We start from the raw sequence: 72,089 nt of genomic DNA on the forward strand, positions 1-72,089 counted from the left end.
GGGAGACACACATTGACTCCATTGTGTAAAAGGCCAAGCAGAGGTTGTACTTCCTTCGCCAGCTGACGAAATTCAACCTGCCACAGTTTTACTCAGCAGTCATTGAGTCTGTCCTCTGCACTTCAATAACTGTCTGGTTTGGTTCAGCTACGAAATCAGACATCAGAAGACTACAAAGGACAGTTCGGACTGCTGAGAGGTTTACTGGTTGCCCCCTGCCCCCCTTCAAGAACTATACACTTCCAGAGTGAGGAAAAAGGCTGGAAAAATCACTCTGGACCCCACTCACCCTGCCCACCTCCTTTTTGAACTGTTGCCTTCTGGCCGACGCTTCAGAGCTCTGAGCACCAGAACTGTCAGACACAGAAACAGTTTTTTCCCTCAGCTATCCATCTCATGAACAGTTAAATTGCCCCATTGAGCAATAACTATGTGCAATACACAGTTTAGTCTTTCTTATATTTATCCAACACATCCAACCTCTTCTGCCATTTCATTCCTCTGAAAAAAAAAATTGCACTGTACATAACAGATTTGTATTTGCACTGTACATAACAGATTGTATTAGATTTGCACTACCCATGTGTATGTGTATGTATGTATGTGTGTGTCTGTACATATGTGTATAATTATTTTTAGTTTTTTATTTTTTATTATTATCTATGTCTTGCTGTTGTTTTTGTATTGTTGTACACTGGAAGCTCCTGTCACCAAGACAAATTCCTTGTATGTGTAAGCATACTTGGCAATAAAGCTGATTCTAATTCTAATTCTAATTATTGAGCAGGCTCAGCTGGGAGCAATCAGCTACCTGCCAGAGAGAGTGTGGGAGGAGCAAAAGAGGAAAAAGAGGGAGAAAACACAGGGAAAATACACAGCACAGTAACCCGAATCATAATTCTTAAACAACATCCAGAACTAGTGACAGTGACAACTATACACAATAACAACAATAAAAATAAATACGTCCCTGTATGTAACAGCAATGTTTTTAATAAAATCATTGTAGGGAATTTTGGTATGTGTAAGTATAAGCTAAGAATTCATTTAAACTGTTCTTATTCTACATTATTATGTAAGGAAATTTATAATGAAATTAGTTGCATCGGACAACCATTATAAATTAGATAAATGACAAATAACTAGATTATTTGTCTGAATAAAATTCACCACCATTAAAATCGTAATACAACGTCTCGTATCTGCTCACAGTTTCTATTGTAAGGAGTTAGCTTTAATGAGGGAATTATGATTAATTCTCTTATTGGAGTAATATTATTCTCATGGCTTTTTGAAAATAATATTACACATATTTAGGTATAGCTTTGAAGCAAAATCTTTTAAAAACAGGGATGAGATTATTTATCAAAATATACCACAGTCAAATTATCTTTGAACACAGACAAACTTTATTGCTATTATAAACATAAAACTAATCTAACACATATAACATGAAACAGGTTGATGAGTAGTGACAGAATGATCAGTACAGAGGAAATGAACTTTATGGAGTCTATTGACAATGCCTTAAGAACCATTTATCCTTCTTTGAGTCTACACAGATTTGCAGTCGGATTACCCAAAGTATCTAACTAATACACCAGCACTTTGAACAAAAGTCTGGAGATGTACTTGCGTGTTGTTGCATTTCCTTGCGTTGCGTTTCTTTGTGTTGCTTGGTTCTTTGGCTCTTTGTAGAAAGTTCATTCCGTCAGTGCTTTGGACCTCTGTTATGAATGCTGATAATTGTTGTCTCGTTGGATGATGAAGTGGGCTTTGAAACGAGGCCTTCTGCAAGGAAGATTCGCGACTCCCGTTGGGTGTGTGAACCGTAGAGCAGAGTGAGAGGCTTCCTCGGGACTTTTGTATCCCGAGTTTTCCTTGGACTCTACATGGCACGGAGGATCTGGAAGAGGCATGAGGACCGAAGAAGGAGGAAGAAGAAGGGCAAGAGCAGCAAGTGGAAGAGAGGCGAGAAGAAGGCAAGAGAGAGCATGTTCTTCCTGTTTAGGACTTTTGAACTGAAATTGGCTGCACCCCAAAAGGTGTTCTGAGCCAATCAGAAGTGGCTGTTCAAAGTCACATGGTCAGCTGGTCTGTCCTTTTCAAAAGTGATTTACAGTCCTTTGTGTGGAGAAATCCCGCTCAAAATAGTGAATGTTTAATCATGAACTTTTATATCTTGAAAACAATACAAAAGACATGACATTCGTTGTCATCAAAATTCTCAACGTAAACAAGCAATCATTTACATATCAAACATGACACACTTTCATAAATATTATACCTTGAATAGTTACCATTCTTAGTAGAATGAGATGAATCATACAAGATTGACGATTATAATCATCGATTTGTTAGTTAGAAGTGATTACAAATCACTACACATATTTTAAAAAGGTACATCAGGCTATAATCATTAATTTGTCAGTTATAAAAGTAATCACAGGTCAAAGTAATTTTCAGATTATCTAGCCAGGCCAGGCATGGTGTATATCTCGGTCCAAATGCACTCTGTGCATTCCAGAGGGTTAACTTCAGTAACGTACTGTGACTTTGTGTGAAATGTTCCTGGATTAAGGTGAAATGTCTTAGTATTAGAATCGTGCAAATCTGAAGGTCTTTGCAAGGAAACCTTTCAAAGTGAAGCCTGTTTTAGCTCTGTGTGGAAGTTCAGAAGGTCATGCTGAGAGGCCTCTCTGACCAATGACCTTTTTTCTTTAAATCATGCCGTTTCAGTCTCTTTGACCATTTTATTGTCCAAAGGCAGGCCTTCACTAGGTTTGTTGGTGCCTGGTCCTTTAATTTATGACGTCGAGGAATTTCAGGATTAAAAGCCTGATTTCCCTAGATTCAAATCATATTGCTGCAATTCTTCTGCATCTCATATCCTACATCATCTAATTTCTATATTCTAAGAAAGTCTGATACTCTCAAAAATAAATGATCTTAAGATTTATTTCAATTTAATAACAAAATTCCGTCAAATTTAATTGAGTAATCTTTAATGAAATTAAATAATAAAACTAAATATTTTATGTTTTAAATAACTTAATTTAGTTAAACATTACACAATTCAATTTGATGGAATTTTATGACATTGAAATACAGTTGTGCTCAAAAGTTTGCATACCCTGGCAGAAATTATGAAATTTTGGCATTGATTTTGAAAATATGATAGATCATGCAAAAAAACTGTCTTTTATTTAAGGATAGTACTTGTCCTCCTATTCAAGAAGCACAATACTTGTTGACCCCTCTCCAAACATAGCGCTTATGGTTGTGACCATAAAGCTCTATTTTGGTCTCATCACTCCAAATTACAATGTGCCAGAAGCTGTGAGGTGTGTCAAGGTGTTGTCGGGTATATTGTAACCAGGCTTTTTTGTGGCATTTGGCTTCTTTCTGGCAACTCGACCATGCAGCTCATTTTTGTTCAAGTATCGTCGTATTGTGCTGCTTGAAAAAACCACACCGTCTTTTTCCAGAGCAGCCTGTATTTCTCCTGAGGTTACCTGTGGGTTTTTCTTTGTATCCTGAATAATTCTTCTGGCAGTTGTGGCTGAAATCTTTCTTGGTCTATCTGACCTTGGTTTGGTATCAAGAGATCCCTGAATTTTCCACTTCTTAATAAGTGATTGAACAGTACTGACTGGCATTTTCAAGGCTTTGGATATATTTTTATATCCTTTTCCATCTTTATAAAGTTCCATTACCTTGTTACACAGGTCTTTTGACAGTTCTTTTCTGCTCCCCATGGCTCAGTATCTAGCCTGCTCAGTGCATCCACATGAGAGCTAACAAACTCATTGACTATTTATACACAGACACTAATTGCAATTTAAAAAGCCACAGGTGTGGGAAATTAACCTTTAATTGCCATTTATAATTTTATAATTATATTTATCACACATTATACATTTGCACATATACAGTGAAATTCTTTTTTTCACATATCCCAGCCAAGCTGGGGTCAGAGTGCAGAGTCAGCCATGATACGGCACCCCTGGAGCAGATAGGGTCAAGGGCCTTGCTCAAAGGCCCAACAGTGGCATCTTGGCAGTGCTGGGGCTTGAACCCCCAACCTTCTGATCAGTAACCCAGAGCCTTAACCGCTGAGCCACCACTGCCCAGTGGTGGCTCAGCGGTTTAAACCTGTGTGTGTCACCTGTGTGTCTGTAACAAGGCCAAACATTCAAGGGTATGTGAACTTTTGATCAGGGCCATTTGGGTGATTTCTGTTACCATTATGATTTAAAAAGGAGCCAAACAATTATGTGATAATAAATGGCTTCATATGATCACTATCCTTAAAAGACAGTTTTTTAGCATGATCAGTCATATTTTCTAAATCAATGCCAAAATTGCACAATTTCTGCCAGGGTATGCAAACTTTTGTGCACAACTGTATGTAAATGTTAAAAAATATATATAATTTCTAATATCGGCTGTGGCCCGTGCAATTTAAGTCTAGGCCTTCAGTGCGATTCATGCCATTAAGAAAACACAGTTTCACAATGAATAAGATGCCGTATGCCCATCATATATTACGTGGGAGTCAACTAATAATACCAACTGACATTTTAAAAACACGTCCATGCACGAAAGCCAGAATCAAGGAGGTCTAATAAAGAAAAAGCTCTCTAATAATATTTGCGATTCAAATTTTGCTTGCAATAAATTTTGTTTTGTCAGGGTACACGATTACTTTTCAAAACTTGATCTGACACTGAATGCTCCAGCAGCCTAGTTTACATTCAGAAAACTCCTAATGTTGCTATAACAATGCAAAACGCACTTACTAATTTGCTTGAAGTGAAAATCAGTCCTCATTTCCTGTTTAATTAATCAGTCGCACGATCATGCAAAACATCTTAGGTTTTTAAATCCATAAGGATCTCTTTCTCAACGGCAATACCAGCAGTGATGACAGCCGACTCATCAGCAAGATCTCGCGCTCTTTGCTTTCAGATTACGAACATAACTTAAAGCATGATTGCGTCACTCAAGGCCAGCTAGAAGGCCTGGGGCATGTTCAATCTCAAAACAGTGTGCAATAAATTCTGACTGGATAAATGTTTTTGTTTTTTGCTATTCGTTTGTAGATTAATTAGGAATGCATTGAAAATACATAGGCAAAAATGTCAAAGAGAATGAAAGGATGAAAAAATATTTACGTATTTATTAGGCATGTTACACCAGCAGAGAAGGCTTTGCTGGCCCTGAGAAATCGCCACCGTCTAATATATATATATGTGTGTGTGTGTTTATATATATATATATACTGCTTTTATTTTCAGCAAACTTAACATGTATAAATATTTGTATGGACATAAAAAGATTCAACAACTAAGACATAAACTGAAAAAGTTTCACAGACATGTGACTAACAGAAATGGAAAAATGTGTCCCTGAACAAATGGGGGGGGGGGGGGGGGGGAGGTCAAAAGAAAAGTATCTGGTGTGGCCACCAGCTGCATTAAGTACTGCAGTGCATCTCCTCCTCATGGACTGCTCTAGATTTGCCAGTTCTTGCTGTGAGATGTTACCCCACTCTTCCACCAAGGCACTTGCAAGTTCCCGGACATTTCTGGGGTGAATGACCCTATCCCTCACCCTCCGATCCAACAGGTCCCAGACGTGCTCAATGAGATCCGGGCTCTTCACTGGCCATGGCAGAACACTGACATTCCTGTCTTGCAGGAAATCATGCACAGAACGAGCAGAATGGCTGGTGGCATTGTCATGCTGGAGGGTCATATCAGGATGAGCCTGCAGGAAGGGTACCACATGAGGGAGAAGGATGTCTTCCCTGTAACGCACAGCAATGAGATTGCCTGCAATGACAACAAGCTCAGTCCGATGATGCTGAGACACACCGCCCCAGATGACGGACCCTCCACCTCCAAATTGATCCCGCTCCAGAGTACAGGCCTCTGTGTAACGCTCATTCCTTCGACGATATACGTGAGTCTGACCATCACCCCTGGTGAGACAAAACCACGACTCGTCAGTGAAGAGCAATTTTTGCCAGTCCTGTCTGGTCCAGCGAAGGTGGGTTTGTGCCCATAGGCGACATTGTTGCCGGTGATGTCTGGTAAGGACCTGCCTTACAACAGGCCTACAAGCCCTCAGTCCAGCCTCTCTCAGCCTATTGCGGACAGTCTGAGCACTGATGGAGGGATTGTGCATACCTGGTGTAACTCAGGCAGTTGTTGTTGCCATCCTGTACCTGTCCCGCAGGTGTGATATTTGGATGTAGTGCAGGTGTTGTTACACGTGGTCTGCCACTGCGAGGATGATCAGCTGTCCTTCCTGTCTCCGTGTAGCGCTGTCTTAGGCATCTCATAGTACGGACATTGCAATTTATTGCCCTGGTCACATCTGCAGTCCTCATGCCTCCATGCAGCATGCCTTAGGCATCCTCACGCAGATGAGCAGGGACCTGGGCATCTTTCTTTTGGTGTTTTTCAGAGTCAGTAGAAAGGTCTCTTCTTCTTCTTTCTGTTTTATGGCGGTTGGCAAACCAGCTAGTGGTGCATATCTGCCACCTACTGGGTTGGATTGTGGAACGAAGATTAAAGGGGAAAAAAAAATAATAATAATAAAATAAAAATAAAATTCCTAAATTGTATTAAACAATCCTGTTTCCCTTAAATAACTTAGCAGAGCACTGTATATCCTTGATTTACATATTGTATATTCCTGTGCATTATGAAATATAATTTTTAAAGACAGCTTATTTATTTCTACTATATTACTTAGTACTTCTTTAAGATGGATTCTTTCTCTCTCATATGCAGAGCAATAAATCAGCACATGCTCAACTGTCTCCGGTAGGCCACATTGTGTACAACTCTCTGATTCTCTTTTTCCAATAACTGAAAAAGAATAATTAAGGGACGTATGCCCAATTCAAAGCCTGGTTATTATAGTGTCTTCCTTTCTGCTTCCATATTTATTCCTCTCAACCCCAACTTTATTCTGGGTATTATATAAATGTCTCCCTTTTAACTCATTATCCAATATCTCTTGCCACTTCTGATTTAGAGCCTTTTTAATTATTCCTTTTACTTCAGCTTTACTCAGTGGGACATTGATATCTATCTCAGTATGTTTCTTCTTTGCTAAATGGTCCACCTCCTCATTATCCTCAACCCCCACATGAGCTGGAACCCATAGAAAGGAAATATTTACTCCTATTTGGCATATTCTGTACATATGCTGTAGAATTTCATATAAGATATCCTGCCCGGATAAATATTTTCCAGTATTTAAACTTACTAGAGCTGAGTATGAATCTGACCATTTCACTACGTCCATAGGATGAATTTCTTCCACCCATTGAAGTGCCATTAGAATTCCTATCAATTCTGTTGTATATACTGATACATAATCTGATAATCTTTTTACAATACTGTATTTAAAGTGAGGAATAAAAACAGCTGCTGCCATTTGTCCATAATCTGGGTTCTTTGATCCATCTGTATATATTTGAATACTGTTATAATATTCGTGTTCCAAATGCTGTTTCACAACTATATCCTTTGAAATATTTATCTTATCTAACAACTGAAGATCAACGGCTGGCATTGGGAAAAGCCAGGGAGGTATTATTGGCACTACCACTGTGGAACTGATATTAATTTAGTCTATTCCTATGTTCTGAGCTTCTTTTTGTGCATTCCATCCAAAGTTATTTAATTTTGCACTTTCATGTTCCCAACATTTTTCGCTTTTTAGCTGGGTGCTTTTCAGCATGTCCCTTTAATGTACTCCAGTATGTCATTTTTAATTTTAGCCTCCAAACTTCCAAAGACATCTCTGCCATTTCCAACTGTATTGCTGGAATAGAGGATGTCCTGAATGCCCTGCAACTTATTCTTAAAGCTAGTGATTGGATGACATTAATTCTCCTTAATATTGATGCTGATGCTGAACTATATACTATGCTTCCATAGTCTATTACTGGTCTAATCATTGCACAGTATATTCTTTTTAATGATTGCCGATTCACACCCCAATCAACCCCTGCCAGACATCATAAAACATTTATCCCTTTTTTACATTTGTCTATTATTTTCTTAATGTGATAATCAAGCGTAAGCTTTGAGTCCATCCATACCCCCAAAAACCTAATTACTGAGACTTGTTCTAATGTTTGTTCATACAATTTTAGTCTTATTTGTGGAGTTCTCTTCCTTTTTGAGAAACAACTGACTTGAGTTTTTCTACTGATAATCTGAAACGCCAGTTATCTGCCCACTTTTCCACTTCATCTACTGATATCTTCATGCTTTTTTCTACATGTTACATTCCTTCCTCTTTTCCACAGTGCTCCATCATCTGCGTATAAGGATTTATCTATCCCTTGTCCTACTTTAGAGAAGATGTCATTAATCATAATATTAAACAATATCGGGCTATAAACACTCCAAAAAGAAATCCATGATCCAATTATATAACCTACCTTTAATACCCAATCTGTCCAATTTTAAAGTCCCTCCTTCCACAACATATCATAGGCTTTAATGCTTTACTCTGCATATAATAGAATCCATCGTGTTGCAAACTTTCCTAAAACCACTTTGATGTGGACATAACAGATTTTTTATTTTCGATCATGTAGTTTAGTCTGGCTATTACCATTCTTTCCATTATTTTGCATAAATTGGATGTTAGTCCTATCTGTCTATAATTAGCTGCTATGGAATGGTTCTTCCCTGGTTTAGCTACAGGAACAATTACTCCATGTTTCCAAGAAGTTGGGAGCTTTCCTAATTCCCATACCTTATTAAAAAGATGTAATATATTATTTAATGATATATCTGATAGATGCTTTATCATTTCATAGCATATATCATCTTTTCCTGGAGATGTATGTCTTATACCTGACAATGCCTGCTTAAGTTCATATAATGTAAAATCTACATCCAAGGTACATCCAGGAGGCCCTCTTTGGACCATGATATCCATATTTTCCCTCAGTTTTTTCTCTTTGTATTTTCATATCCTCTAATATATTACAATTGCCATGTATTTTAACAAATGCTTTTTCACTATCAGAAATGATATATTTATTCCCATCTATTATTACCAGTACTGTTCTATGCATTTGAATCCCTCCCATTTTTCTAAACATGCCCCATAAATCACTTATATTTAAACTTTCACCAATTTCATCACAAAATTGTCTCCAGTAAATTCTTTTAGCAGCCCTAATTACTTTTCCTGCCTGAGATCTCTTATATAGTATTACGTCTTGGAAGGAATACGTTTTCTTTACCTTTTTCAGTGCTTTATTTCTAATTGATACTACCTCACTGCATTTCCCTGTCCACCATGGCACAGCCTTCCTTCTCCTCTCCCCTGAATTTTTCCCAATTATTTCTTCAGCTTTACAACAGAGAATTTCATTTACTGTACTACTTAACTCCTCTACCTCCTCTATATTATTTTTCATTCCTAGCATTTTTGACTCACTTAATTCCTTACATTTTTTCCAATCCGCTGTTTTAAATTTCCACCTTGGAATTTTCTCTTTCATATGTTCTTCCACTTCTGTACCTATTATGCATCTGATGGGGTAATGATCACTACCTACTGTAGTTTGATCTAGCACTTCCCATTTACATTGTCTAGCCAGACTTTGTGACACAATAGTTAAATCTATTGCTGAGTAGTATCCTCACGCAACATCTATCCTTGTTGGTTTTCCATCATTTACGCAAACTAGATCATTACTATCCAATATTTCTTCCACAATATTTCCATTATGATCACTGGATGCACTACCCCATAAAGTACTATGTGCATTAAAATCCCCGCACCACACCAGTCTAAAATTTCCCTTACCACCAATTTTTTGTATTAAATCATTTTTAAACCTATTACATGGATTATAAAAATTTATTATTCTTACACTGATTTCCTGTCCATACCTCCACCACTACTGATTCAAACTCCCCATTCACTTCTATCACCCTAAATTCTATTCCTTGCTTAATGAGAGTCACTACTCCACCACCATTACCTTTATTTCTATCCTTACATACTACTGAATACCCTTGAACTACAAAATTTAAATTCCAAGATTCCTGAATACATATAGTATGAGGTTTTTCTTTATAATCATCTATACATTTTTAAATTCTTGTCCATTTGCTATTAGACTTCTTGCATTCCACTGCAAGACAATCAGCACCATTATGATCCTCCATATACGTTCTGAGAATTTGTTGTTTGCATTTTCAGTTTCTCATTTACTTGATCAACTGTTAATCTATTCGTTTTTAGGTACTTATCTGCTGCTCTAATTATTATTGTTATTCTTTCTGTTCTACTTTCAGTTTGGCCCGAGCAATTTACTACTTCTGCTATAAACATAATGAATGCCAGTGTATCTACAGTGATGTAGATATCATTTACTATGCCTTGATTCAACCATTTGCTCTGCCTCCTTGATTCATCTTCATTCTCTTGCGTTTCCTTCTGTTCTGTCCATTTCACTCGTTAAATGGCTTCAGCATAAATTAATCCCTCAGTTATCTTGACATTTTGTATTTTAGCAGCATTCTTTCTTGTCTGATATCCTTTGTATCCAGCACTATGATCACCCCCACAATTGCAACATTTAGGTTTCACTCCTTCCTCACATTTTCCATACTCATGGCCTTCACCACATCTTGCACAATGTTGCTTTCCTTTACATACCATCACCACATGTCCATATTTTTGGCACTTGTAACATCTCAATGGTGGTGGAATGTATGGCCTTACTATGTAACTCATGAATCCTAAAAACACTCGTTCTGGCATTCTTTCCTCATCGAAATGTAACAACACAGAGAGGCTATCCATTTTTTCCTTATTTCTGACGCATTTCAAACACTTGGCATCAATCACTTTAGCTCCTGTTATACTTTTCTTGATTACATCAACAGAAACATCAGTAGGGATCCTTGTAATTACACCCCTCATCCATTTCTTTTCTCCCATTGCTGACCAAATGACTTTCTGTCCCATCAGAGATTTTAGCCCTAGAGCTTTCTTTTGTTGTGTACTACCCTTACAAAACACCAGCAGTTTATCATCCCATAACATCTTAACACTTTCTCTAATTCCAGTCGTTTCTTTCAATGTTTTAGTCAATTTTAATGGATTCAGATGGTTTACTACTTCTGGCATAAACTTTATTATTACCTTATGTTCTTCATTCCTTCTTCTAGTCTGATGGTTTTCTCTCTCACTATCCATACCAGATGCTTGACTAACACTCTTTTTCCTTTTCCGATTCTCTACTAAATTCCACGTACTGTTGTTAAATCCTTCATATTCCCCGCTACATTCTTCCTCCATTTCCAGATCACTTCCGGATTCTACAAAACTTCCACCCATCTTCGCTCCAGTCACAACCCAGTGTTGCCACCGCGTCCTCCAGCCGTTGTCTTCTAGTGGCTCCTCTCCTCTGGTATGAAAGTCCCGAGCTGTAGAAAGGTCTCTTTAGTGTCCAAAATTTTTAGAAGTGTGACCTTAATTGCCTACCGTCTGTAAGCTGTTAGTGTCTTAATGACCATTCCACAGGTGCATGTTCATTAATTGTTTATGGTTCATTGAACAAGCATGGAAAACATTGTTTAAACCCTTTACAATAAAGATCTGTAAAGTTATTTGTATTTTTACAAAATGATCTTTAAAAGGGTCGTTTCTTTTTTATATATATATATACAGGTGCATCTCAATAAATTAGAATGTCGTGGAAAAGTTCATTTATTTCAGTAATTCAACTCAAATTGTGAAACTCGTGTATTAAATAAATTCAATGCACACAGACTGAAGTAGTTTAAGTCTTTGGTTCTTTTAATTGTGATGATTTTGGCTCACATTTAACAAAAACCCACCAATTCACTATCTCAACAAATTAGAATACATCATAAGACCAATAAAAAAAACATTTTTAGTGAATTGTTGGCCTTCTGGAAAGTATGTTCATTTACTGTATATGTACTCAATACTTGGTAGGGACTCCTTTTGCTTTAATTACTGCCTCAATTTGGCATGGCATGGAGGTGATCAGTTTGTGGCACTGCTGAGGTGGTATGGAAGCCCAGGTTTCTTTGACAGTGGCCTTCAGCTCATCTGCATTTTTTGGTCTCTTGTTTCTCATTTTCCTCTTGACAATACCCCATAGATTCTCTATGGGGTTCAGGTCTGGTGAGTTTGCTGGCCAGTCAAGCACACCAACACCATGGTCATTTAACCAACTTTTGGTGCTTTTGGCAGTGTGGGCAGGTGCCAAATCCTGCTGGAAAATGAAATCAGCATCTTTAAAAAGCTGGTCAGCAGAAGGAAGCCTGAAGTGCTCCAAAATTTCTTGGTAAATGGGTGCAGTGACTTTGGTTTTCAAAAAACACAATGGACCAACACCAGCAGATGACATTGCACCCCAAATCATCACAGACTGTGGAAACTTAACACTGGACTTCAAGCAACTTGGGCTATGAGCTTCTCCACCCTTCCTCCAGACTCTAGGACCTTGGTTTCCAATTGAAATACAAAACTTGCTCTCATCTGAAAAGAGGACTTTGGACCACTGGGCAACAGTCCAGTTCTTCTTCTCCTTAGCCCAGGTAAGACGCCTCTGACATTGTCTGTGGTTCAGGAGTGGCTTAACAAGAGGAATACGACAACGGTAGCCAAATTCCTTGACACGTCTGTGTGTGGTGGCTCTTGATGCCTTGACCCCAGCCTCAGTCCATTCCTTGTGAAGTTCACCCAAATTCTTGAATCGATTTTGCTTGACAATCCTCATAAGGCTGCGGTTCTCTCGGTTGGTTGTGCATCTTTTTCTTCCACACTTTTTCCTTCCACTCAACTTTCTGTTAACATGCTTGGATACAGCACTCTGTGAACAGCCAGCTTCTTTGGCAATGAATGTTTGTGGCTTACCCTCCTTGTGAAGGGTGTCAATGATTGTCTTCTGGACAACTGTCAGATCAGCAGTCTTCCCCATGATTGTGTAGCCTAGTGAACCAAACTGAGAGACCATTTTGAAGGCTCAGGAAACCTTTGCAGGTGTTTTGAGTTGATTAGCTGATTGGCATGTCAAAATATTCTAATTTTTTGAGATAGTGAATTGGTGGGTTTTTGTTAAATGTGAGCCAAAATCATCACAATTAAAAGAACCAAAGACTTAAACTACTTCAGTCTGTGTGCATTGAATTTATTTAATACACGAGTTTCACAATTTGAGTTGAATTACTGAAATAAATGAACTTTTCCACGACATTCTAATTTATTGAGATGCACCTGTATATATATATATATATACACACACACACAGGGTTGGGAGGGTTACTTTTGAAATGTATTCCACTACAGATTACTGAATACACGCTGTAAAATGTCATTTGTAACGTATTCCGTTAGATTACTCAAGGTCAGTAACGTATTCTAAATACTTTGGATTACTTCTTCAGCACTGGTAGATTTTTTCACTTGTTTTGACTATAAAAACTCTGCCAGTACAGTAAGGCAAAACACAAATATTAAAAATACATTCTCTGAAAAACCTAAATATCTTATGCAGTGTTATTTTTACAGGAAAACAATACAAAAATTATTATCAAGAATATGTTTTTTGCCCTAATATCAAAGGTCTTACTAGAAAAAAAAATGTATGATCCAAAGTGAATTTTCTTGATAAAAAAATATGATCGTGCCTGGTAACGTGCATGTAAAATGGCTAGAAATAGCATTTTAGCTTAGCGTAAAGCTGACAATTTACACAAGGTTTATTTCTATTTCTTCTGCTCCAAACTTACTTCAAATGTACTTCTCTGTCTGCTCGTATGAATGTAACACATCATAAGAAAGTGTTTCACCGCTGTTCAAATGCACTTTGGATCACATCATTTGTGTATAAATGTTTTCCAACTGAAAGGACTAAATATTAAATGAAACAAATGACAATAAAATGCAAAGTAATCGCTTCAGTAATCAAAATACTTTTTGAATATAACTGTATTCTAATTACCAATGATTTAAACTGTAACTGTAGTGGAATACAGTTACTTATATTTTGTATTTTAAATACGTAATTCCGTTACATGTATTCAGTTACTCCCCAACCCTGTATATATATATACAGGTGCATCTCAATAAATTAGAATGTCATGGAAAAGTTCATTTATTTCAGTAATTCAACTCAAATTGTGAAACTCGTGTATTAAATAAATTCAATGCACACAGACTGAAGTAGTTTAAGTCTTTGGTTCTTTTAATTGTGATGATTTTGGCTCACATTTAACAAAAACCCACCAATTCACTATCTCAACAAATTAGAATATGGTGACATGCCAATCAGCTAATCAACTCAAAACACCTGCAAAGGTTTCCTGAGCCTTCAAAATGGTCTCTCAGTTTGGTTCACTAGGCTACACAATCATGGGGAAGACTGCTGATCTGACAGTTGTCCAGAAGACAATCATTGACACCCTTCACAAGGAGGGTAAGCCACAAACATTCATTGCCAAAGAAGCTGGCTGTTCACAGAGTGCTGTATCCAAGCATGTTAACAGAAAGTTGAGTGGAAGGAAAAAGTGTGGAAGAAAAAGATGCACAACCAACCGAGAGAACCGCAGCCTTATGAGGATTGTCAAGCAAAATCGATTCAAGAATTTGGGTGAACTTCACAAGGAATGGACTGAGGCTGGGGTCAAGGCATCAAGAGCCACCACACACAGACATGTCAAGGAATTTGGCTACCGTTGTCGTATTCCTCTTGTTAAGCCACTCCTGAACCACAGACAACGTCAAAGGCGTCTTTCCTGGGCTAAGGAGAAGAACTGGACTGTTGCCCAGTGGTCCAAAGTCCTCTTTTCAGATGAGAGCAAGTTTTGTATTTCATTTGGAAACCAAGGTCCTAGAGTCTGGAGGAAGGGTGGAGAAGCTCATAGCCCAAGTTGCTTGAAGTCCAGTGTTAAGTTTCCACAGTCTGTGATGATTTGGGGTGCAATGTCATCTGCTGGTGTTGGTCCATTGTGTTTTTTAAAAACCAAAGTCACTGCACCCGTTTACCAAGGCATTTTGGAGCACTTCAGGCTTCCTTCTGCTGACCAGCTTTTTAAAGATGCTGATTTCATTTTCCAGCAGGATTTGGCACCTGCCCACACTGCCAAAAGCACCAAAAGTTGGTTAAATGACCATGGTGTTGGTGTGCTTGACTGGCAAGCAAACTCACCAGACCTGAACCCCCATAGAGAATCTATGGGGTATAGTCAAGAGGAAAATGAGAAACAAGAGACCAAAAAATGCAGATGAGCTGAAGGCCACTGTCAAAGAAACCTGGGCTTCCATACCATATCAGCAGTGCCACAAACTGATCACCTCCATGCCACGCTGAATTGAGGCAGTAATTAAAGCAAAAGGAGCCCCTACCAAGTATTGAGTACATATACAGTAAATGAACATACTTTCCAGAAGGCCAACAATTCACTAAAAATGTTTTTTTTTTTTTTTTTTTTTATTGGTCTTATGATGTATTCTAATTTTTTGAGAGTGAATTGGTGGGTTTTTGTTAAATGTGAGCCAAAATCATCACAATTAAAAGAACCAAAGACTTAAACTACTTCAGTCTGTTTGCATTGAATTTATTTAATACACGAGTTTCACAATTTGAGTTGAATTACTGAAATAAATGAACTTTTCCACGACATTCTAATTTATTGAGATGCACCTGTGTGTGTGTGTGTGTGTGTGTGTGTGTATACACAGTACTGTGCAAAAGTTTTAGGCATTTGAGAAAAATGTTGCATAGTGAGGATGTCTTCAAAAATAATGACATAAATAGTTTTCATATATCACTTAATGTCATACAAAGTCCAGTAAACATAAACAAGTGAAATCAATATTCGGTGTGAACACCTTTGCCTTTAAAACTGCACCAATTCTCCTAGGTACACCTGGACACAGTTTTTCTTGGTTGTTGGCAGATAGGATGTTCCAGGCTTCTTGGAGAATTCACCACATATCTATTTAGGCTGTTTCAATTACTTCTGTCACTATATGTAATCCCAGACTGACTCGATGTTCAGTGGGGGGCTTTGTGGGGGCCATGACATCTGTTGCAGGGCTCCCTGTTCTTCTATTCCAGTATTTTCTATTTGCAAAAGTAATGATTGGGAGTCTAACATTTATATTTCCTATTGACACACTAAAGCTGAAGATATAAATAACCATCTTAAGACAAATGCTTTTGTGAAATATCTTATGTGCCAAAGACTTTTGCACATTACTGTGTGTGTGTATATATATATATATATATATATATATATATATATACAATTTATACATATACAATTTAATATAATTTTAAATATATTTATTTTTTAGTGTAGAGTGACGCAGCTCACTGCTCGCCCCTGCTTATTAGTGCTGGAAACCCCGAGCGCGCGGACCTGCCAACGCCCGGCGCAGAGACGCAGTAAGGATACGGTGAGTGCCAATGACGCTCAAAATATTAACCATATTTGTCTTCTTATAACCAATATCGTTGCTTGAACTAGTGGTATATCGAGTTATGAATGTGTATGGTATGAACTGAGACATTTTGGATCGGTATTCTATGAATAAAACATGTTCAAATGCACCATAGGGCAGTTAGCACAGGCGGCTAGCTCAGGCTGAGGAGAACCGGTCAGATTTTACCTCAGACACTTCTACAGCAATAATCATATTATGTATAAACCATGTAATATCTATGTATCAATTGGTCTAAAGGATATATGCTTTAAATACAAAGCCTTTTCTGTCTTTGAATTTCTCATGCGTTGCTGGCAGTCGACAGGGAACGACAGATAACGGTTATAACTTGTTTGTTATTCCATATTGTCATTATATCGTTATTTATGCTAATTCTAGTGTTATTTGTCTGGTTGTTGTAAGCTGAATGTGCACGAATGTGCAGAGATATTTGGTCAGTTGAACTGGTGTGGTTTGATGGCCTGCAGTTATACAGCATCACTTTGAGTGGAGATATGTTGAATTGATTTATTTTTATTTGACATTGAATCGGTGTTTGTGTGTAGTTAACTTAGATGAAATTATAGAATTGCATTGTTGATCTCAGCAACGTTTCGTAAACTTAGCCACTCAGACCCGTACCCTCCCCCAATATTATAAAGTGTGTCAGTTCATATATATGAACACATGTAAACATTGTGGGGGTGTGTGTGTGTGTGTGTATATATATATATATATATATATATATATATATAAGTTTGGAATAATATACAGATTTCGCTCTTATGGAAATACATTTGTACTTTTATTCACTAAATTGGAATTCAACTGATCACAATGTATAGTCCGGACATTAATAACGTGAAAAATTTAATTATTACAATTTGAAAAAAATTAAACTACTTCAGAAAGTTCTCATTAAAAAAATCCTCCACGTGCAGCAATGACGGCTTTGCAGATCCTTGGCATTCTAGCTGTCAGTTTGTCCAGATACTCGGGTGACATTTCACCCCACACTTCCTGTAGCACTTGCCATAGATGTGGCTGTCTTGTCCGGCACTTCTCACGCACCTTACAGTCTAGCTGATCCCACAAAAGCTCAATGGGGTTAAGATCCGTAACACTCTTTTCCAATTATCTGTTGTCCAATGTCTGTGTTTCTTTGCCCACTCTAACCTTTTCTTTTTGATTTTCTGTTTCAAAAGTGGCTTTTTCTTTGCAATTCTTCCCATAAGGCCTGCACCCCTGAGTCGTCTTCTTTACTGTTGTACATGAAACTGGTGTTGAGCGGGTAGAATTCAATGAAGCTGTCAGCTGAGGACATGTGAGGTGTCTATTTCTCAAACTAGAGACTCTGATGTACTTATCCTCTTGTTTAGTTGTACATCTGGCCTTCCACATCTCTTTCTGTCCTTGTTAGAGCCAGTTGTCCTTTGTCTTTGAAGATTTCATACAAAGGTGTACACTACAGTTTTCAGTGTTTTGGCAATTTCAAGCATTGTATAGCCTTCATTCCTCAAAACAATGATTGACTGACGAGTTTCTAGAGAAAGCTGTTTCTTTTTTGCCATTTTAGACCTAATATTGACCTTAAGACATGCCAGTCTATTGCATACTGTGGCAACTCAAAAACAAACAAAAAGACAATGTTAAACTTCATTTAATGAACCAAATAGCTTTCAGCAGTGTTTGATATAATGGCAAGTGATTTTCTAGTACCAAATTAGCAATTTAGCGTGATTACTCAAGGATAAAGTGTGGGAGTGATGGCTGCTAGAAATGGGGCCTGTCTAGATTTGATCAAAAATGACTTTTTTCAAATAGTGATGGTGCTGTTTTTTACATCAGTAATGTCCTGACTATACTTTGTGATCAGTTGAATGCCACTTTGGGGAATTAAAGCACCAGTTTCCTTCCAAAACCACAAAATCTGTACATTATTCCAAATTTTTGGCCGCCAGTGTATATATATTGGGGATATCTCTCACTCTTTCTTACACACATAAGCATTCTGTAGCCATGCCATTTTTAGCTATTTGACTGTTATTAATTGACTATTCTGCAGGTTGTTGGTCATGGAAATTTGAAAGAAAAGCAGTGGTCAGCAGTAATGATGGATATTTGTGTCCATGCAACTGTTTTTGTATTGATTTCTCTCCCTGGGCCTCTAAGGATGTGAGGTTACCAAAACATTGATCTGTGCCACTCAAATGAACTCATTAAAATGGGTAGAGTTGGCAGCAGAACTTAAGAATGGCTAGTTTTTCTTGCATCATTATGTGTATTGCAGCAAGTTGCCACTGTCTATTTTCTGGTCATTGAGGAAATGCTTTTTCCTGCCACAAATGAATGTTTTAACTATCACAGGAAGAAGGCAGGACTTGAACGAAAATCTCTAGAATGGACCAATCCAGCACTGAACCAATATTCCCTTATAACATCAGCACTATTAGGTAATAGTTGTGTATAGATGCATGTGCAAATTGTGCTGTGAGTTTAGTTCACTTTATTTCCACAGAGCAGTTCGCAGTTAACATGCATTGTGAATGCAACTCTGCAGGTTCAGTATTATATATCTTTGTATTAAAGAAACAAAGACAAAAGTGATTAAATCATAAAATAAAAAATGACACGTTCACCTTGAACCTAAAATTGAGTTCTGTTTTCTTTAGGCAGCGTTAAATGTATTCTCAAAATGCAATATAACACAAATTCTATAAGGACGCACATTTAGCAGCAATATTTTGGAAACACAAGGGAATTTATTAGGCTTTATTATTATGTTTATAATTGTCTTTAGTTCTTAATCTGTAGGCTATTAGTAATTTTCCACCTGTTGTCGTTAATGGATACTTGCGTGATGGCAAATGGGGCCGTTGGGGACGATAAATGTTTGGATTTGGGGAGGTGGTTATATACGATTTTTTGATCACTTTATTTTAATTTAGTTTAAAGTGCTGTTTGAATTTAGAAATGTCTTATGCTTTTCTTGTTTCTATAAATGAATAAAATGTATAAAGCAAAATCAATAAAGCAAAAATATTCACCGACCCTTAGCAAGAGGGGTTGACAATATAATAGGATATCGCAATATGTTTTAAGGCGATTATCGATAAAAATATTTTTGACATATTGCACAGCCCTAAAAAGTATATCAGTGAAATTGACCCAAACTGTGTAGGCTTAGTCCTGTTTGATACAACATAAGAGTTATGCATTTTTATTTTCATCTAGGGAGAGGCTTTCAAAGGATGTGTAATTTTTGTTAACACACTATTAATAATCTAAGAGGTGTCTTATCTAGATTTAATTTGTGAAAATTCTGGTAAGAATTTTTTTGTTTTTGACAGGCTGCACCAGTTGATGAAACGGTCACTTACCCTATCGGGCCACATTATTCACAAAACACGAGCGTAAAGCATTCATAAATCCATTCTTGTGTAAATTGTAGATGTGGGGAATCATCAATATGTCAGAGTACTGCTATATTTCATCTCACGTTATTGTATTGATATTCATGTGCCAAAAATTGATATTATTTACATTTTTCCACATTTGTTTTATGATCATGGGAAAAAAGCTTTCTATTAAAGGTGCAGTATGTAAGATTCAGAAACCCTTGTCATTAATGACACCTGTGGCCGTTAAGTGAACTGCAGCCAGCTACCTGTTGCTCGCGCTCGTGCACGCACTCCATAGGTATGCGAGCAAGCAAGCATCGGCCAAAATGTAACGTACAAAGAGACAACGTGATTCATGGCATCATGCTGACAGATGAGGTAGCATAATTAAAATTACACAGGTATGATTGTTTTACTACAAACTTTGAGACTAAACTAAAACTACTTATCAGCTAACATAGCATACTCATACACACAGCTACATACTACCAAACTATACCAGACAGTTTACTGTTGAACTGCAGTTATGTTGCACTATTGTATGTTTTGTATGTCATATGTTGTACTACAATCAAGAAACCAGTGTATTTGCTTAAATTTATCCTGTATACCTGACTTTTAGTATAAAGAGAAGATCGTTGAAATTATTTGAAAGTTACGAAGCAAGGTAGCTTGCAGTTCGTCAGTGTTAGCAGGCAAGATCAAGTTAGCTAAAATTACACTGATCAATCCTTATGGCACTATATTTCACATGCTTTGCAGTTATGTAAGCTTACCTGTCCAATAAGAAGAATGTCAATTCAGGGTTGGTTTTGATCCCAAAACCGAGCGAAGGTCCCTCCCGTAATCAAATGCTCTGCTGATGTTCACTCAGTTTTCGCTTGACCACGACCACGATCACGTTCCCAATTAGCCATATGGGATTCGGTAGATAAATAATATACATATATTTTTTTGGCTTACTCTGAGTTTGTGTAGGAGTCTGTGTTGTGCTGGGAGCCGGACGTTTGCTGGATTCCACCTCTAAGATAAAGTTACCTAGTATTGCAGTTTGTTGTCGCAGTTGAATAGCGGAAGAGAAGCACTGAATCAAGGCAACTTAAAAAGTGAGCCCTTCCCGGACTTCCCAGGAGCGCGCATAAACGTCACATCCTTTGGATTTTCCCGGCAAAAGCGACCCGCTCCCTTCACATGAAAATCGGTCTACAGGCTTTAATAGGCAACTTAGGAAGTCCGGGAAGGTCTCATTTTTTTAAGTTGCTTTACAAGCCGTTCACACTTTGGCAAAAAAAAGGCGAATATTACATGAAAATTGTTACATATTGCACCTTTAACCAAATTGATCTAGTACTTAAAGGAATATTTCGGGTTCAATACAAGTTAAGCTCATTTGACAGCATTTGTGGCATAATGTTGATTACCACAAAAATTAATGTCGATTCATCCGTCCTTTTCTTGAAAATAAAAAAAAAGCAAAAATCTGGGTTACAGTGAGGCTCTTACAATGGAAGTGAATGGGACCAATCTGTAAACATTAAAGGGGTCATGACATAAAACACGGAAGTTGTGAGATGTGAAGACCAGCGTCTCTGCTTTGGCCTGTTGAAGCACCCAGCATCACCATGATTTGTATTACGTTTACGTTTTCAAAACATTTCAGCACAGATTGTATCTTTTTTTGGCTGATATCAGCGTGGATTTCTTGTCTTCCACTTAATACTAGGGATGTGCGCTACGACTAATTTGACTGTCGTTTAAACGGAAGTTTTGTAACCGACTAGTCTAAAGAGAAACCAACCTTCAGAAAACAGTTAAAAAAAAAAAAAAAAGTGTTTATGCGACCCATTTAAAATACTTAATCTATTCCAAATCCGATGCTAAATTCCACTGAAAAGGGGCATTTATCTGCAACGTGTTCGCCTTGAATTATGATCATTGTACGTTAAATATAGAACATGACACACATTCACTGAATCAACATTAGCGAATATTTAACTGACATATTTATTGAAAACAACTGAATGAATAGTGCAGGATCAATGGAACAACCCTAAAAGCCTGCTCTAAACGGAAATCACCAAGTAAAAGTTACTTAACATATTAAAACAGTCAGGACATTGTTGAAAATAATTAACAGGTAGACGAAGCCAAATCTATGAGAGAGGAAAAAAATGTGCTGAAAAGTTGCGCGTATTTCACGACGTGCAGTCGTGCATTAACCATTGATCTAATATAACAGCTGTTCGGTAAAGAACGTTAACCAATAACAGTTAATAAAAAAATAAATAAAAAAAGTAGCTATAGGATAGAAAAAATAGGCCTGTGATGTAGCCTACAATAAACCTAATGTATTCTAAACATGACGTGCTCAAAGAATAAAAGAGTTTAACCCATTAAGCAGTCGGCACCTCGTTGAAAATAGCCTTCTTAATCAGCAGATTAAAAAAATTGCATACCTAGTCTAAAACAGTTATTTTCTAGGCTACTAACTCAAAAGCATAATTTTTTTGATGAGTAAAATTAACACGTCGACATGGTCTGGTGAAAGATGGGACTTGACTCACCTAAGGTGGCTGTCCTGCGCTTGGAAAAAGCCTGCTCAGCGGAAAATGCACAGATGCACAGATGTAAAGAAGACTCAGATGTGAAAACATCCTTAGGACTTTCAAAGGTTTGGAAAGCCGATTCCCGTACCACTGAAGTGATTTCATAACTACTTTGCTGAGTTTGCTTGTGTAGCGAGAGGACATTTTCCTGCGCGCGCCGCGAGAGAGAGAGGGAAGACGCACACGCAGACTGAGGTGAAATTAAACTCTGTATCTGCTCCAGATATCCTCTTTAAAATGATATTTGTATTATTAATTATATTTAAAATATGTAACATTAATATGACAGTAATTTAAGTGCAGCCTCTGTAAAAATATAAAGCCAAACTTAAATTGCTAAAAATTATTATCAGTTTAATGGGGGGAAATATGAACTACTAGTAATTCCAGTGTCGACTAGCAGCATCCAAACCGTTTAGTCGACTAGTCTCGCACATCCCTAATCGTAACCTAGATAGATATCTATATAATATTGTATTACCAATTACCATGTGATTCCCACCCCTAGTAAATTTTTCCATTGAATTGAATATTTTTACTAGGGATTTTTTTCTGCTTGTGCTTTTTTGGCTTGCAAAATTTGCCTAAAATTTGAATTTAAGTGTTCAGTTGTGCAGATTTAAATGTTTCAACAAGGAAACATTGTTTAATTGGCTAACAAAGAGGAGTTTTTGTAAAAAACGCTAGAAATTTTGTTTAGGAGCACTCGTGTTCCCAAGTTAAAATTTTAGGAGCATTGTCAAAAATTTAGGAGCACATTCACAAAAAATAATAAAGAAAATGTGACATTACTGTCACAACACATGCAGGTGCTGAAAAAATAAATAAATTAAGAATTGCTACAGAACTACAGAAGACAATATTTAGGCCTACTTGATAAATGACAAAGCACATTAGACACCTTCACTGGTAATGAAATTTTCAAGTTTATACTATTTACACCATACTCGCCATGACGAAATAGCAGAAGTGGTTGATCACCTTATAAACAATTGCAAAGATGTATTGGAAACGCTTTATAATTTTTTTTATTTGTTATTAGCAAGCATTATGTATTGGTAAACGGGTCATTTCATGAGCATTTAAATATGAATATACAGGGAAATACATATGAATGACAATCATTTTTTTTTTTTTATGTATTTTAACTTATGATGTTAAGGATTGTATCAAATGCAATAATGCTTGTTAATATTCTTTATGAAATAAGCATTCTTTGAGGTGAACAAATGAACTCGCATTTTATTAGAGATGTCTTTATGCTGTGATTTAGCTAATGGTGAATTCCAGCGTTACGTGACATTTGCAGTGAAAATGTAAATATTTTACATCACATATAAAGTACTCATGACTAGTATGTCAAACCATTTGAATGAATGTTGCCAAAAATGAACATTCTGCAGGGGAGAGTTTTTTATACAACCTGCAGCAGTGCCCAATGCATCAAATCATTACTAAGATGAATGATCTATGAATCAAACTCAGTCAGACTGCCAACATTTTCTTTTCCACGCATCATTTTATTATATCCTTGTATGGAGGGCTGGGTAGTTTTTCTGATTTTTATTTTTATTTTTTTTCAGATTAATTTAAATGTGTGTTTTGACATGATTTTATTTATTTTTTTCTTTTAAATCGAGATTTTGCATAAAAACATTGCAAACGCTGTAGGTTAGATACGTTGTTAATTCACCAAAGGCTGAATAAGGAAGAGAAAAAGAATTCACAGCACTTGTCTTAATGCCGCTCCCGATCTGATCAGCTGTATGCGTGTGGTGCGCTCAAAATGAACTTGACAGGTTAACAACACGGAGACTGTTATAAAAGACAGCTGTAATATTCCCAGTATGATTGTACACAGTGTGATTGTAGCTCAACTTTGTCCATCATGTATATACCGGCTTAAGACCATAACTGGCCTCGTCGTTCACATGTTGATGAACGTTTTTGTTTTCTTTGTATCTAAAAAAAACGTGTTGGTTATGTGACAGTTACGGATGCTTCATTTCTAAGCATATGGATCGTAGGGATGGGCATTTTGGTCATTGTCGCACCCAGGTTTGTGATGTTTTAATAACAAGCTCTCCTTCATTTTCTTAACTTTTCTTTTGAACACATCAGCAAAAATGTATCAAATGAAGAAGACGTACAGATGTGCGGAGTAGTGAAGCGCACCTCGGCATGTTAAAGAGATGATTCAGGTGTCTGGATCACAGTGATGCTGTCCCGGCAGTGTGTCAGTCAGATCACGGTGGACTTCTGCCTCCTCCACAGTACAGCGCTCCGAACCGGCCCGCAAAATCAGAATTGCAAATAATCAGCCATGAGTTTGTGGGCACGTTTGCGCTGTTGCCTGATCTGCATAATTCCTTTAGTAAATCTGGCATTAAACCAGCGCGCGTAAATAACCGGTGAATTCATCCCCCGCTCAAGCCTGGTTACAGTTTCACATGAAGCATGCCCACTGATAGATACGGTCACACTGCGCACATGGATATTTACATATCGCGGTATACACGATATAGCAAAATCTCTGTCGATTGACACTTTATATCGTCGCCATGACATATATCGTCATATCGTCCATAGGGCTGGGATGATTCATCGACGTAATTGATTACAGAAATACGGCGATTTGCATAACATGCGTCGGCGCGTCGCAATGGAGTAATTAAAATGGCAGCACCTGGTTTAAGCATGGATTCCCCCGAAGAACAAGCTGCAGCTAAAAAAACTCACCCACAGTCATCTAAAGCGTGGGAGTATTTTAGCCAGAGACCCAACAATGTGGTGCTGTGTAAGCTATGCAAATTGGAAATGGCTTACCACAGCAGTACAACTGCCATGAACGAACACTTGAAGCGAAATCATCCCGGAGCACTTTGTCAAGATGGCAGCAAGGCAGCACCGTAAGTCCTGTTTACTTTTGTCCCCACCCAAGCATTACATATTAGTATTACAACACGTGTTTCTGTTAGTAGAAGTCACTTAAAATTGATTTTCTAAATGTTTCCCCATCGCCCCCATGTTGAAAGTAATTTCTGCACCGCTGCTAACGTAGGGTGACCATACGTCCTCTTTCCCAGACATGTCCTCTTTTTCAGACCTTAAAAAAGGCATCCGGCAGGGATTTCTAAATTTGCAAATATGTCCGGGATTCGGCTTTAGTTGCATTGTGATGTGCATCTGGTCTAATACTTCACTGTGTGTGTGTGCGCATATTTGCATTGCTTTAACCCCTCTTTGTAAGTCCCGCCTTCTCGCACACCAATTGGTCAATTATAAGAGGCTTGCAGCAACTATTGGCCAAATTCCTGCCTGTCAATCTCTCTGCGAATGCACAAAGCGTTGTTGTGTTCGGCATCAAACAGTTGCTTGACAGTAGCAGCAAATGACAGCTGAGTGGAAACAGTGCCCTAACAAAAGTGCAAATTTACAGAAGATATGCACAAAAAATTCCCATGCTTTCGACCAGGTCGAGATCCGTGGGAAGCAGAATGTATGACATGTAAAGCTGGCACTTATGTGTCAGTTGCTAATAAAGGTGCAAGTGATTTAGAAACACACATTAGCTCTGCGAAGCATAAAGGGTCAGCAAAAGGTGAAAGTTCATCAGGTAAATTAACGGACTACTTTTTGCGACCAGGTAAAATTATCACATTGCTTCATTTTCCATGGCCATTCAAAATAATAGTAATAGTTAATGAAGGTACACTCATGGCATCAAATATTTTATTTTAATACATGGACATTCAAAAGTATGTTATAAATAATTTCCATATATTTCTGTTAAAAAAGGTGTCCTCTTTTTGGAAAACCAAAATCCTCTTTCCTCCTGAAAGTGACTTGAATTTTACGTTTATTTCATTTATTTTGTTGTTGGATTGCTAAATGTAGATTGCACTTTCCTTTTACTTGAATTGAGTTTATTTTAGATTTTTTTTTTATTTTTTATGTTGGACTGTAAAATGGAGATTACCAGTTAAAACAGGGCTATTTTGGTTGCAGAATAATGCCCTGCAGTGCACACTTTGTTTCTTGTACATTTGTGTTTAAGAGAAGATGATTTAATAAAATATTGAAATATTAATGAGAATTAATGAAGTTTTTTATATTTATTTTGGGTTAATTAATTGTTATATTAATCAAGTAATAATTATAAAAAATCTTTAGAATAATCTGAAAATTAGTCGTTAGATTAATCGACTAATCAGAAAAAGAATTGTTAGATTAATCGATAAAAATAATCATTAGGTGCAGCCCTAATCACCCAGCCCTACCTCAAACACAACATTCCATAGGTCTGTGAATTCCTCTGCAAAAATAAAGTTGTTTTGAACTGACTAGTGTCACCCCGGCTTTAATGTACTTTTATGAGAAGGATCGTGTGTCGCAGCGTCGCGTCTGGTTAGGACACGGTGTGCAAGTGGGAATTAATATTCTTTCACGGTTTCTTTTCATCGGGCTGTGGTATTTGCAGTAAGATGATAGTAACCAAAGGTAAAAGTAAACCAATAATAACATGGACAGTAACCATGAAACAAATTATGCCATTTTTCATAAGAAAAACATCACAAAATACAATTAAATTGTATTCCTCATTACCCCGATATATATTGATTTATGTTCATGGTAAATGTTTTTTAATATCTGTGATGTGTGGATTGAAAGGCTTAGCTACAATTTCTGTCTGTTCATGGTACAGATTTCTCTATTCCTTTTCAATGTTGGGGTCATTTAATACGATTTTATACTAGTTTAATCATCGACGCATTATGGGTTTTCATAGAGGTTTTAAACAAATAATCGATGCCGAATCCGCGACCCAGCCCGCGATTCTCACAGTGCTGTTTATGATGATCTGCGCGGCTGAGCGCTCGAGACCGATCCACATGTAAATGCACAACTCTGCACTGATCTGTCCATTCAGGGCTCCAGACTGTGACTAAAATGGTTGCAAATACGACCAAAAATAATTGATTATGACAATAATTTAAAACCTAGTCGACATTGGCGACAGTCGGGTTGTGTGCGTTCATATGTGGTTTTGTCAGATATCATCTTGTGAGTTATTGAATACATCTTCAGAGCGCCAGTGTGTCTCGCGCCGCTATTCACCTGTTTCTGGTGAGCTCGCTGCACCGCACGCAACACAAACCCAGCGCGAGAGTCGTGACCAAATGACTCTTTTGAACCGGGTCTTTTTCATGAATCACCCAAAAAGAACTGAGGGTTTGAACTCAGGAGCTCAGGTTAGCAGTTTGAATCAGATTCACTTTCTCAGAGAATCAGCCGTCAGTGAGCTCACAACTGGGAGTGCAGACATTTCAAAATAAGAGTCTCGTGTATTTCGGGCTTCTTTTTAAATAAAAGGCCCGTGTTGTGTACCAGTTTTTTTTTATTCTTCTGTTAATTATTGATTGGGATTGGAGCATCACAATAAACTGCATCTGGGATTTCATTCATTTTGCACTCTTGTCTCTGTGTCTAGTCCGTCCGGTAACGGTAAAGAAAGACTAAGGCAATACTGTAAAACAATTAAAATGTATATATAATATATATATGCTTTTGACACGGACTTGTACACAACTATTACACAAGGTGCAAACATTCATTGATGCTCAAGAAGACAACACACTACTATATGCATACTATACTTTATGTAATTATCTGTAATGTAGATTCTGAAGAGCAGTATGAAATAATAAAAAAAAACATATTTGTATAAATTCTGAAAGGGGTGTGAACATTTGAGACAAAAGGGAATGCAAACTTATCTTCTCAACTATATATACTGTTTATTAAACCTCAGTTTAATGGGTTATCAGCTGTCTTCCTTCTGCTTTCTACCTTGTTTTTGAACAGCTAAATCTAAATCGAGCAATTCTGTGATTTGGCTCCTGAATATTTCAGTTAAGTAATCTTTTTTGTCTGGAGCCCTGCCATTGAGCCTTGAGCCGCGCTGACTGAGAGCTGTTTCCTTTCGCGTGTGGAACATATGCCGTTTGATATTTCTCATGCGCAACAAAAAATGACAGCGCACAATCAGAGAGTCGACCAACTTTGTAGCCGCACCAGTGCGACCTCTTGCACCAGTGCACTGTTAGGAAAAATGGTAGCAAAATGCGACCATTTAGTCGCAGTCTGGAGCCCTGCAGGTTGCCTTGCATTCTAATAAAGAACATGCAGTTTTAATCATGTTGGAGTACATTTGAAAAAAAAAATCAAATCGTGATTTGTCCATAAGTTTGATCAAAATTGAGATTATATTTTTTTGCCAAATCGCCCAGCCCTACGGTATTATCACATATTGTATTGAATTACAAAACAGGTTGAAAGATAAATTAACTTTTTTTGTTGTACTTAATTGCAAGATTTAGTTACTTGTTTTGTACTTTTTAAATTAAAAGATCACAAAGAAAGTAACTTTGCAAAGATAAAGCCATATAAGATTAAAGAGACATGGTGGCTTTCAAAATTCAGAGTCCAATGCTTCTATTTTGCATTTATCTAGTTTATTACGGTTTGTTTTCATTGCAAATTAACAAGTAACAACAATGGGAACATTTTGAGGGAAAGCTTAATTGAAAAAGAAACATGAATTTTAGAGTTTCCTAGTAATTTGGTATGTCTTCCTATTACTGCAACGGTTAGATTGTTGAGAATGTTGATTTATTGATGGAAATGCTACAGTGCATTCAGAAAAATCTAAACCATTTGGATTATAGGTTATCTAGAAATTGTCATGTTATTTAGAAGTGCTCACGATAACAATATTGAGCATGTTAATTATCATGGTGTACCTTATTGAAAAAGGACAAATGTCTACTGTGTAGATGGAAACACTCAGCCTGTGTCTCACAAGGGTCAACGTTCTACAGAGAGCAGCTATCCAGTTAACGTTATCGTGATATAAAATTAGTGATATGATTTTGGTCATATCGCCCAGCCCTAGTAGAACCCATACAGTAACCATGGTTTTACTATAGTAACCATGACTGTAGTAACTGGTCAAGTTTGTGGTTACTGTGGTTTTACTACAAATATAATGCTTAAACTGTGGTTACTGTAGTAAAACCATGGGTTTTTGTAAGTGTTTGTTCCAAGTAATAGAGTATCCATACTTTGGATTTGCTACTAGTATTTTTTCTGATCATTGCAAATACCAAACTGTACTGAAACCCATGACCCTAAAACTGTGATACAAACTAAACCGTAAAAAAATTTGAACCGTTTCACCCCTAGTGTTTAGGCATTTATGAAAATGACCATCTGACTGTAGTATAACAAACCGTTCCCAGCCCGGCCCGGGTTTTTCAGCACTGCTACCTAACTGTACTCAAGCGTGCTGGTGGAGTGCCCTTAGTATTGTGACTCACGATTGGTCCGTTTTTCAGTCAGTCCATTCTTATCCTAATTTTCGCAGCACTACGTTGGGAAAAAGAAACCGTCAACAAGCTGGCACAGAAAGGCATGGCGCAGTTCTGCAAGGAGATCTGTTCGGCCAGATGGTGTCTTATGATTTCCAGCAGAAGTAGGCTATAATAGATGTGAGGGGAAAACTCGCATTAAATTACGATTTACGATTTTTTTTCTTCTGAAAAATACAAAAATGTATCATTTGTTGTGGAACCTTTGAAAATGTACAAGTACAGAAACAAGTACAAATCTGGACCACTGGCCTGACTAGGTCAATGGAATTTCTTTTTTATTCTTGAGCCCTGGTTTTTCTGTAGCTATCATTAGAATGAGGTCAGGCCTCACTTCCGCAGATTGCAGTGTGCGAGGGGAAGGAAACAGCAGGGATGGGCTCCAATCTCCTTGTCCTGACCATATGTGAGTTTGAAGGCTCACAGTCTGCTTACTGCTGTAGAGCTCTGCAGAGGCTTAGGTGCTGCTCAGGCATGATGAAAACAGCAGGAAGTGGTCTCATGCCTTTCTCTCCTACTTCCCCGAAGCACACCAAGGGAAAGGCGGATGGCGTGATGCATTTCTTTGCAACCTCTTAGTGTGCTTCACAGGCTCGGCTTCCAGGCTGTGTGGATAGTGGTTTAGCATACTGTCCCCTCCTGTAAGTGAGCGACAAAACGGATGACGTTATTCCTGTGCCTAGAGCGCAGTGACCCACAAACAGGACAGTTTTACTCGTAACACGAAGCATAGGGCTATTCTGAAATTTTACAACAAACTCACCTAAATCCCACAGGGGGCTACTTTTCTCAATTCCTCTATACGTCAGATGGAACTAGGGTAAAAAAAACAGAAAATGTAGTAACTTCATGCCAATTAAAATATATATATATATATATATATATATATATATATATATATATATATATATATATATATATATAAAATGCAATAAACATTTCACAATGAAAATTAGTCAGATATGTGATTCATACACACATGGTTAATGTAAAATTATTATTGTATCATTAATAACATTTTATATAACATCAAGGCTATTTATCCAGACATTATTTTTTATTTTATTTTTTTCTCCCCAATTTGGAATGCCCAATTCCCAATGCGCTCTAAGACCTCATGGTGGTGTAGTGACTCTCCTCACTCTGGGTGGCGGAGGACGAATCTCAGTTGCCTCCGCGTCTGAGACCGTCAATCCACGCATCTTATCATGTGGCTTGTTGAGTGCCTTACCGCTGAGACCTAGCACGTGTGGAGGCTTCACGCTATTCTCCGCGGCATCCACGCACAACACCCCACGCGCCCCACCAAGGCGAGAACCACATTATAGCGACCACGAGGAGGGTACCCCAACGTGACTTTACCCACCTTAGCAACCGGGCCAACTGGTTGCTTAGGAAGCCTGACTGGAGTCACTCAGTACGCCCTAGCAGACATTATTTTTGTTATTATTATTAACTACAGCATATGGTTACATTTATATTTTGAGGTCTCTCAGACCTGATTAATTTAATAAATATATAACATCTATCTCTTCTGCACTTTTGGCTTCTAGCTGGTGAGGAGGCTTTTCAAACAGAAAGTAAGCTAAAGCACAGGGAGCGACAGTGTTTATCACTAGGACAGTATATTTTGAATCAATTGTCCGAACTCCGAACGGTCACGTAATTTAGGGCAAGCACGACACCGAACTGATGCGGAGCATGAGAAACGGAATGCCCATCTGTGCGCGTTTATGGTGCGAGCATCCGCCAATGACTGTAACATCTGCACAATGGATGGCATGAAACAAATAATGTTCAGTGAAAATTCCATGAAGATCGTGATGTATTTCAAGCTGTATCAAATATTATTAGTAAAAGAACAGGAACTCTTTGTGGGGGCATTCTTTTTGCCCCCATATTTTGAATTTCAGGGGCATTTTTGCCCAGAGCCCCCATCAATTTCTGACCCTGGATGGAACACTACAGAGATGGAGGTGGAGATGTAACGGGTGGTTAAGTGTCTCTCTTCTCCATGCAGCTGATACACAAAGCATTTTTGCTGTTTTTGCCTTTCTTGTCAAATGTGCTTGTCAATTATGGCTAATGATGGAGAGCCAAGATATGAAACACTCAAGTCACGCTCTTGCAATATTAACAGTTTTGTTAATTATAAACTAGAGCGATTGTTTTATCGCGTCTATCGCTTACAGATACGTGGTATAATGCCATGTGCATGTCGAATTAACAGGTTTAGAAAGGTTTATACATCTTTAACATCTTAAGTTCAGTAACTATGCGACAAAGCGCTCCTCACTTAGCATGCTCACATTAAATTCAGCAGGTGCTCAAACACACTGCTGACAGCTGCACGTGAGAGAGAGAGAGAGAGCGCGCGGATTTACTCGTGCATCTTCTGGAATTACAGTTTGATACAAAAACAAGTTTATTGATTTGATTTGTTCATCTGCATCTATTGGTTAATAATTCGCAGCTGCACTGTAAAGTGAATAAAAGTGTGCAGGACTGCGGGAATGATTAAAATTGTGCGCAGTACCCGCAATCCTGCACCGAATTTCAGGCCCTGAATAAAAATCAAGGTCACTTAAAAAAAAACAAAAACAAAAAAAAAACCAGTTCTGGTACTCAAACACTACCGGAATTTTTGAGGCCGATATGGTAGCCGATATAGTAAATTTTTGAGCTGAAATGAAATTGTGCACCGATTTTGCACCGATATGACTATGCAAAGGTACTCTGAAGGCTGCTTTCTTCAGTATTTTTTAATCAAAGAATATTTGACATTTATTATTATTATTATTATACATTTTCAACCAATTCTAGAAATGAACACAGAGAAAATAAAGAATGAATAAATAAAAATACAATAAATAGCTAAATAAACATCAGTACTGTATGTTGAAGTATCAGTCAGTTGCTGACCATTTAAATGAATAAATTCAAATAAAATAAATAGCTAAATAAACATCAGTACTGTTCAGTGTCAGTCAATTCCTGACCATTTAAATAAAGAATAAATATAAATGGCTAAACATCAGTAGTACTGTTTAGTATCAGTCAAATGCTGACTATTTGAATACTGCCAGTCAGTTAGGGGCAGGTTGTGAAACAAAAAGCACAGCCCATTTAAGTTGAATTTTAAAGAGATAATTATTAAAAACAAGATTTAAAATGAAAGGATGGATAAAAACATTTGCACTATAAAACACCAATAAATATTGAAAAATGGGGAGTAAAATAATCCTTTTGAAGACATTACAATTCCGTGATGGCAGACTGGCCCACAGGCTCACCATCACATGTTGGATTTAGAATGTTTTTCAGTAGCAAGTTAGAAAGCTGAAGAAATGGAAGTCAGCTGATAACCAACTAACTGGCTGATAGATTTAAGTATTATGTATTCATAAACAGATGGGAAACAAACTATGCACTCTTACAATAATTTACAATGTATTACAGTATAAACACTGTCAGTGATTTGCTGAGAAAGTAACTCTGATTCAAACTGCTAACCTGAGCTCCTGAGTTAAAACCTGTTTTGTGAATCTTTTTGGCTGAAGACCCGGTTCAAAAGAGTCCTTTGTCCGTGAATCGGACATCATAGCTCAAGCTGTGTTTGCTGTTGTGTGCAGCGAGCTCATCTCAACAAAGGGTGAAAAGTGGTGTAAGACACTCTAACATGGTCTCTAAAGATGTAATTCAATAAATCACAAGATGATATCTGACAGAACTGCACATGAACACTAGGGCTGAAGACAGTTTGACAAGTGAGGGGTGGTACTTCACTGTACCTTCACTGCTCTCCAAGACACATTCAGGATGGATTTGCGTTTACACCTCGCATGCAGTCTGGTCACATGCATTTTTGTCTACCTTCGTATAGGGATGCACAATAAATTGGTGACCGATAATGTAATGAGTGGAGTGGTGGTGGTGTAGTGGACTAAAGCACTGAATTGGTAAGTGGAAGATTGTTGGTTCAATCCCCACAGCCACCACCATTGTGTCCTTGATCAAGGCACTTAACTCCAGGTTGCTCCAGGGGAATTGTCCCTGTAATAAGGGCACTGTAAGTCGCTTTGTATAAAAGCGTCAGCCAAATGCATAAATGTAAATGTAATGTAAATGTAATTACTGCAGATATTTTCAGCGATAATTTGTTACGGTTTATTTGCATGTGGCTGAGAATCTCTGACTGCCTGCGGCTGCTTTTCTTCGGCAGGGACTTGGGCAGCCTCAAGTGTGCGCATACATAGTGTCTGTGTGAGTGAGAGCCAAACTCATGTCGCTCTGTGAGGATTATTTCAACATCTCTGCACGTTGTTACATTGCTATGGGCTGGTTTTAGTCATCTGCTGTAGTAACAACATGCCATTTCCCATATTCTGTTTGTTTCATGAGGCAATAAACAAAAACGCAACAAAAACATGTATGTATGTTACTTGGGGGCAGTCGTTTTTGCTTATTACTTCACACAACATAAACAGAATGTGGGAAATAGCACATTGTTACAACAAACCTTAAATAGCAGCAAGTTCAAATTCCAAACTTCTGAATGACATTTGTTTCAAATTAGAAGATTTTAATGAATTATGGGGCTTTTCCACTGCACGGTACAGTTCGACTCTGCTCGCTTTTTGGGGGTTTTCCACTGTGAATAGTACCTGGCACTTTTTTAGTACCACCTCGGTTGAGGTTCCAAGCGAGCCGAGCCGATACTAAATGTGACGTCAAAACCCTGCAGATCACTGATTGGTCAGAGAGAGTCATCACTACCAGCGTCACTGGATTTGCGACACGGGACATCAACCCGCTAGCTTTAAAGTTAGCAACAGCGATAGCAGTATCATTTGTTCACGCGACTTTCAAATTGTAAAAATAAATGGCTGTGCACAAAACCACGCCGTGTTCAATAAATGAGGTGCAGATGTTCCTCTCGTTAGCAACGAACGAAACGACTCGAAACGAAAAAGACTTTCAGGAAATGTCTCAGCTGTTGGCCGCACACGGCTACCACCGGACCTACCAACAGTGTAGGGAAAAGTAAAAAAAACTTAAGTGACTACAGAACCATCAAGGACCACAACAGCTGGAGTGGTTCAAACAGAAGAAAGTGGAAGTGGTTCGACCAAATGGACGCTATCTATCGGCAATAGACCGGCGAGCAATGGGAGGGAGAGTGCCCTGGAATCGGTCACGGCGTTGTTGGAGTCCACGATGGAGGATGATACGTTTTGTTACGTTAACACTATATTCTGCTTGAAAGCTTCACTTTATACTTGACCAGCTACTGGAAAGCTTGCTTCTAAAACAACCAGGCCAATTTAACTGTTACACTTGTGTAAAATCACCATGCAACATCTGCTTTATGCAGCACAATGAGCTAGTAGCTAACAGCTAGCAGTCGTGTTATTGTTTATGGTCAGTAATGTTTGTGTCGCGTTTAAGATGATGTCACGGCAGTAGAGGCAGTGCAACTATGATGATCAGCGTATAATCCCACCCACATTGAGGTGGCACTAAACTGCAGTGGAAAAGCAAGCTTAGAAAAGTAAAGCGAGCAGAGTCAAGTCGAACCGTAACGTGCAGTGGAAAAGTGCCATTAGCTAGCAGTTCAAGATTTAAGGATTACATTTTTTTTTTTTTTTTTTTTTAAATATCAGGTATCGGTATTTGGCCACAATGAGCTGTAAGTTTTCTGTATTGGCCCAGAAATTCCATATCGGAGCATCCCTACCTTCATGTGTGGTTTTTGTGATGTGATCACAAAACGTTTTAGAGACCTGTTGGGACCAGTATATTTAGCTCTGTCCACTTGTGAAACACATCTTAGTACCAGGTGTAAACGGGATCAATGAATTTGCCTGTGATATTCGTTTTGTGATGTAGACTTGTTTACTATTATGGGCCATTCTAACCAAATGCATAAAAAAAAAAAAAAAAAAAGCCAGATGCAGCGAATGGAACAGATTGCATTTTTCTCAATGGGTTTTAAAAGGTGAAGTTCTTTTAACTTGATGCGGCATCTAAAACAACGCTCTGAGATGCTGAAAAATAGCAAGACTTCGCAACTGTGAAAGATGTCTTATGTTTGTGAAAGATGTTTATTGCATGTTTACATAGAAGACCTATATAGAACAAGTGCAGATGGATGCTAGAATGGTTCAGTGTAAACGGCCCCTTACACTGCTAAATCACTAGAACATTTGATAAGTTTCAGGGTTAAGTTGTTGTTCCCATGGACTCCGAGTAGGTGGGTTTAAGACAAGTCGTAGCACACTGGACCAAAAGGACGCCTCAGTTATTGCACAAACCTTTTGCATTGATGCACATAATGAGCTCATTACCACTCACACTACTGACTAATTGAAGGATATTGCCTGTGTGACAGTCAAGGGTGTGAAAAATGTATTCGAGTGTGACTTATTTTCCGTTCTGTGGCAGCAAGTGGGGACAGATGGAAATTCGTGGTGAGTTAGATCATACAGGGTTCCAGACTGTGACTAAAATGGTTGCAAATGCAACCAAAAATAATTGATTGCGACAATAATTTAAAATCTAGTCGTCACTGGCGATAGTCGGGTTGTGTGCGTTCATATGCGGTTTCGTCAGATATCATCTTGTGAGTTGTTTAATACATCTTTAGAGCACGCACCAGTGTGTCTCGCTTTTCACCCGTTCTGTTGTGATGACGAGCTCGCTGAACCGCACGCAACAACAAACCCAGCGTGAGAGAGTCGTGAACAAATGACACTTGATCCGGGTCTTTTTCATGAATCACCCAAAAAGAACTGAGGGTTTGAACTCAGGAGCTCAGATTAGCCGTCAGGAGCTCAGCGAATCAGCCGTCAGTGAGCTCACAACTGGAGCGCAGACATTTCAAAATAAGGGTCCCATGTGTACCCTTTCCGACTTCTTTATAATTAAATATGAGCTCAAGCTTTTGACACTTGTAACAGTTGAGGGACTTGTACACAACTATTACACAAGGTGCAAAAGAAGACAACACTACTGTATGCATAATATACTTTCTGATCTGTAATGTAGATTCTGAAGAGCAGTACGAAATAAAAAAATCGTATCTCTTATATTTGTATAAATTATAAAGGGTGTGTGAACATTTATGAGACAAAAGGGAATGCAAACTTATCTTCTCAACATACTGTTTATTAAACCTCAGATTAATGGGTTATCAGCTGTCTTCCTTCTGCGATCTATCTTGTTTCTGAACAGCAATCTAAATCGAGCAATTCTGTGATTTGGCCACTAAAAACAGCCATTTGGCTCAATGTTTCAGTTTAGGAACCAATGGCTCCCAAGTCTTTTTTTAAGTCTGGAGCCCTGTCATATGGTAGAGATGTTACTCATACTAACTATAAGGCCTTGCCACTTTTCTCTAAGAATTTGAAATATTACAGTCAAGAAAGTTTTATTGGATTAAAGGCATCTAGGCTATATGATGGGTAACATTTTCTCTGTATATTTTAATAGAAAGTCTGCATTTACTGAAGTTTTATTTGAATCTTTATTTTAAACAATTACTTTTAAATCTAAATCTGTTAACAAATGTAATTTACAGTTTGTTAGTTTTTTTACCTCTATAACTGTCATAAGTTGTTTTTTTTTTTTTTTTTTTTATACCTGCCACCAGTGTCCCTACTATTAGCCGGCACACACGTGATATTAGTGGTCGACACTGAGATGTTGTGTAATGCATATTGCCACGTTCTTTACTATCTGTTTACACCTTTTGAACTTGAGACACTGGTGGAAAGCCAGCTACGTATGTCTGTGCCACATGTGTTTTATGTGAATGCTTGTGTTTTTCTCTCATTTGCAGAACTTGAATGAGAACAGTGGATTTGTAAAAGCACAGCTATGCAGACGATCAAGTGCGTTGTTGTTGGCGATGGTGCAGTTGGTAAAACCTGTCTATTAATCTCCTATACAACTAATAAATTCCCCTCTGAATATGTACCAACGGTGAGTAGCACTTTTTAATTTCCTTTCACATTCACTTACATAATTACACTTTGCCATAGTGTGTTTAATTGTGTTATGCCTTGACCTCAAATTTTGTGTCTGAAATTTCTGGGTGGAACTGAGTAGTTATAGGCTGTTTTCATTCATATCAGTTAACATAATTGATAACATGAAATAACAATGAATAATACTTAAACAGCATTTATTAATCTTTGGTTAAAGGAATATTCCGGGTTCTATACAAGTTAAGTTCAGTCGACAGCATTTATGTCATAATATTGATTACCACAAAAATTTATTTTGACTTGCCCCTCCTTTTCTTAAAAAAAAAAAAGCAAAAACTTTGGTTACAATGAGACACTTACAATAGAATTGAACGTTGGCCAATTTTGAACGTTAAAATACTCACTTTCTCAAAAGTATAGTCACAAGACATAGGCATAATATGCATGTAAACATGATTTTAGTGTGATAAAATCACTTACTAACCTTTTCTGTGTAAAGTTATAGCTAATTTTACAACTTCGTTACCATGACAATGTAATGTCAACAAACCCTAAAACAACAATTTGAACAACTTTACAGCTCAAATAATACATTAGTTTTAACAGAAGAATTGATGTAAATGCTTTTATAAAATCATAAACTTCACATTTCTGCCTTTTTAAACCCTCAAAAAATTAGCTTCCGTTCACTTCTATTGTAAGTGCCTCACTGTAACCTCTTTTTTTTTTTTATCTTTTAAAAATACCTCTAAATGACGTTCAATGTATTAAAGGGAAAAAATTATTTTTATTAAGTTTAATTCAGTAAAGAAATTCAATGCAAAAAATTATATTATCAAGTGTTTTTGTCTTGTTTTCTATTTAAAATTGTTTAAAAATCCTTAAAACAAAATACATTTACTTGAAGCAACATATAATATATTTAGACTTGCTTTAAGAGAATATATCTTAAATATAAGTCTATTTGGTATACGTGTGTTTTTTCACATGGTTATAATTCTGCAAGTGCAGTAAAGACAAAATATACTTATATTCAAGATCTATTCTCTAAAAGCAAGTCTAAGTATCTTACATGCTGCTTCTCATGTGAATGCATATATTTTTTTTTTTTTTGTAAGGATTATTAGATATTTTAAAATATGTATTTTTAATATTATATTCAGCATTCTCAGATAACAATTTTTCTACTGCAGTATAGCTGCTAAAGAAAACGTAAGTTGTTTTAAAGGAGTTTTAGATATTTATATTGGAAGACAAGCCAAAACAAAAACAAATAAAAAAACGTATTTTGTTGCAGTGTATAATGGGGCGAAGACTACCTCTCTCACCTTTCTGTTCACTTCAATCCAATTTATCTCACACAAAAAAAAAACAAAAAAAAACTTTCGTGTTGATAAAGCTGTTGACAGTTTTCTTCACGATAAGAAATGCACAGTGACATATATATTATGATTCAATAAGTCGGGAGCCATCACGTTATAATCTAGCTGCAGCAAGCGTGCACGCTCGAGGGACGAGCGTCCCCACGACAGAGTGTGCCTCAGCCGGGTGCAGTTTCAATCTCTCCTCCTTAAATTGGGAAACTTGCGCAACTTATAGAAGAGGCGCAGACAGCACAGAGAAATGGAGTTTGTAATTATTTATGTGATCTGCTTCCGTATTATTTGAACTTTAAAAAAGCTATTACGCATTATGTACAAGTATAACTGCATTTAAGATGTAATGCCGGGGTGTTTCCTTTAAAGAGCTCCAGTACCACTTATTTCACAACAAGAGTGCTTCTGTATTTACTTATTTTGTATTTTTGCATTATAATTCCCTCATACTTTGTGATCTACATCACTGTGATGACGAGGAGGGCGGGTCCGGGGTGTGAGTGTGCATGGCCAGCCCCCAGTCGGGCTAATCAGCCGAGCCAGGTGCGGCAGTTCAAGGAGCCGAAAGAAAGACCGGCAACACAAAGAGCTCTGATTTATAGTTGGCTACAAGCTGTAACTGTTTGGAGAAAATAAAGACTGACCTTGACTGTTCGCTGTCTTCTGACTCCTCCATTTCCCACGAACATAGAACTTCTACAGTGGTGCCGAAAGCCCGGCTTTGGAGGAGAACGCCGTTATGGAATCCGTACTGCTGGGCAAAGTGTTCAAGACCCTCTCAGCATCCAGCAGAGTTAACATCAAGCCCTCATGGACGTACGCCTGGAGCAGGAACAGCGTTTCCAAGTCCTGCTCCAGGCACAAGCGGAGGACCGGCAGGTGCTCCGGAGCCTGATCACCAGAGAGGGGGTTGGCGCGGCAACCTCCCCGGAACCCACCCCACCCGCGGCCCTAATGAAGATGGGGCCGGACGACGACCTGGAGGTCTTCCTGGACCTTTTTGAAAAGACAGCGGCGGTATGGAAGTGGCCTCCCGACCAGTGGGCAGCTCGTCTATGACACTTACTCTCCGGGGAGGTGCATCTTGCGGCACAACAACTTCCCGCCGCCAGCCTACTTATTTACCAACTCCTGAAAAAGACTGGAATAAGGCTGTAACATAACAAAATGTGGAAAAAGTGAAGTGCTGTGAATACTTTCCGGATGCACTGTACAGTGCTGCTCTCGCGCTCAATCATTAGAGTTTAATGTGATCACGTTATGTTAAATTACATCAAACGACTATTCGGCAACAAAAAAAATTGACAATTTTTTTTTATTGTCGACGTTGTCGATGACGTTGACTAATCGTTTCAGCCCTAAATCAAGATTATGAAATCTTAAAAATTATTCAGTTTTAGTTTTTAGTACCTAATGCATTAATTTGTTAACAAATAGAACCTTATTGTAAAGTTTTACTGATAATTCTTATACTGTACAAGAAGAAAGGGAATTTTAAGTCCTGTTTTTATTTTTATTTTTTTTACTTTGATTACAGGTTTTTGATAACTATGCAGTTACGGTTATGATTGGTGGTGAGCCGTACACCCTTGGGCTCTTTGATACTGCAGGTACAGTAAAATTATTTTGGCACACCACTTTTATACAAAACTTTTCACAGTCATTCAGAGCAGATGTATTTTACAGAACATTTAATTAACTTCTTTATAGTTTAATAAAAGGCATTTGACGTAAGCAAAATTTTCTGTGGCTCTCAGCTCTTATTTGAGGGTGGAGTTTGTAAGCTGATGAGGAAAAACATTGTGATTGTCATTGTTATAGAAATGAGACTTCAGGAGCTTTGTTGAATTCCAAACATTCCTGTGGAGGGTGGTTGAGCTTGGTACTGCTTTTTTTTTTTTTAGAGGAATGTAGAACACAGAGTTTTTAGCTGTGCATGTGTTCAAATGCGCCATCAACCCTGTGACTGAATGATCTTCATCAGCTACTGGGCTATGTGCAGGATCTCAGATTTTGTAAATAATTCAGTTTTCTTTCCATCTCTCTGCAGGTCAGGAAGATTACGATAGATTACGACCCCTGAGCTACCCTCAGACAGATGTTTTCTTAGTCTGTTTCTCAGTTGTTTCACCATCTTCGTTTGAAAACGTCAAAGAAAAGGTGAGCTTGCATACTATTTTAATATTTCAACAATTTTGTCACTAATTCTGTAGTAACGTAGTGTTGTGTTGTCAAAAGTACTGGTACTTAGGTGCCAATTCGGTACTAAAATAAAAAAGATGTAACGATACCAGTGTTTCTGCAGTACCGGTAGTACAGAGCACAACTCTATCCAGTACCAGCGCACAGTATGACTGACTCACAACTGCTTTAAAATGCTCACGCTTATTTTGAATGCGTGCTCTGTTACTCCTTGTACACTGAAATGGACAGTTAAATTAAAATCATGACATGTCCTAGTGTGATTTACTAAACTGCTAAAGGTGGCAATCTTACTATGGACGAGCTGCATACTTTAAATAAATCTGACCGCTCATCCACTAGAAACTCCACAGACATTGAGAGTCATTCAGGTTGTATGAGATAACGGAGCACTTATTCATTGTGAACCACGCAACACATATATATATAGTTAAAATCACAGCATTTGTGCTTTAATCTCAGCTTTATTTATATCTCATTTAAAACAACAGAGTAGGGCTGCAACAACTAATCGATAAAATCGAATTTCACTATCGATTCGTTGGATATTTGCAGTAAGCACAGAGAAGCCCCGTCAGTGACGTCACTTCACAGCCCAGTGAAAAATGTGTTGCATGATGAAACTCATTTGAAAAACAACGGAGATAAGTTGTAGTGGAAAAACACGACCCAAGTCTCCAGCGCACGAGAGCACTTTATAAACACTTCAAAGAAGATCATAATAAGCATAGAGTTTAATGTGGACCGGTTGCTGCGTCAGGTGCGTTTACAGAGTGATTGTGCTGTTTGATGCGCTGAAGAGTTGTTTCTTTGCAACGCATCACTTACATTTTACTGCTGTTGTCTGTGTTTTATAATGTAAACATGTTATGAATTCAAAATCAGCCACTATTTCGCAAAACTGTTTGTTCTTACCACAAGCGAGTCTCTGTTAAACTCTTAACGAGCAAGCGTTAAACAAGTTTGTTTTAGGTCAAACAAAGCACTTGATAAGCATGTTGTTTTTTTAAAGATACACTCAGTAATTGTTTTGATCTGTCTTCTGGGATATACACCTAGGGGCGTGGCTGCAGCGTCATTCAAATGCAATAGTTTTCAGTTACAGATACCATTTGTAGAAATGTACCATTCACAGTAAGCCATGATTAATTCAGTCCATGAGTGAAAGTGTCCAATAACATGGTGGCTACTGAGATTAAGCGAATAGTATTCGGCTTTGGGCATGCGGAGGCCCTCTCTATGTAGAATAAAACCGCTTTTATAAAGTTACTCATATGACTGACTCTTCATCACATGTGAATGGTTAGAATTTTATACACGTGTATCAAAATTGCTATGCATTTTTTTTTAATTTTTTTTTTTTTTATTAAGAGTAAAAGTTTTTAAAGCTACACTACAGTGATTAGAAAAAGTATTTGCCCCCTTCCTGATTTCTATTTTTATGTTTGTTTTTTTTTTCATAATAAATTTTTAGATCTTTTAAATGAGATACAGCAAAGGCAACCTGAGTAAATACAAAATACAGTTTTCAAATATAAAAGTTATCCAACACCTATATTACCCATGTGGAAAAACGAATTGCCCCCTTAAACTTAATAGTTGGTTGTGCATCCTTTAGCAGCAACAACTGCAACCAAACGCTTCCGATAACTGGAGATCAGTCTTTCACAACGCTGTGATGGAATTTTGGCCCACTCTTCTTTGCAGAACTGCTTTAGTTCAGCCACATTGAAGGGTTTTCGAGCATGAACTGCCCGTTTAAGGTCCTGCCACAGCATCTCAATCGGGTTCAAATCAGGACTTTTACTAGGCCACTCCAAAACTTACATTTTTATTCTTTTGAGCCATTCAGAAGTGGGCTTACTCCTATGCTTTGGATCATTGTCTTGCTGCATAATCCAGTTGCGTTTGAGCTTCAACTCATGGACTGATGACCAGATGTTCTCCTTTAGGATTTTCTGGTAGAGAGCAGAATTCAGGTTTCCCTCAATTATTGCAAGTTGCCCTGGCCCTGAAGCAGCAAAGCATCCCCACACCATCACACTACCACCACCATGCTTGACCGTAGGTATGATAGTCTTTTTGTGGAATTCTGTGTTTGATTTACGCCAGCTGTAACAACCCTTGTCTTCCAAAGAGTTCCACTTTCTACTCATCAATCCACAGAACATTCTCCCAAAAGCTTTGAGGATCATCAATGTGTGTTTTGGTGAAATTCAGATGAGCCTTAATGTTCTTCTGGGTTGGCAGTAGTTTTTGCCTTGCCACTCTTCCATGAATGGCATTTTTGGCCAGTGTCTTTCTGAGGGTGGAGTCATGAACAGTGACCTTTATTGATGTGAGAGAGGCCAGCAGTTCCTTGGATGTTGACCTTGGCTTTTTTTTTTTTTTTTTTTTTTTTTGGGACTTCCTGGATGAGTCGTCACTGTGCTTTTGGAAGGTCGGCCACTCTTTATAAGGTCGGCCACTTCTGGGAAGGTTCACTACTGTGCCAAGATTTCTCCATTTGGAAGTAATGGCTCTCATTGTGGTTCTTTGGAGTCCCAGAGCCTTTGAAATAGCTTTGTATCCCTTCCCAGACTGATGTATTTCAATCACCTTTTAGCTCATTTAGTCACAGTCCTTGGTGAGACCTTTTAGCCAACTTCATGCTGCTGAAAATGTTCTATTTAGGTGTTGATTGAACAGGGCTGGCAGTAATCAGGCCTGGGTGTATCTAGTCCAGCTGATCCCCATTATGAATGCACTTTCATAGATATGAGGATTTAGTAACTAAGGGGGCAAAATTTTTTCCACACAGGCCCAGCTGGTATTGGATTAACTTTTTTTTGCTTCAATAAAAAAAAAAAAAAAATTATTTTGTGTTTACCCCGATTGTCTTTTTGAAACAATTTTTTTCCACAGCTGCCTTTGCGCATATTTACCAAGGGTGCCAATATTTTTGGCCACTACTGTACACAAAAACAGAAGAAATCAGGCAAATACTTTCACAGCACTGTATGTAACTTTTGTCCCTCAAGTGGTTGAAGCATAGATCTGCAAGTTACTTGCAGAGGAACACTGTTTTGGCAATTACGTGTGCTGGGCTTTGGCTCTGCTCTTCTGCACGGATGAATCTGATGGTTTGAGGAGTACCGTTGTAACCATGGTTACAAGTGATCAACTTATCAGAGCAAATGCCACTAATGACAGCAAAACTCACCCCCTCCCTCAATAAATAAATAACAAAAGAAAGAAAAAGATGGATATCCGAAAAATATGTCTTCTAAGCTGGTAAGTAGCATATCTTTCACTTTGGTTTTGACTTACTGAAAACAGTTGTTTCAAAATAAATAACATTACAAAAGTTTGGCAGTGCTGACAGTAGACAATGGTTGCTAGTCATATCAGATAAAGTCAAATGGTGGAAACTATTGTAACTTAGCTAGCAGGCAAATAAACCAAGGTAGTAACTGGTTTAGAAATTGGCATTGTTACCAGCATAAAGTGTAATTTTTTTCCATTGTCCTTCCTCAAAAATGAAATCAAGCAATGCAGTACCACAATCCATAATAAAATGCCCCAATAGAATGGCTAGCGCTATCTAACGAACTACCGCACTAAGAGAGCTACCTGGCTAATATCTTACCTGTCGAGCAAGAAAAAGAAATCTCTGGGTTGGTTTTAAATCCTTTATGATCTCGGTGTTGTCGCCACCTTTGAAAAAGCCAAGCCGATGTTGTTTCGTGTTTTATTATTATGGGCTCTGTTGCTTTCCCTTTTTGCTTGCAGACTCATCTCGGTTTGAGGTTTCTTTATTTTGAAAACATGTGATTCCCAAGAGGGTTACCTTTTTGAATGAGCCATGGTCAATGTCGCTCATGTGTTGTGGCTACAAGCTTTCAGCTTCAAAGTACTACCAGACTGCACATGCACATGCTGTAGTAGCTCCGGACTTTCTTTTATTTACGGACATGATGTAAACACGCATCGATGACAGACGGAAGCATAATGTTTCCCGCCAAATCCATCCTGACAGCTCTAAAATCTAAATAAATATTATAGGCTTACCATAGTGAATCGGGGTAAGGCAAAAACATGGTTTGGAAGACGGAGTGGTGGTGTACTTGCTCATTAATGAAATATTTCATTTCTAACCAAAATATCTTACATAGTGTAGCTTTAATAAAGAAAAAATACTGATTCCGCTTGAGATCTGATCAGTTATTTTTCCTCTAGTGGGTACCTGAGATTACTCACCACTGTCCAAAGACCCCCTTTCTGCTGGTGGGGACGCAGATTGATCTGAGGGATGATCCCTCTACCATTGAGAAGCTTGCCAAGAACAAACAAAAACCCATCACCCCGGAGACAGCAGAGAAGCTGGCCCGCGATCTGAAGGCCGTCAAATATGTGGAGTGCTCCGCTCTGACGCAGGTAAGTGCACGCAAAACACATACATGGGATCATAAACGTTCATGAACAAACATACCTCTTTAGTTGGATATTTAACATGCTAAAATATTCTCTAATGGTGTTCTTTCAATTGGACTTGCACATCTAGAGAATAGTACCTTTTTTTTTTAATAACTCTTATTGGTCAGTAAATGTCTCCTGTTCACATGCATTCAAAGTGTTAAGGGTTGACATATTTGATTAAGATGAATCCAAGTCCTCCAGGTTATGTTCTTAGTTTTCTATTTATGTACGTCAAAACTAATTCCCTTTAAACAAGAAAGTGGAAGCGTCGTAGCTTCTAGCCAGAGGCTCAGAGACGCTGTTTTCTTGTTTCACCTGACATGTGAAACTGCATATCTTTAAAAGGTCATATTTGTGGAATATTAACCATTGGTTTGGTTTTTGATTAGTTATTTGTCCTTCAATAACCAGCTCTTCACTGCCTGAATACATTTAGCCATTTGACTCTTATGAGGTGGGATTTTTGATACAACAATAAAGACAACACAAAGCCACATTTGGACTAATTTTACTTCCAAGTAGGGATGGGACGATATGGTTCTCACAATTTGGTTCGATATATGATATGATAGGATCATGATTCAATATAATCTCGATTTGATATAACACTTAAATCACAAAATATGACAGTTTTATTTACTGAAAAAATTTAGCAAAATACACACAATTTCTCTTCATAAGTTCTTTAATACAATATAAATGCTCAAAGTTTAAATAAGAGTTTCTCATGTACTTTTCTCTATAAGAAAAGATCACAAAAATAAGCTTTCAAAAATAGCAAGGTACACTATATGGCCAAAAGTATGTGGACACCCCCTTCTAATTAATGAATTTGGTTACTCCATTAAATCCAGTAAAGAAAAATCTTAATGTTTCTTTATGTAATGGCTTGGGCTTTGTGTGCTTCCAAATGTGTGGCAACTGTTTGGGGATAGCCCTTTCTGTTCCAGCATGACAATGCCCCTGTGAACAAAGTGAGGTCCATAAAGAAATGGTTTACTGTGTCTGGCGTGGAAGAAATTGACTGTCCTGCACAAAGCCCAGACCTGAACCCCACTGATCACTTTTGGGGTGAACTGGAACAGCAACTGTAAGTTCAGGCCCCATCGACCAACATCAGTTCCTGACCTCACTGATAGCCTCGTGTCTGAATGAGAGTAAATCCCTGCAGCCATGTTACTACATACAGTATAGTGGAAAGCCTTCCCAAAAGAGTGGAAGCTGTTATTACAGCAAAGGGGGAAATTGATGCCTAAGGTTTTGAAATCAAATGTTCAAGCACATATGGTGTCCACAGACTTTTAGCTATATAGTGTACATTCAGGTTGATCAGGTGCAGAGCAAGAAATGGAACTGAATATAACCTGTCCTGAAAAAAGTATGTGAAAGTGAATATTTTTTTTGAAACATTTGTTATCATTATCACATTTTAACTTTATAAAAATACAAAAATTCTACATTCTATTGATATTATATCATGAAATGGTGTGTATATATAATAAAGATTTGAGCTATCACTGTTTGAAATAATGTGTACTAAGTAAAAACGTTAAGTTTACATTCATTTGCAAAAGAAACGCTTAAAAGACATCAACAAGAATCTCTCGGTTTCTATAGCGCATCCGTGCTGTGTGAGATTAATATTTCTTTTTACATTTTTATCTGACTGTAAAGAACAGAAAGGATATGAAGACACATTATTCAATGGAAGTAGAGTCACCTCATCTTTGATGGACACATTATTTCACTGAGGAAATGATCCGTTTTAATCTCAAGCTCTTTTCATCCAAACAAGGCGATTTTCCATGAATTCAGTACTTATATCTCTAAAAGGACCTTGTGTGAACCCTGTAAACGGTGTAGGAAAAAGCACAGTAGTGGTAAAATCAAGCAATAGAGAGACTGATGTTTGAAGGGTCATTTCATTTATGTTCATATGGAGAGAAAACAATGTTGCACATTTCTAAATGTCCAGTTATGCCATGATATGGTTTGTCTTTTTTTTGGTTCGCGATATACCGCAATTCGATATATCGTCCCATCTCTACTTCCAAGTAAAAAGAATATTCAGTGGGGAATAATGTAGATGTATAAACATTAAGTAGAAGACTTGATTCTATCCTTCAGGTTTTGATTAGATAATAAAAGGGGGCGTATAATATTATTGCTTAAAGGAATAGTTGACCCAAAAAGAAATTTCTCTCATTATTCACTTACCCTGATGTCATCCCAGATGTGTATGACTGTCTTTCTTCAGCAGAACACAAATGAAGATTTTTAGAAAAAAATAGAGCTCTGTCAGGTCCTTGAAATGCAAGTAAACGAGTGCCAGCACTTTGACAGTCCAAAAGTCACATTTAGACAGCATAAAATAATCCATGCGACTCCAGATGATCAGTGAATGTCTTCTGAAGCAAATCGATAGGTTTATGTAAGAAACAAGTTGATGATAATAAATGTTTTTAACTTAAAATCGGCGCTTCCTTCCAGGGCTCTGATGCTGTTTGAAATGGCCGAACTCTCACGTGACGTTCATTCTTCTGTTGTAAATAAGTGCCGCTTCTGAATTCTCGCGTGAACTCGCCGACTCGCTTGCGTCATGCAACAGTTACATGATGCATCAACTGCTGGCAGGAAGTGCTTTTTAAAATTGAATAACGTTTTAATTTAATTTTTTACACAAATGTATCGATTTGCTTCAGAAGACATTCATTGATTGACTGGAGACGCATGGATTACTCTAATGCTGCCTAAATGTGACTTTTGAACTGTTGAAGTGCTGACACTCGTTTACCTGCATTATAAGGACCTGACAGAGCTCTGTCTTTTTCTAAAAGTCTTCATTTGTGTTCTGCTGAAGAAAGACAGTCTTGGATGGCATCTGGGTAAGTGAATAATGAGAATTTTCATTTTTGGGTGAACTATTCCTTTAATGTTTTTTCTGCACCCATGCAGCCTTGGTTACATTAGCTGAAAAGCTATGTTGGGGTGAGGAAAGTTATTACAGTCAGTATGTTTACATGCACAGTTATAATCGAGCTACAGCAGGGTTTTGCATAGTCAAGCTACTGTCTTTGTCTGTCCAAGTATACATGACGTAGTAGATGGGGACAATTTTGAATACATATTGTCTTCAGTGCCATTCTTCCTAAGCAAACTGGCATGATTGAGGTTTTCCTTTGAAAGCAACAAATCAAATCAAGCAGTATTGCCTGCCTGCAACATATTCAGAAATATGGCTTGCTGCTCTTTTGGATTGCTATATTTGATTTCACAAATGTTTGCTTGAAAAGAGGAGTGTGATTGGAATTTGTTGAAAATGCTGCATAATGCATCTTGCAGTTGCATTCCAAAATCTGAAAATAGAAGTGTGTTGTTTTTGCTTGCTTACTTGTTATTAGATCCCACACATTGTAGCCAAATGTATCCATTTACAGGATTTCGTTAGGCCTACATGGAATCTGCCCTTGTGGAATTCCCCCGAAACTTCCACAGATTTCCGCAGGATTTGAATACTTGTCAAACAAAAATTCTTCAGAATCAGCAGCAATCATAGTACTGGCACCGTTTAATACATTTTCCATATTTACATTAATTATGCAGATTTTCCACCAGCACAGAAAATGTGAAACATTGTGCAATTCTGTGTGGGCCAAGTCACACTTCCTTTACTAATTTATCGTTACGTGCAACAAACTTTTGTAAGACTAATTTTTCTTCCTCACAACTGTGATTCTGCTGTTCTTAGCTTCTAGTTCCCTCTCAAGAGACTAGCTCAGGGGTTGGCAAACTGTGGCACGTGGAGGACAGGGTTCCCGCGGATCCTTAAGTCTTAAAATGTCTTAAATTCAGTTTTCCAAAATTTAAGGTCATAAAAAGTCTTGAATATCTTAAATGATACAACAAAAGTCTTAATTTTTATTTTTATTTAAAGAAGTATTAAATTTGGGGGCAGAAAGACAGGAATCGTGATGTGACCTAATGTGATTTTCAAACTACAAAAGAATACAATTTAATTAAATAAATTCATGCGCTGCGTCCTTCAGAGTGAAAACACGGCACTGTTGTATTTTCTCCAAGCACGTGGGGGGCTTGTGAGTGTTTTCAGCTGTTACAGAGCAGTTCACAATCATCAAGCCATATCGGAAATTTGACAAACTATCACTAAAGATCAACTCTTGATGATGACGATATAGTGTTGATGAAATATAACAATGTTTACTTTTATATTGTACTACGTTCTAGATTATTGTAGGAGTGCATGTTTTATATCCCTTATTTGTTTGAATGAGCAGCTGGAAGCAGTGAAATGCAAACATTTCAAAATAAGAGTCCCCGTTGTATTTCAAAGTTAAGTGCCTTTAAAGTTAAAAGTTCCACGCTATTACTCAAATCTGTCCCCCCAACCATAAAGTGCATCTGGAATTTGATTAACTTTGTACTCTTGTAGCCTCTGTCTGGCCCTCCCCATCACAGGAAGAAAAGACTAAGAACATTTAATAAAGGCTACCAATTAAAAAAATAAAATAATCTATTGGCAGATTAACTGGTTTTCTTTCAACACATTATCAAATCAGCACTATCCAATATTGGTTCAATCTCTAATTTGTATCTATTTGTGTAATGGTACGTTTTAATTTTAATATGATACACATGTCTTGGGTATTTTAAACTTGCATATAGCTTACGCTGTTTTACTGATGAGCAATGTTAAGGCCATGTTGAATGTGTGCCCCTGCCTGTTTAAGTTAGAGTCTGTGATTACATGATTTATTTTGAGATTGTGTTTGTTTTGGTAAGGGGATAGGGTATTAATTTTATTTGTTCAGGTCTTGGAAAAAGGTCTTAAAGTCTTAAATTTGATTTTAAAAACTCTGCAGCAACCCTGGGAGGGGTAATCACTGGCACGCCAGCAACGGCGAGAGTAGTAGACCATTTTATTAATATAAATTCTGCACCTGCATTCCAAACTACATCTTGATGTAATTCTTCTCATGATCATGCAGCATGTTTTCATGAGCTGAATGGGAGGCTAAACAAAAAGTTAAAATGTGACGAGACTGCAGTACACCCAACAGACTCGTGCAGCACGTGCAAACCATTCGCGCATCACAACACGGCAACGCTTCACGTTCGGTCATTCACGCAAGTAAACGTGCACGCTTTGCTTAGGTCAGGCTACGCAGATGACAGTCTACATTCCGTGTTTCATTTGTTTCTTTTTGCTTTCAGAACAACACGTCATGTAATTAGGAAAACACCACTATTAATTCTTGAGATTTTCAACCCAGCATACAGCTACACCCTCCTTAAACCATGGTCACAATCAAAATTACATTACATGATTAAAAGAGACAAAAACATAAACCCACATCGTGATATAAATTAATACAAAATATAAATTAAACCTGGAAATAAAGTTTTAGGATTTTGCAGGTGCAAATCACTGAAAAGGGCTAAAAAGCTGATCGGCTTGTGATGTGTGAATGGCTTGCACGTGCAGCGCCAGTCTCATCACACTTTAATAGTGTTTAGCCTCCCATTCAGTTGATGAAAACTCTGCGTGATGGTGAGGAAGGATTACATCAAGAAGTAGATTGGAATGCAGGTGCGAAAAACGTAATATAAATAAAATAGCCTACTCCTCTTTCGCTGTTGCTTGCGTACTAGTGATTACCTGATTACAATGACATAAGAAATATTTAAGATTCCACACAATTTCGTGATCAGTAATCAAATAAGTACATTTGTGACATTAACTGTGTTAACTCATTTTGTACAAAAGCACAGGTTTTCTTTCATTAAAGCACTTTCACAAGATGCTCTGTGAAAATTCACATGCAGGATCATGATTATATCATAATCATCAGATTTTGCAAAAAAAAATTCACTCAAGCTGTTATGCTGACAATACAATTTGTAATAAAAAATGTATGATTAAATTAGAAAAATGCAAAATAGAAACATTTCGACAAGTGGACTCACTTCGGAAAATCACACACATGCAGCAGATTTTTTTATTTTTTTTGGGGGGGGTGGGGTGTGTCTCAGCACAGCCATTGACCAGGAAAATAAAACATGGCACTCCATGTCAAAAAGGTTGCCAACCCCTGGTCTAGCTTCTGTGATCTTTTGAAATATGCTAGTACCACCTTCTCTCTTTCTCATCTGTTTTCTGTAACTTCTAACCTTGCTGGTTTTATTCTCTTTCCCTCCCTTTCTGTGTTCATAGCGAGGTCTGAAGAATGTATTTGATGAAGCTATCCTAGCTGCCCTCGAGCCTCCTGAAACGCAGCGAAAACGGAAGTGCTGTATATTCTAAAACCTCACTCTTTCTTTCTAATGCCCCACTCTTCTTCAGATGTTTGCTGCTTCCTTTAGTTACCTCTTGCTCCGCATAAATGACAAGTTTCCCAATCTCTTAAGTGACGTCATATGTATCTTGTTTCATCAATACTAAGGGTTGTTTGCTTTTGACATTACCTTTTCTACTTTTTTCCATTGTCTTTTGAGACTAAAGTTAGATCCAGCTTTGGTTATGACAGTATTTTAGTTTTACATGCACTTTGAATTTAAAAAAGTGGACATTTAAAAGTTTTTGCTTGAGTATTGATATGTTGCTTTAGACATTTGATTATTAAAGTTCATAGTCTTTATTTCTTTGTTACTGAGTTAAGAGCGGCAAAGGTAAATGTTTCAGTATTTTGCTGCTCAAATTTATTGCATTTGAGGATCACCATTCTTTATGCCAGTGTATTAATTTTGTACAACAAATGTATCATATAAACTTACTACTAAACGTATGGCTACAATTTGCAATTTGGTGCCACTCATATCCATACAACGTATTTAAATGGCTTAATATAATCCTGTGAAATGATTTGTGCCATAAATAAAGAACAGCTGCAGTTGCCATTACTTCAGTGCGTCTCTCATCAATTATGAATTAATACTGTATTGTCACATGTTTAAACCAGAAAAATATGAATGTTCTGCCCAGTGATATACATTTTCTGTTGTACAGTTTCTTTGACTCTGTTAAGCATTTCCTACAATACCAGTTGTTTGCAGATAAATCCTTGCTATGACTGACACTGTGGGGCTTTGTCATAGCGTTCATTTGAGGCATTCTAACAACTTTGAACAATAGCTTCTCAGACGGTTCTTTCAAAGACCAGTTCTATCTTGGCACTTATCGCTGCACGTGCACAGAAAGGCATATTGTACTTGTTCTTTCTCGCATTAGCTGTCACCTGACTTTTGTCAACAAACAACAGTGATTTGAAACCTTGATGTCTTGTGAAAGTGCAGCACTTGATGCGTTTCGATGAGGGCAGTCTTATAGCACTTTTACATTGCGGGTCACATTCTCTAAAAGATAATTTTTCTCTTTGTATGTTTGTTATTTCACCCTGAGACTTGAGTTTCTGTTTGACCAGCCCTTCACCTCACCAACCCTTCTGTCTCTGAGCCTGAATTTGCTTGCACTTCCACTTTCTTGTATGACACTTAGTTGATTTCTGGGGCCAAACCAAAGGGTTACTATTCAAATACAATGGCTTTCAGACTTGATAGAATTTGGCCAGCCAGCTAATTATTTTTGTTGGTTTTTTTATTTTATTTTATTTTTTATTTGTAGGCCCGTGCGGAATCTACATCCACAGAATTGGATTGTCCATCATTAATAAAATTCTACACTCTCCCCTTACACTTGCATGTTTAAGGCAACGTCCACGCTAACAGATTTTCATTTACGACTTCTCATCCATCCAAAACTGAGGGTTTGGAAAACACTCTCTATTACTGAGTACTTTTGAAAACGATGATGTTCGGAAAGTAGGAGTTTTCTAACAACAATGGATTACTTTGGATGTGGTCTAATGCTACATTCACACTAAAACACTTGTTTCAAAATACATTTTACTGCGTTTACGTGCCTCATCCCACTGTAATGTGGTTTCCTCCACTGAAAACAGAGACATTCGAAAATGCTTACTGCTTACTGTTAGAAACCGATGATGTTAGGAAACTGAAAATTTACCCACCAATAAATGTCATAATCTCAGCTCCGTATAACACGTTTCACCTTGTTTTCAAACCATTCTGGTGACTTCTGCACATTTTCTGCCTAATTAAGCACAGAAATGGCATAAAAACATATTCAAATTCTCTTAGTTATTAGAACACTTCCTACTTGATTCATTTTCTCTTTTTTTTTCCTCTTATTTTCATTTGATGTTCTTAATTGCTTTCTAATTCATAATTGATTCCACAGTCAATACTGTGGTATGAGCAGTTCTTAAGCGTCAAATCCGTCATTTATTTTATGCTTCATATCCATTAGGGTGATTCTCATTAAACCCGTCAAGATGATGTCCTGGTCTTATTTTACTCCCAAAGCAAAAACAAAGAAGAAATTTGAGACCATTAATATTTTTGGCATTGACATTATTTTCATGACCGTTAATTCCAAATCTCATTACCACAAAGAATGTTTTGGTAATGACAATCATCATTGAAAACAATGGAAATAGTACATAAAAATAAAAAGCCCAGACGTTTTACGGTAATGAGAATTGGGTGGTAAAATGTGCCGGTAACAATGCTTCCTGAAAATAATGTAACAATGCAAAAAATCTTCATGGTCCTAAATTTATGCTTTTTCTTTATGCAAAACATTATTTAATATTTTTTTGGGGTTAAATATGAGCAGGACTTTACCAGTTTTGTGAGAACAATGGCATCTTTTTATTTTTTCTATTCCTTATTTTCTAATATCCAAAGTCACCTGATTGTGTTACCTCGATTGCAGAAATTATTTCATTTCACTACCAACCGTCCCATTAAATTTTCTTTTCATTTTTCTTTGTGTGCTGACCCATGTTGTGTGTCCATTTCTCCCTTCCTTTGTGTTCACAGAAAGGACTAAAGAACGTATTTGATGAGGCGATTTTGGCAGCCCTGGAGCCCCCTGAGCCCAAGAAGAAGCGCAAATGCGTGCTGCTATGAGCTCCCTTCTATTCCCATCTACCCCCTCCCTGTCTCCCTTCTTTGCTCTAAGGCTGGTCCACAGCTTTACACACTAAAAGCAATGTGTAAAAGAAGTGAGTTTCAATATTTTGCTCTGCAATAAAGATATAAAGAGAACCCACCATACACATGCACATATACGTATACAAATACACAACCCACAAGCCCATTAATGTAAAAACCTAGAGGGTCTTTTTTAGTTTCGATTCCAGCAGTCTTACAACTTTACTTCATGGTGAGTTTCAGTAGTAATGCTGCCTTGATTTGCCAGCTGAGTTTTTGTCATTTAATTGGGTGAATTTGATAGTAATGCTAGTTGCTGTAGTCTTACTGGGTTCAGGTCGCATTTGTTTCCATTGCGTTTCCAAACAGCCATTGGTCTGACGTCACTAGCCCAAAAAAATTAAAGTGCTGAATTACCATATTTTGAGTTGTGCACTCAAGCTGTCTGTAATCCCTGCCCCACCCTTGAACAAAATCACCTGAAGTGCTTAGAAATAATAGATCAGTTTTCTTTGCCAATATTCCCATTTAATAGGCATTTGAAATAATAGCCCAGTGAATGGTTTTCCATGATAATGGAAATGTGATAATTTTGACTCCTCAAAAATTGGTTTGTCTCAAGCAGGGAACTTTCTAACAGTGTTAGCAGAACAAGTGGAGTGTTCTATTGTGTTGCTAGGGACCATGGAAGCTCATTTCCAGAACTTATGATGCATGTATGTAAGCCTCCAGGTTCCTTTGGATATGTTAACATTATACGTAATAATGTAAGCTGACAAATGTTGTTGTAAGCTCCAGTTGTTTTTACCAAATGTTTATTTTTTCTGTCATTGTGATTTTTTTTTTTTTTTTTTTTTTTTTTTTCAAATTTTTGTTTTCTTTTAAGGTTAATTTCACTCCTAATGTTTAGGGACTGAATCCCAGCCATTCTCTGATCCACCTGTATATTTAAGGAAGAAAAAACTAGAAATCCACTGAAAGTGTATGTAGTACTGCAAACATGCGTTTAAACCTCAGCACAACCAAGTTTAATTGTGCAATGCAGACAGATCGAAGTTCATTTGGTTTCCAGTCTCCAACCCCCCGCCCCCCATTTTATTGTTAGTTTTATTTTATTATTATTATTATTTTTTTTTTTGTGTGTGTAAACCAGTTGCTCTGTATGAAGTCTCTCCTTTGTACTGTATATGCATTCTTTTGAGAAAAAAAAAAAAAAAAAAAATTAAACTTGTACCTTAATTGCCTTTATCATGTTCCTATCCCTGTTTTAATTATAAGGCACTTTATGTAGACTGTCTCCAAGAAACAGCTCTTCCAAAATGTCTTCTTTTTGTGTACACTCTCCTTGTAGACTGGGGCAGGGTATTCAATTAAAGGTCCAAGAGGTCTGCTCTCTACATTTCCTCCCAAGCAAAGGTCCAAACAGTTATAACTGTGGTCCAGATCATTCCACCCAGGGAGCAAGACATCATTACAACACAGTGTTGCCATGTCCTCTTATCATAAGCGATTTCTGGCTTGTTTTTTCATGAAGTCACATAAATATGCACAGGCACAGGTTGCACACTTTATTTTTTGGGCCACCAGAAAATAACATAGCAGTGTACACTGCAACTGCTCTGGAGTGTATTGCACTGGGCCTTCAAAGCTATCCAAAAACATATCCGGGTCTAATCTAAGGCTGCTCTAGATTTTCCTTGTGCACTAAACTCATTTCTTTGCCTGTTCATATGAGTAGAGTTACTGCCACAATTATTTTAACAACAGTAGAATGTACTATATTAGTTAATATTTATAATTTATTTTAGAAAGTATTATTGCTGCCAACATTGAAATTGAACTGTTCCAATAAAAGTACATTGCTTGTATCATTTCATAGCCTTACAAGCCATATTGACCTCCTGGAACGTTGAATACCCCTGCTCTAAGGCTTTTCTGCCAGCAGGGTATGCTCTTTGACAACATAAGAAGTGCATCTGTCACAATTTAAGCTTTAGTGGAATATTTTGCAGTGTCTTTCGTATCTGAACAAGTATATGTTATATATATATGAAAACATTACTTTTTTGCTTTAGAAGTGCTAAAAGTTGATTAGTCATTTAGTAGATACTTAAATGCTCAAAGCTGAAATCTTCAATCTACACTGGTGGCCAAAAGTTTGGAATAATGTACAGATTTTGCTGTTTTAGAAAGAATTTGGTACTTTAGTTCACCAAAGTGACATACAACTGATCACAAAGTATAGTCAGGACATTACTGATGTAAAAAACAGCACCATCACTATCTGAAAAAAGTCATTTTTGATCAAATCTAGACAGGCCCCATTTCCAGCAGCCATCACTCCAACACCTTATCCTTAAGTAATCACGCTAAATTGCTAATTTGGTACTAGAATATCACTTGCCATTATAACAAACACAGTTGAAAGCTATTTGGTACATTAAATGATGCTTAACATTGTCTTTGTGTTTATTTTTGCGTTGCCACAGTATGCCAATAATGGGTCAAAAATGGCAAAAAAACAAAAACAAAAAAAAGAAACCGCTTTCTCTAGAAACTCAGTCAATCATTGTTTTGAGGAATGAAGGCTATACAATTCTTGAAATTGCCAAAAAATAAATAAATAAATAAAAAAAGATTTCATACAAAGGTGTACACTACAGTCTTCAAAGACAAAGGACAGCTGGCTCTAACAAGGACAGAAAGAGATGTGGAAGGCCAGATGTACAACTAAACAAGAGGATAAGTACATCAGAGTCTCTAGTTTGAGAAATAGACACCTCACATGTCCTCAGCTGACAGCTTCATTGAATTCTACCAGCTCAACACCAGTTTCATGTACAACAGTAAAGAGAAGACTCAGGGGTGCAGGCCTTATGGGAAAAATTGCAAAGAAAAAGCCACTTTTGAAACAGAAAACAAAACAGAAAAGGTTAGAGTGGGCAAAGAAACACAGACATTGGACAACAGACAATTGGAAAAGAGTGTTATGGATCTTAACCCCATTGAGCTTTTGTGGGATCAGCTAGACTGTAAGGTGAGTGAGAAGTGCCCGACAAGACAGCCACATCTATGGCAAGTGCTACAGGAAGTGTGGGGTGAAATGTCACCTGAGTATCTGGACAAACTGACAGCTAGAATGCCAAGGATCTGTGAAGGTGTCATTGCTGCACATGGAGGATTTTTTTATGAGAACTCTTTGAAGTAGTTTTTTTTTTTTTTTTTTTTTCAAATTGTAATAGTGATTTTTCACGTTATTAATGTCCTGATTGTGATCAGTTGAATGCCACTTTGGTGAATAAAAGTAACAATTTCTTTCCATAAGAGCAAAATCTGTACATTATTCCAAACTTTTGGCCGCCAGTGTATAACGTTAATTAAACCCATCTGAAATGTAGGACTCTTCAAGGCAAGCAAAGCACATTGAAAGGCATCAAGTGCTGATGAAGAATGCTTTTATTTTTAAAAATTGTCTGGATTTTTGCGTGTGGAATTGACCGTATGTCAAAACGCACATTCAGGCTTAGCTGGAATTAAATCACTACTAATATTAGTTATTTAGTTATAATCCAGTGTTCTTTACAGCAGTGATTCCCTTTTTACAGTGGCGTACCCCTCCAATCATTCATCATCCTTTTGCGTACCTCCAGTAGACAACATTCACACAAGGTATTTTGTGTATATTTAACATAATTAGCTGTGTAAAACAACTCCCTTATATCAAACGTAATTTTTATTTTATTTTTTATTGACACTTTATCATATAGATATTGAATACATAGTTTACCAGTTAAAGAGATGGGTTTGTTAGAGAGGACATAACGGTATAACTTGCAAACTGAGTTGGCCTCGCAGGAGCAGGACATCGTACCAAAACTTTATAAGAGCTGCAGGTACGAAAGAATAGCTGCCATGTGTCAGGAATTGCGAATATTTGCAGTTATGGCCTTGCCGGCCGACTTCGACCATCAGAATCAAAACATCTTATGCATCTTACCTTACATACAAATTACGTTTTTTTTAAAAGCAATACAAATGTATAATAATAAAAAATCGTGGACAACTGACAAGTCTGGTAAAACAGCATATTGTCCATTTCACCAACTATCGCTTAGCTCTTACGTAGCAGTGAACTGGGCTGGTGAAAAAAGATACTTGCATCACATATGTTGCGCACTTACACACGACGCATGAATTGATGCATTTTTTCTTTTCTTTTCTTTTTTTTTTTTCTTTTTTTTACCACAAAAGATAGGGTTATTTCGTTGCATGCTATTTATCTGACCTTTATAACGTGTTTCTACAGTAGTGGGTGCACACTTTTTGTTTCAGTAAAATTAACTGAAATTAAAAATGTTTTTTACTGACGTACCCCCATAAGTGCACTCACGTTTTCGCAGTTTGGGAAACACTGCTTTAAAATAAATGAAATAATAATACAGCTGTGTATATTTAACAAATAGGCCTATTTTTATAATACAACAGCATCAATCTTGATTAAAATGTAGTTTTGAAAATCATAACTGCAATGTTGTCATATGAACAACCTGTCAGTAATGACACTGACTTAAGTTTTGCGAATCTTAAGCGATTTTTTTTTTTTCATGGAAAAGTATGCAAATTTCCTACACCCTTAAAGGTGCAGTATGTAAGATTCAGAAACCCTTGTTATTAATGACACCTGTGGCCGTTAAGTGAACTGCAGCCAGCTACCTGTTGCTCGTGCTCAGGCTCGTGCACACACTCCACAGAGACACTAGCGAGTGAGCATCCAAAACGATGTAACATACAAAGAGACTGAACGTGATTCACCGGCATCATGCTGACAGATGAGGTAGCATAATTAAAATTACACAGTTATGATTGTTTTACTACAAACTTTGAGACGGTATATTATATTTGACTCTTCAGTGCTGGAACAGGGCTAAAACAATGTGTGGATATAGGTCTGACTATGCGAAACTCTAGTTTGAAGTAATCACTTTTCTTTGTATGATACATTAACTGCATTTATAGGATAGCTAATGTCAGCATTAGCTAGCTAGCTAAATTTGGTGGATAATGACAGTAGCTGTTTATAAAATAGACTGTACATTATAAATATGTTGACAATTCAGTATTGATGTGATTTCATCACAACTGTCATTTTGATATATCGATGCGCTATTGTTTTATAATAATAGAATGTATATATTTTCTGTATAACCAAGTTACGTTACAGTAACAAATGGGTCATTTTGCATTATCTTGAACATTGTCTAACATTCATTTCATGTGTTATTGTAGTTTAGCTAAAATTACACAGATCAATCCTTAAGGCACTATATTTCACATGCTTTGCAGTTATGTAAGCTTACCTGTCCAATAAGAAGAATGCCAATTCAGGGTAGGTTTTGATCCCCAAAACTGAACGAAGGTCCCTCCAGGAATCAAATGCCCTGCCGATGTTCACTCTAGTTTTTGCTCGACCATGATCACGTTCCCACTTAGCCAGACTGGATTCAGTAGATGAATGTTGTTGTTTTTTTTTGTTTGTGTTTTTTGGCTTACTCTGAGTTTGTGTAGGAGTCGGTGTTGTGCTGGGAGCCGGACATTTGCTGGATTCCATCTGTAAGATAACGTTACCTAGTGTTGCAATTTGTTGTCACAGTTGAATAGCGGAAGAGAAGCGATTACTGAGGCAAGGCTCTCGGGAGTGCACTTAAACGTCACATCATTTGGATTTTCCCGGCAAAAGCGACCCGCTCCCTTTGCATGAAAATCAGTCTACAGGCTTTAATAGGCAACTTAGGAAGTCCGGGAAGGGCTCATTTTTTAAGTTGTGTTACAAGCCGTTCACACATTGGCAAAAAAGGGCTAATATTACATGAAAACTGTTACATATTGCACCTTTAAAGATATTACTGAAATAAATGTCCTAAGATATTTTACATATTTCGTGTACACTGTGACAACTGTAGACAAAAATGTGTCCGTGGACATTGACACTTTTCACCTGTCAATCATTTTGCTTGTTCTCATAGTGGTTGTATTTGAAGCGGATCTTTGAGGCTATGATTCATAATGTTTGTCAGTTGAGGGCACTATTGTGCCACTATTGAACTTGACAGCCACAGGAATAAACAATGCTGCTCTTTTGCTCGGTTTTGGTCTCAAAATTATCTTGGGAGGGTGGGGTTTTGGAATGAGAGGGCATGGCTAATTCAATGGCTCAGTCACGTAAAATCACTTACAGCACCTTTAAGTATGCAAAACATGTCTTGTTTCATTTCTGAAAGTAATGGTAACTTCAGTTCAGTAAGTTACATTTTAATTCATTAACCGATATTCCTTTAAATGCATGGATTCAGCATTTTAGTTGGATGGTCTCAGTGGTAGAATCTTTTAAAATAATACAATAATAAAAAGGAACAATCGTCTATATGGCAGTCTAGATCTAGATTTTTCATATTTATATTCATATATTTCAAAATACTAGCTGCAGCTTTTTTTTCCTATGGGGAGATTGGATGGGGAAATTTAACATGTAAATAAAATCACGGTTGAGCAGAAACTCTTGTTTTGATAACACTTTCTACTCCAGATGTACAAATGATGCTGGGGAAGATGAGTTAACACATTCCTTGAGTGTTTACCCAATGGCTGTCTGCATACACACAAACTGCCACAGAAGGACATTAATTATGAAGGGTGGAATGGCAAGCATTCTTTAGTTTGGTTGGTGGGGGGTGTCCACCTGCAAGAGTTTACTGATTATCAACATTATTATCAGTGTACAGTTCAGACCTACTGACAGCTGTGCCAGAACGGTAATGCAGAAGCTGGCAGTTATGAAAACATCGCCAGCTGTACTGTCATCATCGTGTTCTGTAAACTCAAGCTCAATTTTTCGGATGAAGTGGATAAAACCTGTCAAGAATGGATAAGAATGTCAAGGTCAAGATTTAAATATCATTAAAAGCAGGTCATAATGCAAAAAATGCTTAATGGCCTGAAAACAAGCTTCATATTCTTAATCTTTATTTGTAATTTTATTCATTATTATTATGATGATTCTTTATTTTGGAATGAAATGTAACATGGACACGTTTTCATGAGATTTGCCTTTTTTAGGGGCCCGTGCTTTAATGCTATGTGTTGCATAAATGTATTTCTTTACTCCGTCCTTTAGTTCCAACCTCGTTTTCAAAGAACTGTCTGTGTTTCTCCTGAGGGCGACCGTTTGTACTCCAATTACTTTTACATGTGTATCCTCAGAGGTGTGATTTGAGGACATTTTGCTCTTATGCAGGTCTATCCCATGAGCTGGTCGCACTTCATGCTTTCTTCTCGCAATTCCTAGTTGGGTTATTCTGAAATGTTAAACTTATCGGAGAATAGGGGTTATTTGTCATCCATCTGGATAAGACTTAAACAGATTGTCCAAGCTGTCCGGTGCTCTTGGCTCTCTCTGGTCCTAATTGGCCATATAGCTGATTTCCATCCAAAGCAAACACTGGATTTGACATTTGTTTCATTGCTCTGCCATGTGCTCCATAGAGGATGGTGTAATGTCTCCCACAGGATGGCATTTCTCTTCATCATGTCTGAAGACCGTGTTTTTATCAATGCCTCTGGGAAGGGCCAATTACCTGGAAGGCTATTGGAATCATATAACGGAGCTCAACAGCAAGATTTTTTTCTTTTTTGTGCTGTTTATATTTTTACTTGCATTTTCAACATTTTTATTGGCCACACCCTCTTTAGCATTGTATTTTTTTTGCCTATATATGTGCCCAGAAATAGCCTATTTAATTTTTTCCATTCAATGTAAAAAATGTTTAACTAATTTTACCATAATTTTCAATTTTCAATAATCACTTGGAATTATACAGTAGTCTATGACAGCTATAAATTGATAAATGCACTTCAGCTGGAGAATTTTTAAGTTGTCGTTTTTATGGTCATTTTAGGGTTTATGGATATAACTTTACATAGAAAGGGTTAGGAAGTGATTTATTAAATTGAAATCATGTTACATATCATGCATAATGTTAACATATTGTGGCTATGCTTTTGAAACAGTATTACAATTTCTGGAATGTCCCCATTCACTTCCATTATAAATGCCTTACTATAACCCTTTTTTTTTTTTTTTTTTTTTTTTTTAAGAAAAGGAGGGACAAGTCGAAATTAATTTTTGTGGTGATCAACATTATACCACAAAATATGTCAATTAAGCTTAACTTGTATTGAACACAGGATGTTCTTTTAAGCAAAAAAAAAAAACAAAACAAAAAACATGTAGATTTTGGCCATTCCCCCAATCTGGCGTTGCATGTAAACGCCTTTACGGTTTACGTTTTGATGTTAAAAGCAGAGAATAGGCTAATCTGATGATTCTTTTTTTTTAATAAGATGATTTTGGATTATAATCAGTGTATTGCTGTGCATGTTAATACACTCACTAATTGGTTTATAATTTTCAAATCCTTTTTACTGAGTGCATTTACATGTACGATTTTACACTGAATATGCTTAATAGGAAGTTAACGTCAATAAGCTGTTTTTTGGTTAGCGTATTGGTCTGCATGTAAATGCACAAGCATGTTTATGTGCACACCAATATGCTAATAACTGCAACAAAAAAAAAGAGAAAGAAAATGGCTTATTAAAAAATGCCACAACACAAGAAAACCACTTTTACTTGAGACTTAAAATCAACAGGTTATTCTTGGCTTTTTATGTCAAAACGTTTACAAACGTGCACAACCCATTGTATAACACATTGGATACTGGAACTAACGCCAGTAAATGCATGCAACACGAAATCAGGGTATTAGGCAAAAATGTACCAGTGATGATCGGTTTGTGCTTAAACCACTCATAACCTTACCACGATAAAGGAACAGTGTTTAAAGCATTTATATGACTACACATGTTGTCGCCTTAAGTATAATCAGTTTAAGATTGTGCAAATAAACACGCTCAGTGATGCTTCTACTATGACAAATTAATTCCTGCAATTTTTCTAAACCTTATCTTAGCAAAGCTGCAGAATTTGCAGCAACAATGTTCAAAATATCACAGAAGACTAATTATTTAGCATGAAAGGTATATAAACACGTACATAATCAATTAATGTAAGATTTAGTGAGTACACAGCACTGGACCGATGGTACGAAAGGCTGTCCTTATTGTTGATCCTTGTATAAGCTTCCAAAGGCCCATAACTATTATCGTTTGAGGTGACAAATGCTACCCCATGTCTTTCAGTGATGGTGTTGTCACTGAGGTGTCAAACGCAAGTCCACACAGTGAGAGATAAAGCCTCAGATAAGCCCCCTTGCAGCAGGGAGGACTGGGTTGAAACCTCTGTCAGAGCCAAACAAGTCTGGGATGTGTTGAAAGGTTAGCTTGTGGACTGAGACTGCTATGAGCACTGAAATATTGCCGAGTCTTAAATCAAAAACCCACATCCCTGCTCCCCACCACCCTTTGGCCATCTGTAACGTGGCAACAAGCAGAGCTTAAATGCAAACACTTCCATACCTACCACGGCTGCACTGTAAGAACACCATCTTAAACTGTCTTTATATTGGATCGGCTTTGGGAACATGTTACTCTTTCTGTCTTTTTTTTTCTGTCGTTTTTGGGACATGAAATATAGCTGATGTTGGTCTTGCTCCCTTTGCTTCTACTTTCCTGGGCCCAGTTGCAAGAAACCCCTTAACTTAAGAAAACCATTAGTTATAGTTGAAAGTGTATTGTCACTAAAGATTTTCTTAACTTAAGGGGTTTCTTTTAACCGTGTGCTGGTTCCTTCGCTGCTGGTGACTTATATTCAGTATTGAAGAAGTTACTTTGTAGCTTTCTAAGCTACAATCTACTCACAAGTTCAATTAGCTTCCCAACGGTACATGAAGCAGTAAGTTGTTTATTGTAACCAGTTCACTTACATGCACTGTACAAACAAACCAGTTTGAATGTTTTGAACCTTCCAGTGCGACATATGAAATATATAGATGACATTTGGGTCAGCATGCCACGCTACAATAGCTGAATTATGATCACGTTACAAAAAAAGTTTAGTTAAGTTAGTAGAAAAGCTACTTTTAGTTGGTTTCTCCCCAACACTTCTTATGTTTGTATGAATAATATGATCTTCTCAGCCTGATCGCATAAGAATTATGTGATTGTGGGGTCATTATTGCAAAATGATATTACGTGGTTCCTTACATTTAACAGCAGTTCTGAGGTGAAATGTCCACTGTGGCGGCAACGGAGAGTAAAATGTTCTCCTAAACAGATGAGTTTTTTAAGGTTAATGCTCTATCGAGTTTTCATCAACATATCCTACCTCTCTACCTTAAACCTAAACCTAACCGATAGCTATCATGCCCCAATGCCATAAGTTGATCTACCCCAGAATTTGATTGTGCTCGAACATGCTTGTAAATGTAGTTGGTTATGTAATGTAAACGTTAAAATGTATAGTCTAACAAGTCATGCACTATGAAAAGTGTTTTTGTATTTCATAAGATAGCATTGTGTGAGGAAAAGGGCGAAAGTGTTTATGAACTGATAATCTGCTGTTTTCTTGAGATTTGTGTGAAAGAGAATAAACGTCATCATTGTTGTAGCACCTCTAGTGTTCATTTCACCAGGAAAGTGTAGAACGAGCCACGTATAAATAATTTTGCAAAAAAGTTACGTATAGTAACGTGATTCTATGAGACAAAGTTTGATGATCTTGCTAAAGAAAGAAGCACTGAACAGTTAAGTAAGTTACAGACTTTCTTTACTTTAAAAATTGTATAATTGGCCTCAACAACAATATAACTAAAGGCCAAAATATACTTTGGGTGTCCGCATTGCGGAGGGCGCTGCGCACAGTATGTATGACGCAAATTGCGTCATCAGCATAGGCTTGACCACGTGCCGCTTAGATTTTTGTGACCCACGTACACTGTCCTTGGCTGTGCGTGTTTCACTAACGCATGCGCCTGCTATTGACTGTACTAAAAGAATATCATTAAAAAGCTGTAGTGGGCATGTGTCAAACACGTTTGTTTTCACTGGCGGAGAGTATACTCACAAAGGCAATGCAATCGGTCAGGTGCGAGCCCATGCGGAATGCGCAAAAACTAAGTACACCTGGGCCTTAACAGTTGTGTTGGATTCGAGTCCACCTTAGTCGAGTCCGAGTCATGTCCGAGTCTTTAAACAATCGAGTCTGAGTTGAGTCCGAGTCCAAAAGGGACTGAGTCCATAACAGGCCGAGTCCGAGTCTGAATTAATCTGTTCAAGAATCTGAATTAAAATTGTAACCGTAAACTCAACATCAATATTTTAAGCTTATTTTAAACTTTACAACTAAGAAAAACAGTCTGTCAATATAAATGCAAAAAACAAATGATTAGTATCCTGCTGAGCAAATTTCAAAGTGGATTCAGGATGAAAGCATATGCTTTAGGTGTATGAAGACAAAACTGTCCTTCAACACATTTCTTATAACGTTTTGTTGACTTTTCAATTATTTGTTGCTTTTCCCCTCCACTCAAACATACACTGATGAAAGTGAAAGCTGCATTAGTCATTACAACCAGAGTCATTATTATTTCGAATTTTAATTTAGTTTTTATTTCTACTTCATTTTCAATTTAGTTTAGTTTTATCTAAAATTATGGGTGAAATATATTTAATGTAAATAATTAAATACATTTAATAAATGGTAAAATTAAAACATTTAATAATGCCCATAAAATTAAACACAACAACATAAAATAAAAACAGAAAAGATCAGATACCATTAAAATAATATTTATATACTAAAGTATATAAACTTCACACTTCACACTTTTCAGTCCTCCTGCTGTGTCCAGGTGTAGCCTACTTCCCTAAAGTCAAGATAAAATTTTTGACAAACTCACCTTGGGCTGACGTTTCTTTTCACATTATATTTAATATGGATAATAGGTGAATAGAAACTTCTCCCCTCACTTGTGTTCCTCATTGTATTTTCCGACTGTTTTGCCATTGAAACGCAAGTGCCAGCTTTACAGGTAACACACAGAGGTTGTGCTACAAATATGTCATGGACTGAGTTGTACAATTTCCATCATGGTCTATTTCATTCGTCATATTAGTTTAAATGTCCCTGATACATAGTACATTTGATTTTGTCTCGATATAGTCAACATTTTCAGTTAGAAATTACTGCGTAGTAAGCGTGAGTCTGATAAAATGTGTTCTATTTAATAATTTGCAGAGTTGGGGAACATACTTTTTAAAGTGTACTTACATTATTGATATTTCTGGATGAGAGCGGCAGAGCATGTCTGGCAAATGGCGATCTCTTTCACATACAGCACATATGCGCGGGCGAGAGTGTTAAAAAAGTACTTTGAAAGAGTGTGCGCTGCTACTCTCAGCAAGAATAATCACACATAAGCACACATACACGTGAAAACTGATGCGCAGTGTCAAATACACAGAATGCATGATAGTACTAACTGTAGAGAACACATCAATATGAAGACAAAGCCATTTAGAGGCAATTTTGAAATCCCGGCCGGATGCTTTTTTCAGGTCTGAAAAAGAGGACATGTCTGTGGAAAAGAGGACGTATATACACTCTATGTTACATTGTTTGTTTGTTTGTTTGTTTTTCACTGCATCACAAATGCCATGGACTCAGTCAGACTCTGAAAAAAATCCCAAGGCTGAAAGGCTGGAGTCCGAATCAAGTCAGAGTAAAAATGCATCCAAGTCCGTGACAAGTCCAAGTCCATTAAAATTGGACTCGTGACTCGGACTCGAGTACGAACTCGAGCATCCCAACTCTACTTAACAGTATTTACATGCATTCATTTGGCTGACACTTTTATATAAAGTAACTTACAGTGCCTTCAAGGTGTATTTTTTTTTTCAGGTCCCAGTATAGTGTTGCTAGCTTCATGCTACCAGTTGATCTGATAAATTGAGAAACATGACAATCAAAACTAACCCTTTAATATATTGCAAAGTGAAAGAGAGGGATTTTCATAATTAGCTATAGGTGTAATTAGAAAGCAGAAGGTACGCAGCTGGGCCTGTTTGATGGATTTCTCTTTTGGTATGGGCCCAAATTTTTCTCTGTGCACCCACAGCAAAAGAACAATGTTTTAGTGCAGATAAACCAATAGTGATGACTCTAATACCTTAGTTTGGTTTATTGTGAAACGCTAACTCGCTGAAGGCGTTCGGATACATGTGTCGCATCTAGGGGCCGTCTCCTTTGGTCACCACAAAGCAAATAAGAAACCCTTCAGGTGTGTAGGGTGCCCCATCTATCTATAAAACCTCAATGAATGTGTTGACAGCCTGTCCCGCTTGCTAAGCGGCTGATCTCTGTGGCCTTGCTTCCATATCATGGATGCAGTACAACCATATCCAAACTTGTGATACCAGCATACACTCCCAGTGCAGGTGGCTGGAAGATTTCAGTTTGTTGGACGGCATAGCTGAGGTTGATGGATTAAGTGTAGGGCCTGTTTATGGCCATATCCTCTCTTATTATTTTGGTATTCATGATCTCATGAGAGTCTGTACACCTGTGTCCTCTGTTCTGGCTGATCACAGGGTCTGATATTTGGCCACATGGAAAGCACCTCCATAGTTTTAGTCATTGCATCACCATCCAGATATGTGGATACAAATTTAGATTCCTGACTGCCAGGCAGAGTGGGGTTCAAATCGGGCTAGAAGACCTTATATATCACTTCATGATGGATGAGCCAGTGTAGAGGAATTCTCTATGGTTCATACTAAAACAATGCTTTGCATTGAGGTGCTGCGCCAACCTGACTTGAACCTGAAGTCGTTCAACGTTGTTCACAATGGCAACCATCGCTGCTTAACCGTGATTGGGTTTTTTTTTTGGGGGGGGAGGGGGTTAAAGGTGCATAAACTTGTGTCCCACAGTTGTGGCATCATTTTCACCTCACCAAACTATTTTGCCCCTAATGACTTCTCCCCCAAAAGTTAGTGCACTTGTTTACCAAATCAACAAAAGTGTCAGTGAAGCGCATGCTTGAGGAAAAATTGAGACGAGTGTTATTTGAAGAAAACAAAGAAAATGTAAGGTAAATATCACTTGTGAGCAGAGAATTTTTATTGCGCACAATTTCCAATCAAGCTGTAATTTTGCACAAATTATGCACAAAGTCTGAAAATACTGTTTAATTGTTTAATTAGGATACCTAAAATGTTAGTTATGAAATTAGCCTTAGCAAGATAATATCGGCCATTTTATAAAATAATAATAATAATAATTTAAATGTCGTTTCCACCATAGAATTCCTTTAAACCCAATACAGAATTTGTTATGTGCTGGAAATTACTATGTGGTTGGAATTTTCATGACTTTTAGAGAATGACAAAAATGATAAATCTCCTGTGATGCATGTATTGTACATAAAATGTTGGATATTGGACATTGTTTTTCATTGCACAACATCATTTACAACTACAAATACTACTCGCTTTTGGCGCCACTCTGTGGACATTTCACCTGGAATCTAGAGCTCACACATGCCCAGACGTTCAACAACATTTCTAGCTTAGGCCACTGGGGGCAGTGATTTGAGTTTTGGTAAGCGTAGACCGATATCAGCACCAGAACTTTTGACCTACTGTTGCCGAATTCACAGTGTGATCAGTCTAGAGGAGTACACAGCATTAATAAAACAGCTTTTTCTAGGCTGCTGATATGACTAAATGCTTTATCAAATTTGAATGTATGTCATTTTAACAAAGGTCAAAAGTACTATTAATTTCTTTAGGCATATAATTTATTTTGTATTTTATTTTTTATGGTAATTAAATTACAGTACACCTTTAAAACATATTCTTATGCCATGTTGCTGCTCTTTTTTTTTTATCCCCTTTTCTCCCCAATTTGGAATGCCCAATTCCCACTACTTAGTAGGTCCTCGTGGTGGCGCGGTCACTCACCTCAATCCGGGTGGCGGAGGACAAGTCGCAGTTGCCTCCGCTTCTGAGACAGTCAATCCACGCATCTTATCACATGGCTTGTTGTGCATGACACTGCGGAGACTCCGCACGTGGAGGCTCATGCTATTCTCCGCGATCCACGCACAACTTACCATGCGCCCCATTGAGAGCGAGAACCCCTAATCGCAACCACGAGGAGGTTATACCATGTGACTCTACCCACTCTAGCAACCGGGCCAATTTGATTGCTTAGGAGACCTGGCTGGAGTCACTCAGCACACCCTGGATTCTAACTCGCGACTCCAGGGTTGCTGCTCTTTTGATTTATGGACATTGTGGTTTTGTCACCTGGCAGTAATAGGTCTATTCCTTCCATTTGCATCAAAACACTGATTTACAGCAAACGCAGTACCATATGAGATTAAAGCAGCAGTAAGGCATGCTGACTCAACATCATTGAAGGATTTGAAGTGTAGTTTGACATCATTTCCTGCACAGACTCTTTGAGCCAATAACATTATACTGAGGCTGCCCCACATGTATCAATAGAAAAATGAACTTCGGTATGTTAATTACCTGTGTCAGTCTCTGCCAGTGGTGTAAGCCTAGAGGAATTGAGATGTGGTGAACTAGTCGAGCAAAGTGGATTCCAGTTGGAGAAATACTTTTTAATGGACAAGACAACCATTTACAGTATAAAGGAACACTAATCAAGAATGATAAATACTTATTACTATGTGCTAGAACTTGATATTAGGGTAAAGTCTTTATGAGGGCTTTGTCATATCATTTCTTGATGGTTGGTAAAGAAAACGAAAGAAGGGCAGGGGGAGTATGGCAACTGTCATCACAAACAAGAAACATCTGTCTCATTTGTGTTACTTGTTTTCTTTTAATATGAGAAGTATGTTGGTGGAAATCTGTGAGTTTTGAAGAAGGCCTAGGAGTACAGAGGAACACTTTATGTCTATTGTTTTTTTTTTTCCCCCTCTGTTTCACTCATGGAATCATTCTTGCAGACCTATAGTGAACTTGTGCTTTTCTCTCCAGAAATATCCTTCTCTTATCCTTCAATGTTAATAAATTACTAGAGGGTGAAACATTTGGACTCCTTCCATCCAATATTTGTTAACAATATAGTACATATAAATATATATATATATATATATATATATATATATATATATATATATATATATATATATATAAATGTATAGCATTCTATTAAAGTATAGTATCCTAAGTAGTACGTTAGGATTGCTCTTGATTACTGGTCACAATCTATATTCATCATTAATCAATATAAAAATGTTCACGACTGCAATAAAACAGCGTACAAGCCAACAATTTGCCATTCACTTTTATGTCTAGGGCTAATCAAACAAATGTTCCTGTGATGACTTCAGAGACCAAAGTCATATTAAAAGTAGCTGAAAGGCTAAAGCTCCCGATCTTTGAGTTCCTTTATTGAATTGTAGGTTGATAATTATGTTATGTCCCTGGAAAAGCCTTTCCAAATATTAAATTACTGTGTGGTATTTTCCATCAAAGAGGCGGTGACAGGGCCATTCTGTTGACAGGATTAGATTTCTCATAGTGAAATGTCCCTCAAGCACATTTTAGATCTATTCTCATACACTGATTTTTCCACATTCATGCCTTCTGCCCTACATATTTTTCCCTAAATAGCCATAGGAGATATTTCTTACAAAGACAGGTTGTCTTTGCTTGCTTACAGTATGCTAAAGAAAACGTTCACCCAAATATGAAAATTCTTGCATAAAATTTACTTTAATGTCTTTCCGAGCCGTTTGACTTTCTTATGCGGAACACAAAAGGTGATGTTTTAATAAGCACATCTTTTCACATCTTTTCAAAAGAATGGCAGTTAGTGCCTCAGTTTATAACTCACTTTAAAAAAAGTAATCCACGCTATTCGTGCGTCATTTTCATTTAAGTCTTCAAAAGGCATACTATAGGTTTTGATGAGAAAGAACACAGAATTTAAGTCATTTCTCAGCAAAAAATGTAAAGCTAAAAACAATGAAAGTTCTCACGCGAACAGATGTGCAACTGTCACCTCTTGTTGCACTCATGA

The 72,089-nt window shown here is 37.5% G+C and overlaps 1 protein-coding gene across 2 annotated transcripts; it reads left to right on the top strand.

The window, feature by feature from the left end:
* Nucleotides 1–16,414: 16,414 nt before the first annotated feature.
* On the top strand, nucleotides 16,415–56,263 carry LOC127427919 (cell division control protein 42 homolog). Of its 2 annotated transcripts, none has more exons than XM_051675862.1 (6): nucleotides 16,415–16,494; nucleotides 37,799–37,941; nucleotides 40,860–40,932; nucleotides 41,373–41,482; nucleotides 45,743–45,940; nucleotides 54,902–56,263. In XM_051675862.1, exons 2-6 carry the CDS (start codon nucleotides 37,837–37,839, stop codon nucleotides 54,989–54,991), a joined length of 576 nt encoding a protein of 191 aa, XP_051531822.1. In that variant the 5' UTR covers nucleotides 16,415–16,494; nucleotides 37,799–37,836; the 3' UTR covers nucleotides 54,992–56,263. The 2 variants fall into 2 exon arrangements, with proteins under 2 accessions (XP_051531822.1, XP_051531824.1); XM_051675864.1 differs by lacking the exon at nucleotides 54,902–56,263 and adding an exon at nucleotides 52,215–52,900.
* Nucleotides 56,264–72,089: the final 15,826 nt, after the last annotated feature.

Source organism: Myxocyprinus asiaticus, chromosome 37 (assembly GCF_019703515.2).
Source record: "Myxocyprinus asiaticus isolate MX2 ecotype Aquarium Trade chromosome 37, UBuf_Myxa_2, whole genome shotgun sequence".
In the NCBI taxonomy this organism is placed as follows: domain Eukaryota; kingdom Metazoa; phylum Chordata; class Actinopteri; order Cypriniformes; family Catostomidae; genus Myxocyprinus; species Myxocyprinus asiaticus.

Excerpts from the sequence above, each read along its gene's own strand:
- LOC127427919 (XM_051675862.1), top strand. The coding sequence starts at position 37,837 with ATGCAGACGATCAAGTGCGTTGTTGTTGGCGATGGTGCAGTTGGTAAA. Across the intron at positions 41,483-45,742 it reads TTGAAAACGTCAAAGAAAAG|TGGGTACCTGAGATTACTCA; the intron begins GTGAGCTTGCAT and ends TTTTTCCTCTAG. Across the intron at positions 45,941-54,901 it reads AGTGCTCCGCTCTGACGCAG|AAAGGACTAAAGAACGTATT; the intron begins GTAAGTGCACGC and ends TTGTGTTCACAG.